The sequence below is a fragment of the Mesoplodon bidens genome (assembly GCF_964165515.1).
Source record: "Mesoplodon bidens genome assembly, chromosome: 5".
NCBI classification, from domain to species: Eukaryota; Metazoa; Chordata; class Mammalia; order Artiodactyla; family Ziphiidae; genus Mesoplodon; species Mesoplodon bidens.
Genome location: NC_138161.1, coordinates 80,364,350 through 80,436,438, shown reverse-complemented (window position 1 = coordinate 80,436,438; position 72,089 = coordinate 80,364,350).

The following is a 72,089-nucleotide window of genomic DNA, read 5'->3' as shown; positions in this document are numbered from 1 at the left end:
CCCCTGCTCTCTTTTGTGAATTTGTATGTGTATTCTTCTGTGTAAGATTCTCTCTGTATAGCTTTGCTTCCACCATATGTCCCAGGGTACTATTTGTCCGTTTTTTTTTTTTCAATAATTACTTTTTAATTTTAATAACACTACTATATTTCATACTTTATTCTATTTTACTTTACCTGCTCTTTCTTTTTTTCCTACCTTCCCTTCCTCCCTCCCTCCCTCCGCCCCTCCTTTCCTTCTTTCTCTCTTTCTTTCCTTCCTCCCTCCCTCCCTCTTTTCTTTCCGTCCTTCCTCCCTCCCTCCCTCCCTCCTTTCTTTCTTTCTTTCTTTCTTTCTTTCTTTCTTCCTTCCTTCCTTCCTTCCTTCCTTTCTTTCCTTCTTCCTTTCTTTCTCTCTCTCTTTCTTTCTTCTACTAATTCTTTCTTTCTACTTTTTCTCCCTTTTATTCTGAGCTGGGTAGGTGAAAGGCTCTTGGTGCTGCAGCCAGGAGTCAGGGCTGTGCCTCTGAAGTGGGAGAGCCAACTTCAGGACAGGGGTCCACAAGAGACCTCCCAGCTCCACATAATATCAAGCGGCGAAAATCTCCCAGAGATCTCTATCTCAACACCAGCACCCAGCTTCAGTCAACGACCAGAAAGCTACAGTGCTGGTCACCCTATGCCAAGCAACTAGCAAGGCAGGAACACAACACTACCCATTAGCAGAGAGGCGGCCTAAAAACATAATAAGGCCACAGGCACCCCAAAACACACCACCAGACATGGACCTGTCCACCAGAAAGACAAGATCGAGCCTCAACCACAGGAACACAGGCACTAGTCCCCCCCACCAGGAAGCCTACACAACCTACTGAAACAACCTTAGCAACTGGGGACAGACACCAAAAACAACGGGAACTACGAATCTGCAGCCTGCAAAAAGGAAACCCCAAACACAGTAACATAAGCAAAATGAGAAGACAGAAAAACACACAGCAGGTGAAGGAGCAAGATAAAAATCTACCAGAACTAACAAAGGAAGAGGTAATAGGCAGACTACCTGGAAAAGAATTCAGAATAATGATAGTAAAGATGATCCAAGATTCTATTTCCAAGATCCATAAACACAATAAATGAAATGAAAAATACTCTACATGGGATCAATAGCAGAATAACTGAGGCAGAAGAACAGGTAAGTGAGGTGGAAGATAAAATAGTGGAAATAACTGATGCAGAGCAAAATAAAGAAAAAAGAATGAAAAGAACAGAGGACAGTCTCAGAGACCTCTGGGACAACATTAAACGCACCAACATTCGAATTATAGGGGTTCCAGAAGAAGAAGAGAAAAAGAAAGGGACTGAGAAAATATTTGAAGAGATTATAGTTGAAAACTTCCCTAATATGGGAAAGGAAATAGTTAATCAAGTCCAGGAGGCACAGAGAGTCCCATACAGAATAAATCCAAGGAGAAATATGCCAAGACACATATTAATCAAACTGTCAAGAATTAAACACAAAGAAATCATATTAAAAGCAGCAAGGGAAAAACAACAAATGACACACAAGGAAATCCCCATCAGGTTAACAGCTGATCTCTCAGCAGAAACTCTACAAGCCAGAAGGGAGTGGCAGGACATAATTAAAGTGATGAAGGACAGGAACCTGCAACCAAGATTACTCTACCCAGCAAGGATCTCATTCAGATTTGATGGAGAAATTAAAATATTTACAGACAAGCAAAAGCTGAGAGAGTTCAGCACCACCAAACCAGCTTTACAACAAATGCTAAAGGAACTTCTCTAGGCAAGAAACACAACAGAAGGAAAAGACCTACAATAACGACCCCAAAGCAATTAAGGAAATGGGGATAGGAACATACATATCAATAATTACCTTAAATGTAAATGGATTAAATGTTCCCACTAAAAGACACAGAGTGGCTGAATGGATACAAAAACAAAACCCATATATATGCTGTCTACAAGAGACCCACTTCAGACCTAGAGACACATACAGATTGAAAGTAAGGGGAAGGAAAAAGATATTCCATGCAAATGGAAATCAAAAGAAAGCTGGAGTAGCAATACTTATATCAAACAAAATAGACTTCAAAATAAAGACTACTATAAGAGACAAAGAAGGACACTACATAATGATAAAGGGATCGATCCAATAAGAAGATATAACAATTGTAAATATTGATGCACCCAACATAGGAGCACCTCAATACATAAGGCAAATACTAACAGCCATAAAAGGGGAAATCAACAGTAACACACTCATAGTAGGGGACTTTAACACCCCACCTTCACCAATGGACAGATCATCCAAAATGAAAATAAATAAGGAAACACAAGCTTTAAATGATACATTAAACATGATGGACTTAATTGATATTTATAGGACATTCCATCCAAAAACAACAGAATACACATTTTTCTCAAGTGCTCATGGAACATTGTCCAGGATAGATCATATCTTGGGTCACAAATCAAGCATTGGTAAATTTAAGAAAATTGAAATTGTATCAAGTATCTTTTCCAACCACAATGCTATGAGACTAGACATCAATTACAGGAAAAGATCTATAAAAAATACAAACACATGGAGGCTAAACAATACACTACTCAATAACGAAGAGATCACTGGAGAAATCAAAGAGGAAATCAAAAAACACCTAGAAACAAATGACAATGGAGACACGACGACCAAAAACCTATGGGATGCAGCAAAAGCAGTTCTAAGGAGGAAGTTTATAGCAATACAATCCCACCTTAAGAAACAGGAAACATCTTGAGTAAACAACCTGACCCTGCACCTAAGCAATTAGAGAAAGAAGAACAAAAAATCCCCAAAGTTAGCAGAAGGAAAGAAATCATAAAGATCAGATCAGAAATAAATGAAAAAGAAATGAAGGAAATGATAGCAAAGATCAATCAAACTAACAGCTGGTTCTTTGAGAAGATAAACAAAATTGAGAAACCATTAGCCAGACTCATCAAGAAAAGAAGGGAGAAGACTCAAATCAATAGAATTAGAAATGAAAAAGGAGAAGTAAAAAGTGACACTGCAGAAATACAAAAGATCATGAGAGATTACTACAAGAAACCCTATGCCAATAAAATGGACAACCTGGAAGAAATGGACAAATTCTTAGAAATGCACAACCTGCCAAGATTGAATCAGGAAGAAATAGAAAATATGAATAGACCAATCACAAGCACTGAAATTGAACCTGTGATTAAAAATCTTCCAACAAACAAAAGCCCAGGACCAGATGGCTTCACAGGCGAATTCTATCAAACATTTAGAGAAGAGATAACACCCATCCTTCTCAAAATCTTCCAAATAATTTCAGAGGAAGGAACACTCCCAAACTCATTCTACAAGGCCACCATCACCTTGATACCAAAAGCAGGCAAGGATGTCACAAAGAAAGAAAACTACAGGCCAATATCACTGATGAACATAGATGCAAAAATCCTCAACAAAATACTAGCAAACAGTATCCAACAGCAAATTAAAAGGATCATACACCATGATCAAGTGGGGTTTATTCCAGGAATGCAAGGATTCTTCAATATACGCAAATCAATCAATGTGATACACCATATTAACAAATTGAAGGAGAAAAACCATATGATCATCTCAACAGATGCAGAGAAAGCTTTCGACAAAATTCAACACCCATTTATGATAAAAAACCCTGCAGAAAGTAGGCATAGAGGGATCTTTCCTCAACATAATAAAGGTCATATATGACAAACCCACAGCCAACATTGTCCTCAATGGTGAAAAACTGAAACCATTTCCACTAAGATCAGGAACAAGACAAGGCTGCCCACTCTCACCACTCTTATTCAACTTAGTTTTGGAAGTTTTAGCCACAGCAATCAGAGAAGAAAAGGAAATAAAAGGAATCCAAATTGGAAAAGAAGAAGTAAAGCTGTCACTGTTTGCAGATGACATGATACTATACATAGAGAATCCTAAAGATGCTACCAGAAAACTACTAAGGCTAATCAATGAATTTGGTAAAGTAGCAGGATACAAAATTAATGCACAGAAATCTCTGGCATTCCTGTACACTAATGATGAAAAATCTGAAAATGAAATCAAGAAAACACTCCCATTTACCATTGCAACAAAAAGAATAAAATATCTAGGAATAAACCTACCTAAGGAGACAAAAGACCTGTATGCAGAAAATTATAAGACACTGATGAAAGAAATTAAAGATGATACAAATAGATGGAGAGATATACCATGCTCCTGGATTGGAAGAATCAATATTGTGAAAATGACTCTACTACCCAAAGCAATCTACAGATTCAATGCAATCCCTATCAAACTACCACTGGCATTTTTCACAGAACTAGAACAAAACATTTCAAAATTTGTTGGGAGAAACAAAAGACCCCGAATAGCCAAAGCAATCTTGAGAACGAAAAAAGGAGCTGTAAGAATCAGGCTCCCTGACTTCAGACTATACTACAAAGCTACAGTAATCAAGACAGTGTGGTACTGGCACAAAAACAGAAAGATAGATCAATGGAACAGGATAGAAAGCCCAGAGATAAACCCACGCACATATGGCCAACTTATCTTTGATAAAGGAGGCAGGAATGTACAGTGGAGAAAGGACAGCCTCTTCAATAAGCGGTGCTGGGAAAACTGGACAGGGACATGTAAAAGTATGAGATTAGATCATTCCCTAACACCATACACAAAAATAAGCTCAAAATGGATTAAAGACCTAAATGTAAGGCCAGAGACTATCAAAGTTTTTGACGAAAACATAGGCAGAACACTCTATGACATAAATCACAGCAAGATCCTTTTGGACCCACCTCCTAGAGAAATGGAAATAAAAACAAAGATAAACAAATGGGACCTAATGAAACTTCAAAGCTTTTGCACAGCAAAGGAAACCATAAACAAGACCAAAAGACAACCCTCAGAATGGGAGAATATATTTGCAAATGAAGCAACGGACAAAGGATTAATCTCCAAAATTTATAAACAGCTCATGCAGCTCAATAGCAAAAAAACAAGCCAGTCCAAATGTGGGCAGAAGACTTAAATAGGCATTTCTCCAAAGAAGATATACAGACTGCCAACAAACACATGAAAGAATGCTCAACATCATTAATCATTAGAGAAATGCACATCAAAACTACAAAGAGATATCATCTCACACCAGTCAGAATGGCCATCATCAAGAAATCTAGAAACAATAAATGCTGGAGAGGGTGTGGAGAAAAGAGAACACTCTTGCACTGCTGGTGGGAATGTGAATTGGTACAGCCACTATGGAGAACAGTATGGAGGTTCCTTAAAAAACTACAAATAGAACTACCATATAACCCAGCAATCCCACTACTAGGCATATACCCTGAGAAAACCATAATTCCAAAAGAGACATGTACCAAAATGTTCATTGCAGCTCTATTCACAATAGCCCGGAGCTGGAAACAACTTAAGTGTCCATCATCAGATGAATGGATAAAGTAGTTGTGGCACATATATACAATGGAATATTACTCAGCCATAAAAAGAAACGAAACTGAGCTATTTATAATGAGATGGATAGACCTAGAGTCTGTCATACAGAGTGAAGTAAGTCAGAAAGCGAAAGACAAATACCATATGCTAACACATATATATGGAATTTAAAAAAAAATGTCATGAAGAACCTAGGGGTAAAACGGGAATAAAGACACAGACCTACTTGAGAATGGACTTGAGGATATAGGGATGGGGAAGGGTAAGCTGTGACAAAGCGAAAGAGAGGCATGGACATATATACACTACCAAACGTAAGGTAGATAGATAGTGGGAAGCAGCCGCAGAGCACAGGGTGATCAGCTCGGTGCTTTTTGACCGCCTGGAGGGGTGGGATGGGGAGGGTGGGAGGGAGGGAGATGCATGAGGGAAGGGATGTGGGAACAGATGTATATGTATGACTGATTCACTTTGTTATAAAGCAGAAACTAATAAAAAAAAATGAAGCTGCAAAAAATAAATAAATAAAAATAAAAAAATAAAAACTAGGATTAATTATAATAATTATTTTTTCCCAAAAATTTTGCATTTAAAGAAATTTTTATGACTAATGTAAGAATTTGGATTTTAGATTGGTATTTTAAAATGCTGATTTAACAAACAGAGGGAGAGATATATCATGTTCTTGGATTGGAAGAATCAGCACTGTGAAAATGACTATATTACCCAAAGCAATCTACAGATTCAATGCAATCCCTATCACACTACCAATGGCATTTTTCATAGAACTAGAACATAAGTTTCACAATTTTTATGGAAACAGAAAGACCCAAAAGAGCCTAAGCGATCTGGAGAAACAGAAACAGAGCTGAAGGAATCAGGCTCCCTGGCTTCAGGCTATACTACAAAGCTACAGTAATCAAGACAGTATGGTACTGTCACAAAAACAGAAATATAAATCAATGGAAGAGGATAGAAAGCCCAGTGATAAACCCATGCACATATGATCATCTTATTATTGATAAAGGAGGCAAGAATATACAGTGGAGAAAAGACAGCCTCTTCAATAAGTGGTGCTGGGAAAACGGGCCAGCTACATGTACAAGGATGAAATTAGAACACTCCCTAACACCATACACAAAAATAAATTCAAAATGGACTAAAGAATTAAATGTAATTCCAGACACTCTCAAACTCTTAGAGGAAAACATAGGCAGAACACTCTATGACATAAATCACAGCAAGATCCTTTTTGACCCACCTCCTAGAAAAATGGAAATAAAAACAAAAATAAACAAATGGGACCTAATGAAACTTCAAAGCTTTTGCACAGCAAAGGAAACCATAAACAAGATGAAAAGATAACCCTCAGAATGGGAGAAAATATTTGCAAATGAGGCAATTGACAAAGGATTAATCTCCAAAATATACAAGCAGCTCATGCAGCTCAATATCAAAAACACAAACAACCAAATCCAAAAATGGGTAGAAGACCTAAATAGACATTTCTCCAAAGAAGATATGCAGATTGCCAACAAACACATGAAAGAATGCTCAACATCATTAATCATTAGAGAAATGCAACTCAAAATTACAATGAGGTATCACCTCACACCAGTCAGAATGGCCAACATCAAAAATTCTACAAACAATAAATGCTGGAGAGGGTGTGGAGAAAAGGGAACCTTCTTGCACTGTTGGTGGGAATGCAAATTGATACAGCCACTATGGAGAAGAGTATGGAGGTTCTTTAAAAGACTAACAATACAACTACCATACAACTCAGAAATCCCACTACTGGGCATATACCCTGAGAAAACCATAATTCAAAAATAATCACGCACCACAATGTTCATTGCAGCTATATTTACAATAGGTAGGACATGGAAGCAACCTAAGTGTCCATTGAAAAATGAATGGATAAAGATGTGACACATATATACAATGGAATATTACTCAGCCATAAAAAGAAACGAAATTGTGTTATTTTTAGTGAGGTGGATGGACCTAGAGTCTGTCTTACAGAGTGAAGTAAGTCAGAAAGAGAAAAACAAATACCGTATGCTAACACATATATATGGAATCTGAAAAACAATAGAAAAGGTTCTGAAGAACCTAGGGGCAGGACAGGAATAAAGATGCAGATGTAGAGTATGGACCTGAGGACACTGGGAGGGAGAAGTGTAAGCTGGGACGAAGTGAGAGAGTGGCATGGACTTATATATACTACCAAATGTAAAATAGATAGCTAGTGGGAAGCAGCCGCATAGCACAGGGAGATCAGCTCAGTGTTTTGTGTCCACCTACACGGGTGGGATAGGGAGGCTGGGAGGGAGATGCAAGAGAGAGGAGATATGGGAATATATGTATATGTACAGCTGATTCACTTTGTTATAAAGCAGAAACTACCATACAATTGTAAAGCAATTATACTCCAATAAAGATTTTAAAAAAATTAAAAAATAATTTTAATGAATGGCTTAGAACATTTTACTTCTAAATCTTATTTATGGAATTCTACAACCACATGGTATTCACTGAGAAAAACGTTAGCTTAAGATATACAGTATTCATTAATGATTTAAGAAATTCTAAGTCTCATAGATCTCATATATGTATCTCTATTTAAAGGGACTTATTATGGGTTGGTAGGAAGCAATAAATTAGAAGATGAGGATGAATTTTATATTATTAAAATTATTGTAACATGTTTTGGCTAATAGAATGTAGTGTAAGTAACAGTGAGCCAGTTATATGACTAGCCTTCAAGAACTTTGGGGTATCCACGAACTTTCTTGGATATTTGCCACTACCATGTAAATAAATACCAGCTAGCCTGCTGGATAATGACAGATCCATGATCCTGAACTTTGATGGCTCCAAATAGTTGCCAATTTACTGCAGATACATGAGCAAGCCCAACTAAAATCGATTGAGCCTGGCCCAGAGCTAAAAAACTGCCCAGTCATGAACCAAATGAATGGTTACTATTTCAAGTCACTTTTTTGAGATGGTATGTTATATGACAGTAACACCTTAAAATCACTTAGCACACTCCAAGCACATGGTAGGAGCACAAAATGGCACCCTTTATTAATAATTAAATGTTACATAAATGTCCTCTACATGCTAACATTACACCACTCTGTGTTTGGATACTTCCCTGTCTCACCTCTACTTCCATTGCTTTAAATAATACATTTAACTAATTATTTTGTACTGTTAAAAATTATTGATCTAAAAGTACTATGTGTTGATTTTTGCTAATAAGAAAATAAGAAACAAATTTTGAGATTAGCATACCTAGAACTAGTGACAATGTATCTTCTGTTATCTATTCTCATTTGACTACAAGTATACTAAAGTTTGGATCAAAGGGAATATAATTCTTTCCCCTAAAGGATGATTGGGAAAGAATGCCTTTAATCTCAGAAGAGAGAGATAAAGTGACCTCTATTTCCAGTATTTATGGTTATTAGTCATAACAACTCAGAATAAAGTTCAATTGAGTAACAATGCCTTGTTTATGTACTGTTTTCCTAGTGTGATATAGAACATAGAACTCAGAGTGAGGAAAATCTAGGGTTGGAAGGAAGGGATATAATAAAGTCTTTGTCTAAAAGGACTGATGATTTAGTTTAAGTGACAAAATGATATTTGTGGAAATATTAAGGAAAAACATAGGCACCTTTTGAGACAACGGAAGATGAAAAAATTAGGAAGAAAAAGGGGACTAAGCATATTGAATATATATCAACTATAGTATGTGGATGCTGAAAAGTTAATCTACTAAATCAATCAATTGCCCCATCCATAAACCCCACAAAATGAGACAAATCAACCAGAAAAACCTAGGCAACAGTAATAAGATTATCTATATTTATATTACAATATATTATATGTACATTATATATAAACTGGGGTGGCCTCCATTTTGTGGGTTCCAATATACAAATTAACTTTAATAATATAATAGAAACAAGGGTTCTGTTCCCAATTCCAATGTGCATAGGGGGGGTGGGGGAGGTAAGCAATTCTCTGTGACACCAGATGAGTGTCCTACAATTTAACTCAACTCTGAAACCATCTACCTGGAGATAGTGTCAGATCCCACAGGTTAAGCGTTCAGTCTCGTAAGACTTCTCCCCACCCCACTTCAGATGCCAACTGCAAGTCCAGATTGTCACGTATGCTTCTGTGCTTCTATAAATCACAGGTTCCCATGACTCTCTCCTCAGGTTGGATCAATTTGCTATAGCAGCTCAGAGAACTCAGAGGAACTGTTACTTACGTTTACCAGTTTGTTAAAGGACACAGATGAACAGCCAAATGAAAAGCTGCAGAGGGTAAGGTCTGGGAGGGTCCCCAGTTCAGGGGCTTCTTTCCCCTTGGAGTTGTTATGCACCACCCTCCTGACACGCATACGTTTTCATCAACCTGGAAGCTCTCTGAACCCATTCGTCACTGCGTTTTATGGAGGTTTCATTACATAGGCATGACTGGTTAAAGCATTGGCCATTGGTGATTGCTTCAGCCTCTGGCCCCTCTCCCTTCCCTGGAAATAAGGAGGTGGGCCTGAAAGTGACAACCTTCTATTCATAGTTGTTTTCCCTCACAATCAGTCCCCATCCCTGGGTCCTTTCCAAAAGTCACTTCATTAACATGAACCCAGCTGTGGTGGAATGGGCTTGTTATGAAAAACAAGACACACATTTCACCTTTATGGTTCTGAAGTGATCTTAGAAACTCAGGACAAGAGACCAAATATTATGACAAAAAAATGGTCCCATTGCTCTTATTGCTCAGGAAATTCCAAAGGTTTGGGGACCTGTGATACAGGAACCATGGAAGAAGACCAAATCATAGGCATGTTTATTATAAATCACAATACCACATATATATATATATATATATATAGTGATATATTTATATTAAATATAATATATAAATAAAGTAGCAGGGATGCTAGCTCCCAAAAATACCCTATGTTGATAAAGTGGCATCTGCTAGATGGTAGCAAACAGAATGGTGAGAAAAATAAAAATCCTTTCATATTAGAATTGATTGCTTGAGGGAACCTGAATCAGGTGAATGCATTCAAAGTAATGAGACAGCTGTCTTTAGAGAAATTAGACTTGTTCTGTTTGGTCACAGGATTGAAATTAGGACCAAGGATGAAAACTACAGTGAGATGGGATTAAATTTTATGTCAACAAAGAAGAACTTTCTACTATTCAGACACCACAAATATAGTCTGTCTGCTTTAGAGATAATAAATTCACAGTTTCTACAGTTGTTCAAGGCAAAATTAAATAGTCACTTGGTGGCATCACTGTAGATGTTATCCAAGTGTAAGATGTGACATTATAGTTAATGTACTTAAAGTACCATAGTAGACTGCAAAGTGTATGAAACTAATGTAGAGGGAATCAATTTATCATGGACTTTTAATAGCTCCTCTTTTTCCCCTTTTATGGATGGCTGCCCCTCCTGCTTTAAGGAATAAGGTGGGTAAATTACAGGTATAAGTTGTTATAATCATTGCAACCACATTTTAACTCATAAGCACTGCTAAGGAAGTAAACCTTGTTTGCAGTAACTCAAATCAGTAGAGAAGGCAAAGCAATATGAATGTGCTGCCACTGATTTATTTATACTGAGGGATTTCTGGGCCTGTGGAAAGTCCTTCAGCACCCATGAAGATTAATATATACATGCTCGGAGTTTTAATTTATTAAATAACAATATCAGCAAAACAACAGCAAAGTCTTCATTTTATGTTTCCTCTTTCAACACCCAAATTTCCACACATTACTTCCTTTAGAACAATTTTTCTGGCCCTGGATATAGCACTATGCCAACCCTTTCAACATCAAAGCTTTATATTGTAATACGGGGATTACATGATGCTTTAGTCTACCTGAACTAGCCCTGGCCAGGCCTGCTTTGGAGGAAACCCTAATGTTACTTGATTGTCTTCCATGGAAGTATTATGCTTTTCAAGGTCAGAATCTTGAAAGAGTCAGTCCCCTGATTTGCTTTCTCCCATCATTGCCAATTACTATTAATATGATACATCTCCCTTTATATATTGTTGGTTCTATTTTTTATCGGAAAACCCTGCTTTCCTCAGATAGTTATTAACTTATTTCAAAAATATTATCTGAACTCAAATATACAAAATATATTGGAAACTTCACTTTTCAAAATTACATTCCCAGAAGAAGCACTTAGCGTAAATATTAGGAGTCTCCTCAAAAAAGGTATTCACACACAGAACTGTATTATCTGAATAGTGAATCTTCCTTCCCAGAAAGACTTGAAGATTTGATAAAGAAGTCATTGTTAGGTATCAGAGATTGTAACTCATTTTGTGATTCTGAAATTTATATAAAAGATTTCCACTTGCATATATATCTTACTTTAACTAATAATAGGACCTTGGATTATCAGTACATTTTTTCCTGAGAATAGCACTTTTCTGAAAAGAGAACATTTCTGTGTCTAAAGCTAAAGTCATAAAAAAAACTTAAATCCCCTGTAATCAAATTATTTCAGTTTCTATTAACTGTTCATCGAGCATATTTTTAATGCTTACTAAAATAAGAAGTCATTTTATACATTCAAGCTTCCTTGTTTCTATTCTAGATTAAAAGAAAAATATGTTAAGAAAAAATACATACATGTATATTTATATATGTATATATTATATATATGTGTGTATATATATATATATACATATTATATATATATATATATTGATCTTCCTATATCACTGTCTTGAACCAGAACTGCAAGTTGTGGCATCTTAATAAAAATTAAGAGTAAAGGAACTACAATAAGATGAAGCTAATGTTCTGATTGAATGCCAAGGAGGACCTGAGGAAAAGTCTAGCTTTTAAGCATTAGGATTGCATTTTCAGGAATAGCTTAGAATACTTTGAATGAAAGGATTGGAACTCTGCTTTAACTGGCAAAACCGTTACATTCCTATTTTCCTGCCCTCAACACTCATCTCCTCCCAGGGACACACTGCATCTATGGCTATATATGAAACAATTTCCTCTGGAAAAAATCCCAGAACTGGTGGAGGGATGCTTTCACATCAGACAAATGATAAGGAAACCACAATGAAGTGTGTAAAAAAGACTGAGACACAATCTCACCATAAACTCCAACTCTAGTGCTATGACCCACAATTGTGAGGGAACACGAAAACAGGGGCTTCTATCCGAGAAACAAAAAGGGGTGGTACCCCACACCCGACACCCCAACTTTTAAGGTCAGTAGCCGAGAGATGAGTCCCCAAAGCATCTGGCTTTGAAGACCAACATAGCTCACATCCAGGAGACCTACAGAGCTGTGGCAAATTGAGGAACATCTTTTAAAGGGCTCATGCACAGACTGACCCAGTTCAGGGCCCAGCACAGAAGCAGTCTTTTAAAAAGAGCCCAGAATTCATGTGAAAGAGAATCATTTCCTAATTTTAAAGGTTAGGTTTATGGGGCAGAGACTTGCTGCAATAATCTGAGGATGGAGGCTGGTAGGCACCATCTTCCTGCTCTCCTTCTGCCTTGCTAAAGCTGGCAGGTGCCATCTGTTTTGTGTTTGCTTGTTTGTTTCACTTTCTTTCAGGTACCATCTTTATCTAACTGGCAGGTACCATCTTCTGTGCTCCCTATGCCTTGCTAAAGTCTGTGGACACCATCCATTTTTTATTTTTTCTTCCCCTTCTGTCTTTTACTCTCTTCTTTTTTTTTTTTTTCTTTTTCTTTTTCTTTTTCTTTTTTTTTTTTTTTTTTTGCGGCATGCAGGCCTCTCACAGCTGTGGCCTCTCCCACTGTGGAGCACAGGCTCCGGACGCGCAGGCTCAGCGGCCATGGCTCACGGGCCCAGCCGCTCCACAGCATGCGAGATCCTCTCGGACCAGGGCACGAACCCATGTCCCCTGCATCGGCAGGTGGACTCTCAACCACTGCACCACCAGGGAAGCCCTCTTCCTTTTTTTAATTGGCCGCATCGCACATTGCAGGATCTCAGTTCCCCGACCAGAGATTGAACCCATGCCCCCTACAGTGGAAACGCTGAGTCCTAACCACTGAACCATCAGGGAATTCCCTTTCCTTCCTTTTTTTCCCCCTTCTGGTGAGTGCCATCTTTGCATTCCCCCTCTTCCATGCTCCAGAGCATCAGTATCTCCCAGAGGTGAGCATCTGCACACACGTGGTGCCCTGGTTTTTACATCTGGTGACAGTTTTTGAGGCTGTCAGCCAGGAGACATCCCTTGGTCGCCTGACTCTGGAGGCCGGGGAGAGCTTGTGTTCCTGAGTCCCATGGTACTGTAACAACTGGATACACAGTTCATGGCAGACTACCATTCTCAGGGCACTGCACAGATAGCAGACTGAAACATACACCAGTCTTTCTGAGAAAGGGGCCTTTTTGCTGGTACAGAAAGGAGCTTTGGACTGAGGGAGGTGCTCTTAGGAATTAAGCCTGGTGCAATTGAGACATTCTCCTGTTGTCTTGCTCTAGCTTGCTGATATCTCACATAAAGGACCTTATATGTTTTTTTGGTGTCCCGATCTTTGCAGCTGCTGTCAGGAGACAGTTCTACATCACCTGGCTCTGGTCACAAGTGGGGCCTTAAGCACAAGTGTCCCACAGGACCATAACCAATGGAGAAAGTGTTCTCAAATAGCTACCACCCCCCAGGGTACAGCAAGATGTCACAGACACAGGAGCTCAATCTTTCTGGAAGGAGACCTATTACCTTATCACCACAGCTGCAGCCTGAGGGCAGGCTTCTAATTAAACACACATTTAAGGGATGTAAATAAACCATTCCTGAGACTTGGAGGATGGGCACCATATTTGCATTCTCCCTCTGCCATGCTCCAGAGATACAGTGTCTCTTGGAAGGGAGCACTTATATGTGTTTGGTGCCCCAGTTTTTACATCTGGTGCCCTGGTTTTGGTGGCTGCCTCCCAGGGGATACCCCTTGATCACCTGCCTCTGATAGTCAGGAGAACTTACCTTCCTGGGTCCCATGGGACAGCAACAAGTGGAGGAACAGTTCTTGACAGGGTACCACACCCAGGGTACTGCACAGACAGCATAGTGAAACATACCTCCAGCCTTTCTGTGAAAGAGGCCTATGTGTTTGTCCTGGAGCTTTGGCTTTAGGGGCAGGCTTCAGGTTTTGTACACATCGAGAGGATGTGGAAATGCTTTCAGGGAATGTAGGGACCTGGGGAAATGCTATCTTTGAGCTCTCCCTCTGCCTCACCACAGCTCACCAGTATATCCTATAAAGGACCCTATGCAGTCATCTGAAGCCCTCAATTATGTAGAGACTGAACAACATGCTACTGAACAACAAATGGGTCAATGAAAAAATCAAAAGAGGAAAAAAAAATACCTTGAGACAAAGAAAAATAGAAATGCAATGTATCAAAACTTATGGGGTGCAGCAAAAGCAGTTCTAAGAGGATAGTTCATAGTGAAAAGTGCTTACCTTGAGAAACAAGAAAAATACCAAGTAAACAATCTAATTTTACACTTCAAGGAACCAGAAAAAACAACAACAAATGAATCCCAAAGTTAGTAGAAGAAAGAAAATAACAAAAAGCAGAGCAGTAATAAATGTTGTAGAGACTAAAAAGACTTAGAAAAGATCAATGAAACAAACAGCTGTTTTTTGGAAAAGATAAATAAAACTGAAAAATATTTAGCTAGACTCACCAAGAAAAAAAGCTGCAATGAGATGTCACCTCACACTTATTAGAATGGCTATTCTCAAAAAGACAAAAAATAACAATTGTTGGCAATGTGGAGAAAAAGGAAACTTTTGCACTATTGGTGGGAATGGAAATGGGTGCAGCCGCTATGGAAAACAGTATAAAAGTTCCTCAAAAGGTTAAAAATTGAACTACCATATAATCCAACAATTCCACTTCTGGGTATTTATCTGAAGAAAACAAAAACACTAAATTGAAAAGATAGATACATCCACATGTTTATTACAGAATTGTTTACAATAGCCAAGATATGCAAACAACCTAAATGCCCATCAATGGATGAATGAAGAAATGTAGTATATGTAAACAATGGAATATTACTCAGCCATTGAAAATTAATTCTTGCCACTTGTAACAACATGGATGGACCTTGAAGGCATTATGCTAGTGAAATAAATCAGATAGAGAGAAACAAGCACTGTATGATGTCTCTTATTTGTGGAACCTAAAAAAATAATAATTTTTAAAAGCTGGTATATACATAGAACAGATTGGTGTTTGTCAAGGATGGGGGTGGGCAAAATGGGTGAAGGGAGTCAAAAGGTACAAACTTCCAGTTATAAAATAAATATATTATGGGGGTGGAATGTACAGCATGGTGACTATAGTTAATATTGTATCGCATATTTGACAGTTGCTAGGAGAGTGAATCTTAATACTCATCACAAGAGAAAAATTCCGTATGGTGATGGATGATAACTAGACTTATTGTGGTAATCAAGTTGCAACATATACAAGTATCCATCATTATGTTGAACACCTGAAACTATAATATAATGTTGTATGTCAATTATACCTCAAATTTAAAAAATTTTAAAAAAAGATTCCAAGACATAAAATAAGAGATCAAAGATAAAAACCAGACAATTATTTCATATAAATAAACATGTATTTTTCTTTACTCTTTCTCATTGTACCTGTTGTTGTTGCTCTTAATAGTCACTTTAGTCAGTTATTTTATGGGATAATATGGGAATAATACTCTTCCCTTATTCCAGCAAGGCAACAGAGCAATGTAGGTTAACTGCTGTCAAGATTAATATATTGCTTAATTTAATGCAGAACTTTAAGATAATTTATTAAATTGTATATGTAATATGTTTAAAATATATGGAATTAAATATATAACATAAATATATATTAAAATATATAAAAATTACTATTAAATAAACAAACCACTCCACTTATAATTAATTACTTGCTCAGACGCTGCTGCAAGGCAAGTTTGCTACAACATGGTTCAGTGAAGTATAATTGAATTTCAATTCATTTTATCTGGGCCATTCTATCTAGTTACTATTTGCATAGCAAAAGGACTTCATGAAAACAGAGCTTCAACTTGTAATGGGTCTCACAGTATGTTTCCCCAGCTTCAGATTTGTTAAGGGGAGCCTATCAGCTTGGAGAATTATGAGCTTGGTCTCCCCAGTTAGTGAGCCCTATGGCTTCAGGCTATGATTCCCTCCAAAGCAACCTGACAGCACTTATTACTAGGCTTGTTCAACAGACTGCACAACAAAGCAGTTAAATCATGGAAACACTGCATCAGCCTATGCCTAGTTCCTATTGATCCTTACACAATCCTGGTCAGAGATCATATGCCTTCCTGATAACCCCCTTGTTGGGGGACAGGGTGAGGGTGCGAACTGTCAAAGGCAGGGGTACATCCAAGGATGCCCTTAATCAAGCTGCTATAATGCTTAAGATGGTCGAACCCATTCCCCAATGATACTTATCAGAAGACAAACTAGGGTGAGTATTAGTCATGATATCCTAAATCCCAAATGAAAAGTTATTGCAAAATAAATATTTTCTATTTTTTTAATATAAACTACCACCTCAATAAAGTGAAATACTGTCTATTTGACTATAACTGTCTAGAAACCCACACATCCCAGAATCACACTGACTCCTTTGTTGTGTTTCACACTGAGATTTTTGTTTTCTTTGCAAAGGGTGAGGAAGTGTCTCCATGTGAAGTGGAAGCAGGCTTAGTGGCTGGGAAGTAGAAGGCCATATGTGTCTGATTTTTGCCTGTGAGACACACCTACTAGTGATGACACAAGGGCAGGAGAGTGTGAGAGTGAGGTGCACCAGCTTTAGCACCAACCAGACCATTCTTATACCTTCTTACTTTTATGATAAGAAAAGTCACTTGTTCTTTCAGAGCTTTGATTTCTATGTCTGTAACACTGTCAGTTTTCTCTCTCCTTTGCCTCTCTCTCTCTCCCTCCCTCCCCCTCTCCCTCTCTCTCTCTCTCTCTCTCACACACACACACACACACACACACACACACACACACTCTACTCATGCCTCACTCTATACTCTCATTTGGAAATGGCTCTTCTACAATGTAAGACAGATCATTGTAAGTTATTATTCTCCCAGTGTCTGCCTAGGTAAGCTTCAAGAACCCAATTTTTCCTTCTTGGTAATGTTCACATTTTATGGGAGAAAGCATAAGGCTTCAGCTTCAGGTCCACACCAAGTCCTTAAATACAGCTTTACAAGCAATGAAGTGCTCAGAGTATTTTAATTCCCACTTATCTCCTTAGTGTATTGCACAATTGTTTGGTCTCTGGAGTAGAGAGGGTGAATGGAAGGGTTTCTCCACAACTCCTATCACTCATGTGAGCAAGTTAGTTTTATATAAGTATGCCAATTATTTCGATTGGAAAAAATATACATTTTGTATATTCAGAATGTTGAAATGTCACTTTACTTAATGAGCTAATGTAGTTTGCTAAGGTCCACAATTTTTAATTTACTGAGGTATTAGGAAATTATAAAACGTATGGCAGAGGACAACATGCAGTCAGGATGTGATCATTTTTTTCAAATTAACTTGAGTAAAGGAATTGTTTAGAATCAGAGTCTGAGAGAGTTTCACTATTAACCAAAAGGCCGCAATTGACTGTAGAACATCAGTATTGGATTAGAACATAGACGACTTCTAATCTGACTCCTTCCTCATCCAGATGAAGTAAATGAGCTCCAGGGAGGTTAATGAACTTGCCTAAAGTCACTTAACTATTGAGGTGACAGTGAGAAAAGTAGAGCCACACTGATCCAGTCGAGCAAACTGAAGCTTGGGCCACACAGTTCTGGAAGCATGTGAGTAGGGATAAAATAAGAAGTATAATTATTTAATTAAATCAGGACCATTCTGATTAACTATCATTAGAATAGCATTTTCAGTATACATGTTCTAGTAACAAAGTTTTAAAACATAGCAAATATATTTCAGGCATCAGAGCCTGAAAGCACATTTCAAAGGGTTTCCTTAACTTGGAAATCTAGCTATGTTTATTCATGGGTTTTAGAGACGTCCGAATCTGACATAAATAGCAATTATGTTACAGAAGTATTGGGATTTTTAAAATCCATATGCTGTATTTTAAAATAACCTGAAAGTGTGTATTTTATTTCTATGCCCCACTGACGTATAAGATACTTGGGACAGCTTTGAAACCAGTGTTCAGGCACTTTAAGATTAATCAAAGCAAAACTCTGAAAGAGAATGAATGAAAGTGGTTCTTGTTTCTGGAGAAGACTGAGCACACAGATTTTACTATACAGAGTCTGTAATGGAAGGTGACTTAACAAAAATCAATTTAGCCATGACTATTTCCTATTTCCTCTTTGGCTGAAAATGTTAATCACACATACTGAAGACACAGATGGTAATGATGGAGACATTGAGAATTTAAATATTAACAGAGAAATATACATATATTGACATTATTTAATTCAAAACTTTAATCTATAGGTTAGGTTATATTACAGAATCCCTCAAACCTACTACCTTAGCAATTTAGATAGAGGTAGAGGTCATTAGAAAGGTGGTATGTTATTCCAACTAGCACCTTAGATTAATTTAACAGGGCAATGATGGTTATTTAAACAGTTTAACAGCTGTGTTGACCTTAAAAATGTCTTAGAAATTAATTTTTGACAGAAGGCCACAATGTTTGTGTGGTATTTCAACAGCAACATTTGAATATTTTCTAAATGCACAAGATTTACTAGTAAGCCATTTACCATTGGCAATGATAAGAATGAGTATGCTGGTAGAATAAAAAGAAAAGAGCATAGAGGAAGTGGGATAAGGAAAAGAACAACAGCCTCCCAAAAGCTCTCCACTGCAATCAGATGTTCTACCTTGGAAAAGCTTTCTCCATTAAAAATCACATATTAGTTGTGGATTCAACCAATGATACAATTTTCTTTTTAGTCTTAAGTCTGTTGTGGATATAATAGTGATCAGACAATCACCAGCACCCAGGAAGCCTGGGTTGACCATACAAGGGCTCTACAAAGAGGCTTAAAAACAGCATATATGACTCAGGCCCTGGTGCTGTCACCTGAAAGGCAATAGATCCATGAGACTTTGCAACATTAGCAAGCATTGTCTGGTTCACATTCCCTTACCCAACTCCATAGTTAAGAGAAAAAATAATCTCTCCTTATGGTCTCAGACAACTTGCTATATTTTTTTCTTATATATTAAAATTACAATTTATCTCTATATATTTTCAGAGTCCCTCTACCCCCATAGGAATATAAAATTCGATGAGGAGGGACCATTTGTTTCCGCTTTATTACTGTATCCCTAGTGCTTAGTTTGTACAATGTCTGGCACAATAAATACATGTAGATATTTTTAAAAAAATAAATGAATGAATATTACACATCCTTATCCTTGTGTTTCTAGGATATCTATGAGTTTTCAACTCTCCGTATTTCTGGAATTCCGATGGATACTCTGAATTTTTACCTTGGCCCAATTCCATCTCTCTGGAGACTCTACCTGGTTTTCACTCCCTTTTGGTTCATACCAAATTGGTTTCCTCAGTAAGCAACATTATCTGCATTGATAAAGAGCCTTGTTATTTTCCAGAAATCATAAGGTCACAGTCTTGACTAACTCCTTAATTAGATACTTCTTATATATAGATGCATGCTTAAAGTTGAACTGGAGCTCTGCAACACCCCCTTGGAACTTGGTTGTTGTAGATATGGGTACCACAGGAGAGGAGGGAGGGTACATTCAGAGAGGAAGTAGTGTTGCTTCTATTCTCCAGTACTTTCCCTCTTAAAACTTACTTTTTTTCCTCAATTCTTATTTCTCTATATTTCCATCTTATCTAAAAAAGTATATAATCACATTGCAATTTATCTTTATACTCACAAGTTTACAGATAATTCCAAATATGCTGCTGTTTTTTGGACTAGGAATCATGAAAACTAGACCAATCATTCTATAGAGTCTTCAGACATTTAATAATCTCAGCTCTATCTTTCATAGCATCAATTATTCATCATTGTATTAAACTGATGTTAGATTTTACACATACTTAGATATTTTAACAATGTTAACACTCGGCCCATTATTTTTATCATATCTTAGTGTATATATAATTCTCGTGGTGAAGGGGTTTTTAATTGTCTTTTGAAAATATCCATATTTTTAGGTCAGAAATTATTTTTCAAAGGCACAATAAAGTTCTTTGGAAAACGCCATCTCTGCATCTCTGCTTTCCAGATAACCAACTACCAAAAACTGATGTGAAATAATAACTCAGTGGCTTCTAAGAATTTGAAACAGAGATAAAAAAATAAAAGCAATCTTAAGAGTGGTACGTGGAGCATGAAGCAGAATCCTGGAATAGAATCTGAGTAAAGTCAGACTTGGATAGAACATAAAGGGAAACTTTTCAAGAAAGACTGCATTGTCATAGATTCATTAGGAGTTACAGTGAAAGAGGTGAAAACTAAAGTCTACAATATGCTGTATGTCCCAAGATGTGCTTTATTTCTTTGCTTACTTTCTATCAAGGCCTTTGAGAGAAAAAGTTGAAAAAGTTAATAACATTGCAAGCAAATTCAGACCATGAGAAGCATACAGTTTTCCAACCTGCTTCACAGCAAGGAATGCATTTAGACATATCTGAGAACCAATCAGCATTTCAATCCCAGGCAGAGTTTCTGCACAGCAAGCAGAGAAGAGAGCTGGAAGTACAGCAGGGGTAGCTATTTTTTCCACTAGTTCGGACATGACAATGTTTATTTTTAAACACCAACAGACACTACATGACAGTAGTTCTGGCACCTTAGGCAGGTGCATATTTCACAGTCCCAGATAACAGCCACGAAGTCTAGGTCTCTCCAAAGGACAAAGAACTTCTTGAAGAAGGTCAAAGATTATTTTTAAAAAGCTAATTCTACTTCAAAAATAAAAAGAGAGAAAGAAAGAAAGAAAATAAAGAAGGGGAAGACAACGATTTATGTGACTACGTTATAGTCATTGTAAACTTCCAATTTCAACTTAATTTTACACAGCCTTGCACACAATGTGTTCAATGTACATCAAAAATTTTATAACTAATCAATGCTGGACAATATTTTAATGATATGTAGAATATTTTAAAGTCAAAGAGCAATTACATCAACGACTACAATATTCATTGATTCTAAGGCTTTTAAAACTCTTAAAACAGGGTAGAAGTAAAGATCATATCCCCATTTACTAAGCGTGAAAGTTGGAGAATGTAAATATTTAAAGTAACTCACAGTATTTGACCTCAGTCCACAGACAGAGAATGTGGTAGTTAAAAGTGTAAAGTAAATGAAATTTGTCTTTGTAATACTGCTTTTTCAGAACAATTTTCTACACAAATACCTGTCCTGGGCACCACTGAACTTAAGTCCTGCTTTCTGTTTTTTTTAACTTCATTTTAATGGATTTTAAATCTCTGTACTTCACTTTTCTCACATCTTTAATATTCATCCTTTATCTAATCTATTCTATGGCTCCAAAGATGTCATGTGTTAAACTACTCCCTCACTCACTACAGAGAGGGCAGCTCCTAGATACAATAGGTATATTTTACCTGATCTTTGATAAATCTTTCATTTTTAACACAGGCATAAGCAAAAATTCACTGAATTATTTATTCTAAATTTTCACTTAAGGGTTGGCATAAATGCCTAGAAAGAATAGTTTAGGTGAAACAAGGAAGGACAGCAGTGGGGAATCCAAAAGGCTTTTTTTTAGAGTAATTGTGAAGGGGCATTTCTTGGCCAGTTTATGTTGTCTGACTCTGTTACTTACCAAGGATATGCTAGAAAAATCCTAGGCTATCAAGTCTCAGGCTGCTGCTGAGTACCTGAGGGGCTAGAACAAGACATGAAGTTTCAATCCAAAAGGTAAGCATAATCAAAGATACAAAATCATCTGTGAGTAATTGTTGTGGGTTTAACATGACCACACACTCTCTGACACTCCTTGCATTGAGAGGTCATGGCTGTCCTCTCCCCTTGAGTCTAGGCTGGCTGGAATCACTTTGAATAGTAGAGAATGACCCAAATAACACTAACAAATCTCTTGGTCCAGGCTTAAGAGGACTGACAGCTTCTCTTTTGTTCTTTTGGAGCTTTAATCTACCATGTAAAATGTCTGTCCATCCTGATGGAGAGGTCCTGATACTACATGAAGAGGGAGAAGGGCTCAACTGAACCCAGTCTTTCTTCTACCCCCACCAAGATGCCAGACATTTGAGTGAAACTGACAGAAACCTTCCAGAACAGCCCAGCTGTCAGCTGGATAGCACCCAGTTTACTCTGTCTGCCATGTGGAGCAGAAGTGTCACCCAGTCAAGCCCTTCCCAAATGACTGACCCACAAAAAATATGAGTTAAAATAACAGGTTATTATTTTAAACCATTAATTGGAGGGGGGAGTACTTTTTATACAGCAACTAATAACCAAAACAATGACAGAACATAATGTGTCATTTTCAGCAGCCTGGATAACCCGTTCCCTGTACCTACCTGGGAGAATGCTAAACTGCTTTTTCAAAGCAATTCACACAAATCTCTGCAAAGCTGGAGACCTGTTCTGACATCAGACTCTGAATACCTCTCTAAATGACAAAATTCTAGTCATACCCTTTGAACAAACCATTGTCATACTACATGGCTATCATATGTTTAGTCCTCTAATTACCTAATGAACAGAGAGAGTGGTTGTGGGAAATGAAGTTAAATAATGTACATAAGCTTCCTTTGTGAAGCAGAAAATATATGACAAAAATAAGATACCACTACTGTCAAGGTTTTATGGACACTTTTCTTTCTGAAACATTTTGGACTGGAAAACATTTAGTCTGGAGCCAGGAGAGCTAAAGTATAATGGTGTTGTTTTAAGAAAAGCACTGTTACAACAAACAACTGAAAAACAGGGAAACATTCAAAATAAATCTGAAGGAAAAGATGTCTTTAAAAAAATGTTTAAGATACAATTCAACCACCATAAAATCCACCCGTTTAAGGTGTACAACTCAGTGGGTTTTAGGATTTATACAAAATTGTGAAGCCATCACCACTAATTCCAGAACATTTTCATCACCCAGAAAGAAACTTTGTACCAAGAAGGTATCTTTTAGGAATAAAAAAAGTTGATGGTTGCAATTAGAATAATAATAATCTAGGACAAACACATAGATTCAAACATAACAGGAAACAAATCAAGGGAGTAGCAAGCAGGGAAAGGGACACAATGTGTATACAGAAAATAGTTAATACCACAGGCCTGGGACTGTTATCATCAAAAAGGCCTGCTTCAAGGGTTGGCCCTTGGTTTGTGTCTGGGAACTTGACTGTCATTCACTCTGAATTGAAACTTTCTTTAAATGATGTGTCTCACTGTGTGTAAACTATACAAGTAATGTGATTCATACTGGAACTTAATTTTCTTCTGGGAGTATGGAATTTTGGTAGGTGATAAGCCAAAAGTGCCTACTTTACCCAATAAAACTTTCAGAACTTAGTCTCTAATGAGCTTCTCTAGTAGAAAACACTTCACATGTGCTGTCACAACCTGTTACTGGAGGAATTAAGCACCTTCTGTGTGACTCCACCAGGGGAGGACTCTTGAAAGCTTGTTCCTGGTTTCCTAAGGACTTTGCCCTGTGTACCTTTTTCCTTTGCTGATTTTGCTTTGTATCCTTTCACTGTAATAAGTTTTAGCCATGAGTATGACTACACGCTGTGTCCTGTGAGGCCTCCTAATGAATCATGAAACCTGGAAGTGGTCTTGGGGACCATCCAAAAAAACACGTTAAAGGTGATCAGTCCTTAATCACCCTCTAAAGCATTTTACAATTCTTCCCTAAGATCTTTTTATTATCAACTTAATAATCACATTAACATTTAATAACTTAATAGCTAAAACTGTGCCCCAAAAAAATGTGTCTGCTCTGCTATGACTTTGTTGTTAGTGAGACTGAAAGTAAAGTGTATGGCAGAATTGGAGCAGAGATTTTGTCAAGTAGCCTTGGAAAAGTAAATAAACTTAATTCTTATCTGCTAGAGAGAAACAAATAATTTAGACATATATATTTTTTCACATACACACACACACATATATATATATATATATACATATATATACATATATAGTTGATGAAAATAGATTAAAGAGTTTCTTCTAGATTTGTCTAATCAGGGACATAAAATTAACATGGGAAGAACAAATGTTATAACTACATATTGAGCAAGAAGTTGTTTTAAAAAATCCTGGAATCACAAAGAGTTTTTCTTCAGACCCACACCAAGGTGAGTGAGTTTATAGATTTTATGATAATATTTTCTTAAATATCCCATCATGGGCATTAAAAATAAGTAGATTGAACATCACCAGGCTTCTTCATTAAAGGATGCCAGCACATTACTTATTTGTAAAGAGCAAAGAATCATTAAGAGAGAGCTCAATGAAAAGATATAATAGAAATTGCCTATGCTTAAACTTGTATAGATAACTGTTTTCTTGTTGAAGGTTGAAGGCCATAGAATTGAAGAAGAATCCTGATTAAGAGTTGTTTCTCCTTTTCCCCTTTGGTGAAAGGAAACAGAAACACAACAAAAGACAAGAAAATTCCTTAAAGCAAGCTATAAATTTAAGGAATTAAAGCAAGAGATCAAGCTTTTACAGGTGATAGCTACTGCAAATATTATAAATAGTGAAATGGGCATCTATAATTTAGCAACAATTTAGGCTATTCTAAAATGGTAAACATAATACTTAACAGCTTGAAGAAGAAGCTATTGTGACCTTAGAATAGCTAAGTCCTCATGTCTGAAGACAAAATAACATAAAGTCCATTAGCAATTTCAAACTGTGATTTTGAGTTTAATAAATACCAATTGTGTCTAAAAAGTCTATTTCTCTAAGTCTTCCTCATAAGTGAATCTTTTTTGTCTATCAGTATTCTTTAGTGATTTGTTATCTCATTTTCACTGCTTCTATAATAAAGTTCATTTTATCTTGGAAAACAATGTGGTAAATTAAGCTCAAGCTCTTAATGCCACAATTTGGAAGTGACACATATCATTTATATTCATCTTTTACTGTCAAAACAAGTCTCATGCTCTTATGAATATTCTCAGGGGCAGGAAAGTGAAATTCTACTACTATGCATCTAGAAGAAGGAGGACGAGAATGTTTTTGAAAAGCCCTAAAGATTATTACAACACATTTAAGAGTCATATAAAGATGTTTTCACTTCAACCTACTTAAGAGGCTATGTAGGCGGTATTCTGCTATACAAAGAATACAGAGACACAAGCCACTACGGTTGACTCTGAGTATGCCCATGATCTTATTGGTGATAAAAATAAATCATTCATTTAGTAAATGTTTACTAAAACCCTACTAATCTATGGTCTAGGTATTATGCTAAGTGATGAGAATTTAATGGCAAACAAGGTATAATAGCTTGCTCTTAAGTTTTTTACATAAGCCTAATTTTTCATATAAACTTTGAATTTTTCATACAAACTTTGAATACGTATTTATCTTCTAAAATATACATATACTACCTTTATAAAAATGTTTTCAAAATATGTGTTATTAGCTAGTGGCAGATAAGGACACACAGGTAAGGAGCATGAGAGTGTTATAAATGTTACTATAAGATATATATCAGGTTGTCAAGGAATGAAATGGTCACAGAATGTACTTAACCCTAAGATATGCCTCATTAGTGATGGTCAGTGAATTCTGTATGTTCCTCTTATGAATAGAAATGATTAGAAAGCTTAGATTCAATTATGATCCAAGCAATATTTATGAAATATCAACCACTGATGTCTTGGAATATCCTGAGTCTGGGACATGTGTCTAAGTGGCTTGTGTAGAGTAAAGATGGGCTGATAAGATTATACCTAGTAACTGTGTATAAGAAGGGCATTTTTAGACTCTCTTGCCCACTCCTCTAAAAAAAATTCCAAAGATGAAATCCAAAGACTTTACCCCTTGGATAATCTGAGACTGCCTATAATCTCCAGTTCAAATATTAGCACTGAAACAATATAGAGCCTTAGTCGTGTTGAATTGATGGGTGCTTTCTATTCATCTCAGAGAGTCACCCAGACTCTGCTCTTTAGGATATTACTAAATGAAGTTTTATGGTCACTCTATAACATGTAGGCATTTAGGATGTGTTCATGAAAAGTTTCTTCCACTATTTCTGCATTATAGGACACCATGTCTAATAAGATACATTCATGAGAAGCCTCTTACACTATTACAAATAAGGGAGAATGATATGATGGTTTATATTGGGTTGGCCAAAATGTTCTTTCGGTTTTGTCCATAAGATGGCTCTAGTAGCGCTTAGTTGTCTTTAACTTCATTCAAAACAATTTTGTTAGACTGTACTGTGACAGCTGTCATATCAGTATATTAAAAAAAAAACTTGTCAAAATTGGTAAATTTTTATATAGTCATTTTAATGTTGAAGATGGAAGAAAAAAGCAACATTTTCAGAATATTATGCTTTATTATTTCAAGAAAGGTAAAAATGCAACTGAAATGCAAAAAAAAATAGATTTGTGCAGTGTATGGAGAAGGTGCTGTGACTGATCAAACGTGTCAAAAGTGGTTTGCGAAGTTTCATGTTGGAGATTTGTCTTTGGACAATGCTCCACAGTCGGGTAGACCAGTTGAAGTTTATAGCGATCAAGACAGTAACTGAGAACAATCAACGTTATACCACACAGGAGATAGCTGACATACTCAAAATATCTAAATCATGTGTTGAAACATCATTTGCACCAGCTTGATTATGTTAATCACTTTGATGTTTGGGTTCCACATAAATTAAGCAAAAAAAAACCTTCTTGAACATATCTCTGCATGTGATTCTCTACTGAAATATAATGAAAACGTTTCATTTTTAAAACAAGTTGTGACAGGCGATGAAAAGTGGATACTGTACAATAATGTAGAATGGAAGAGATCGTGGGGCAAGTGAATGAGCCACCACCAACCATACCAAAGGCCGGTCTTCATCCAAAGAAGGTGATGTTGTGTATATGGTGGGATTGGAAGGGAGTCCTCTATTATGAGCTCTTTTCGAAAAACCAAACGATTAATTCTAACAAGTACTGCTCCCAGTTAGACCAACTGAAAGCAGCACTCGACAAAAAGCATCCAGAATTAGTCAACAGAAAATGCATAGTTTATCATCAGGATAACGCAAGACCACATGTTTCTTTGATGACCAGTCAAAAACTGTTACAGCTTGTCTGGGAAGTTCTGATTCTTCCGCTGTATTCACCAGACATTGCACCTTCGGAATTCCATTTATTTTAGTCTTTACAAAATTCTCTTAGTGGAAAAAATTTCAACTCCCTAGAAGACTGTAAAAGGCACCTGGAACAGTTCTTTGCTCAAAAAGATAAAAAGTTTTGGGAAGATGGAATTATGAAGTTGCCTGAAAAATGGCAGAAGTTAGTGGAACAAAAGGGTGAATACATTGTTCAACAAAGATCTTGGTGAAAATGAAAAAAAAAATGTGTATTTTATTTTTACTTAAAAACTGAAGGAACTTTTTGGCCAACCGAATATTATGTTTTAAACTTCATTTTGGGGTCTTAGTTTTATGCAATGCTTATTTTGGTCAGTAATATAGGTGGGAAGGGGGAAGTGCTAAACATCACAACAAGTATTAAGAACTTTAAGTTTCTCCATCTTCCTTGATGTAATCATTAAAGTGGTGCTCTAGGAGCACAGAGGAGGCCTAATATAATCTAGTGTTTGTGAGAAAGGGAATGATAAGATGTTTATCTCTAAACTGATTTTAAATTCATGGAGATGGTCATTAAAGTAATGCAACAGAAGTAGAAGTAATTCTTACCGCTTCTGATGTTTCTTTTCATCTAGTGGGTATTCAATTATTGTAACCTCCATGGCTTTTCTCTGACCTTTATAAATTCTTCCTTAAAAAACTATGAAAAAAATTAAACTACTTGCTGAGCTGACAGGCAGAGGCTTGAAGCCACTGAAATGTACATTATTTTTATTATATTATTTGTTGCCCCAAGCTAGTGAAAGTTGGAATCCACTAGAGACAGTGAAGCACATACTCATTGTATGAGGAGTCTCACCAGAATCTACAAAATGAGAAGAGGGGACAGGGCAGAACACTGGGTAACTCTGTGGTGTTTTCATCCCATTTGTGTTCTGAACAGTAGCCCTAAATTTTGGGAAGAATTCCTCCAATATTTGTGGTCCTAGTAGGATTGTCAGTCATTGTATTTGTTTCCCCAAGCTATAGGGATGGTCATCTGATACAGACCCAGAAAATTCTAATGCCCCAGATTGTTGGTAATTGTTATTGGTCCACTGGCAAGTAACCCAAATATGTTCAACTACATTGTTCTCTGAGGTTGGTAACGTGCCTTCCAGGAGTAAGACACTCTTTTTCCTCTAGGACAAATTACTTGAGTGATATGAAACTAGAACTGCCAACTGTCACTTTCTGTGCCATGTGGATAGAGGCTATATACAAAATTAACTCAAGTGGAGACAGGAAAGATCTGGGGTAGCACTGAGACCCTTGTTCCAATCCGTAAGACTTTTTTAGTTATTTTGACCTACTCCCACATCCTACTCAGCTTCATGAATCAGAACATTTCTTTTGGACAAATTTGTTGCATTGGGTGTTTGCCAATCATAAAAATTCAGTATTTAAGTAATAAACAGAGTGTCTACAAAAGATATTGCCATATACTCCATAGACTTATATAATTTAATGAAGGCATGATGACTGACCATATTAAAGGAGTAACTCCCAGACTGCTCTTCATACTAGCCATAGAAACCACCACAAGGAGAGTAAAATAATGCAATAGAAAATATATTGACTTCACAACACGGCCCAGGAAAGGAGGGGAAGACAAGAATGAGCATTCCCGTACAGAGGTACAAAGGAAATCATGTAAGAAGTCTGCAAAAATTTAAATTTAGATACAATCAACTAAACTCCATAAGTAGCACTGGAGAGTATTTGAATTATAAATGTGCCATACTTTAGGCTACTGTATTTTGCTCTATATAAGACCTACTATCAAATAATTATTTTCCTAAAATAAAACTTCCTTCTGAAATACCAGAGCCAGCATTTTGGCAAGAAGTTTGATTTTTATTACTTTTTTCTGTGCTAGAGCCAACTGATTTTGCCTCCATGCCAGAAATTTTGCTAGCCTTAGAGATACGTAATGAGAACCTCTCTACCAAAATGAAACTAAGTTTTCACATTTTAAAATGAATATTACTAATACACAGAAGTAAGCTCAGTTAGTGCTGAGATTTCCCAAGAGATTTTAGCAATACAGTAATTTAAATATTAAAATATTATAATTTGAGTATACTAACAATTACAGGGCTGATCTGATGTTCTTTATAAGAATTGAACCTCAAAATTTCTGAGTTCCAATTACTTTCATCTGAAACAACAGAATAATAAAAGCTTTTTCTAACCACCTAGAGTTCATACCTGTCCCCAAACCTTTTGAGCCATCTTGCTATATTGTGTACAGTTCTCATACTGTGTACACACTTTTCTAGAGGAGGGTAAAAAAACCACTACATTTCCCAGATTCCCTTGTGGCTAGGTTATAGTCACGTGATCTAAGTTTTACCAATGCCAGCTGACTTTCTGAAATGTGGATGCAGGAGGGAGCAAGATGAGTTAATAGCTGTGTGGGAGAATCATCTCCTGGCATGCAGCATCCAAAGGTATCTGCTTCTTCGAGAGCAGTTCCGTGTCTCCACAGCCCAGATGTTGACAGCCCTGTGATATGGTGGGCACTGTTGCTGATGACTTTGTCCTGAGTGTAACATCCCAGCTTGGCTTCCCCAGCTATTGCAGGGTCCATGTGTTATCAAACATGACATAAACTACTCTCTGCTTAAATTGCAAGAGTGAATTCAGTTGTTGCAATTAAGGACTAATAACTTAAGATGTGAAGTTAAAAAAAAAAGATACATAGGAAAATGCTCAGTAAACCTTTATGTACTATGTAAACAGAAGATGGTATTATTTTTGTGGGGATTGTTACATGTCCTTCAATAATTTTAATCTGTGACACTACTACACTTCGGTTTTTTGTATTTTTTAAAAACAATAAAACAAAAATATGAATAGGTTTTATAAAAATTCCAATTACTCTAGGAATTTTTAACTTTTATTTTTTTGTTTTTTTTTTTTTGTTACATGGGCCTCTCACTGCTGTGGCCTCTCCCGCTGCGGAGCACAGGCTCCGGACGCGCAGGCTCAGCAGCCATGGCTCACGGGCCCAGCCGCTCCACGGCACGTGGGATCCTCCCGGACCAGGGCACGAACCCGCGTCCCCTGCATCGGCAGGCGGACTCTCAACCACTGCGCCACCAGAGAAGCCTGGAATTTTTAACTTTTTATCCTACTATTTCCTTTTTTAATAGTGGATAATTTATAATGGATACTATTGGACATAAGAACGAGACAAATTTGTCCCAAAGACTTTAAATATCACATCTGAAATCGTTCTGTGAAATGAGGAATGTCATGAGCTAACAATGCTTTCAGCCAACTGTGAAAGTGAGAAGGGCAAGAGTGACTCTGACAGTCTCATGCATCTTAAATTCAGCACCACGCTACACTGCTTCCCAAGGGGATGCCTAAATAGCCCTAGAAAATGAAGATATCTAGTAATAGAGTGCATTGATACAGAAACTTTACAGGCATGTAAATGAGAACAGTCAACTCCCAGAGGAATCAGCTAGGAACCAGAATTGTCACTCCTTGTGAAAAGATGTAGCAACAGCAGTAGTGGTGGCAGTAAGACTACAAATAACTGAGTACCATAATACAAATGTAATAATTGGATTTTTGATTCTCAGTAAAATATCTTAGACTGTTTCAAGAAAATTGAATTGATGAGGGACTATATGAGCTTAAAAAAAATTTCCAGAAGCACCATTTGTTCACCTGTAAAATAATATTAACTTACCTTTCAATTTTCAAACTCATTAAACAAAAGATTATTGCACCAGTTGCCCTGCCCTAAATGAATCCTCTGCAACACACACTCACTTGCATCATATCGCAAGCACCTTCTGTATTGCAAAACTATTCTCTGCTTTTCTTTGCCTGTTTCTAGCTCTGATTTCTGCTTTCAGATGATGAGCTACTGCATGTTTTCCATTTGCAATGAGAAAGCACATTGAGTTTACATTGGATCTCTGAAGTTAAAGTGCCATCTTGTGCCGAAAGAAATCATCTCAATACGGATTATTTTTAATATTAGCAAGATGCATGATTGTTTTCATACAACAGAGATATACCAAATGCATGTAACTCTTAATATTAAATTGCTTAAACATGGAAATTTTAATAAAAATATTTATCTGGCTTTGTCTCATTTTTTTTTAACAACATTATGTTAAGCTTCATTTGGGAAGTGTAAACCACACATTCCACAAACATGCTGCTGTATTTTGCCTCTTGTTATTACAGTACTACCAGCAGAAATGGATACTATAGATGTCATTCTCTCACACAGAAATAAAGATTGTTTAAGACTTAGGTAATAGTTCTTTAGTTCTTTCAGGACCAATGACAAACCCCAGTCTCTCTAATAAACTTGTACTGCCTGTACCAATCATGCTACTTGGACCTGATCCATTCTAGTTCAAGAATTTAAATGGCAGCAATGTTCAAAACATTGTACCCAGGAGGGAAGGCCAATGCCAGCACACACTATGCTGCCAATGCACAGTCAGCGATTGCAAGCGTTCCGTACAGCAAACAAAATGGTTTCCTGCATTTAGCCTGACAGCTTTCAAAAGCTGTCTCATGGGACTGGCAAGACGTTTTATAGTATTTTTCATGCTGACAATGTCTCGATGTTAACAACACATAGGGCTGTCATCCGCTTGGTATTATAATTCCCTAAATTAATAATGTATAGGTGAATTTTTTTAAAAAAATAAAGAATCTAGATGATATTCTTAAAGTGTAGCAAAGAATACAAACATGAAATTATACCACAAGACACAATCCACCATCTGAAATGGGAAAACATCTCTCATATAACCTCAACTATGATGAAAGAAGAACAGATACTAAAATAGATACACTAGTTTATAGGGAATGTGAAATCAAACAGAAGTACAAGAGAGGCTGATTTGGAGGTCAGTGATCTGATAGAGTCTTAGATAATTAAGATCAGACTGGTGTCCAAATATAAGGCTTAAATACACACAAAGGATCAGTTAAATAATTATTTTTCTTCTTGAAAAAGATCACAAAATGGATGAATATGCATGAGAGTCTTTCACTCAAAAATATACTGTCTTATTTTGTTTTTCCTAGCCAAATTTTATAACACTTAAACTCTTTGAAATAGCATTCTTTTTCTTTATAACACAGTCTTTGGAGAGGCCATAAAAGGGAACCACCATATAGGGAAACAAATATATTTTTGAGGTTATTTTGACATTTTTTGTACATCAAGAAATAAATAGTATTTGATGAATTTCTAAATAACCTAATTCTGCTCTGGGTACAGGAAGCTGTAGGAGGTCAGGATAAAGTTCATGTAGATTATTACTAGTATTAATCTCTTCTAAAATATAGTAATGATATGGTTCTAATTTTATCTTTTGCTTAAAGATTTATCAGGTAGTTTTATTTTTCATAATTATTTTTATTGAGAACTTATTATAGGTCTATCATTCAACTGAGTGTTTAAAAGAAAGATCTTATTCAATCCTCACAACAGCTGAGGCTCAGAAAGATAAAGCCTCAGAGCTTACCAAAATTAAATAGCTAATTAGAGTTGGCTGCATCTGTTAACAACCATACTTTCAACCCAACTTTCAAAGACTATGACAAACAAACCAAAAAATTATATGTTCTTTATTCAATAAACAAAAAAAGTTAAAAGCATTGCAGCATTTAAATAAATAGGGTACGCTTATATGACTCGTGTGTAGTTTGCCTTACAGAATATAAATACCCATAGTGGTTTTGTTCAATTTCCTTCTAACAGTTAAATGCAATGCTATATTAGATTCTTCTGCTAAATACCTCCTGCTCTGAATATTTAAATGGCATCAGCCATCCCAGGGCCTCTCAATATTACTTTTTCCCATTATTAAAATGGCTTTCCATTGGGTTTGGCTGTTTTATCTCACAAAGTCCAATGTCTACAGTCGAGACTGTAGATAGAGTGGTGATGTTAACGATATTCAAGACCCGAGGTAGCACGGGTAACATTCTCATCTCATACATCACATGTCCCTTCCCTCTTTCCCCTTTCCCCTCCACATCTGCATAATCTTTCTGTTTCTTTCCCTCCTTTTTGGGGGGTGAGTTTGTGAGAGGAGAGATGAAGAGTATTATCTTACAACTGCAAGATCCATAGCCTACCAGTATTTTAAAAGAAAAAAAAATATGATTTATGTGCTGAGGCACAGGCATTGCTATATGGCCTTCCAATGGACATTCAACACACTACAGACTCCAAATAGTGTAGTGGATCAAGAAAGAGTCTGAGGGGCATATCAACTTCAGGTCTGTATTTGACAAGGGGCCTTAGAAAGCTATAGCAAGTCTGGTGTCAGCTCAATATTTCAATGAACAAAAATCACGTCTCTTTATAACCATCAACAATTCTCCTTTTCCCTTTTCCATGTTCTTTGGGTTCATCAGTTGCACCTAAGGCAGGACACTGTGGAGCACATTCAAGTCTACAGAGCCGCTAAAGGTTTTGATTGCAAAATTATCTTTTTTTGGTAGTCCGGTTTCCCTATTAGAAAAAGTGAGAGAAAGCTCTCTTTCACCTTCCTTTGCTCTCATTCTCTTTCCCTCTCTTCATACACACACACACACACACACACACACACACACACACACTCAAATATAGTCCTGATGCAATTTATACGAGGTCGTGGGAGAAGGGCATGCGATTCTATTTAATTCATTCCTATCCAAAAGGACTGACAATACAATGTATCGAATGTCTGACTATGCCTAGGGTCATGAAGTAAAGAAATAGAATGAAAGCCATTCCTAACATGCCCATGCTTATATGTTGTTACTGATTGGTTTTGAATCCCTCTTCACCCTGACCCCAACCACTACAAGGGAAAAAGTGTCTGCCCTTCTGAAGCTTCTAACACAAAAAGATGAAATCACATAACTATACACCTGAAAGATGAGAGAGAAGATGTGCTTGTCTTACATTGCCTGTCTTGCCTCTGGATACGATTCTATCAAGGCAAGTGGCAACTTCTCCTAACAATGTCACCCACATCTGCTCTCCTCCTATTCCCAATCAAATTGGCAAAATTAAAACCCAAAACTTTAAAGTGAATTTAAAGAAAAACAAAAACAAAAGCCTGGAACGGAAAGTTTATGTATTGTGCAGAAATGTAACGTATGCTTTGAGTTTCCCTCAAGAGTTACAAGCTCCTCTCTGACCAGAAAGGACTGGGATGGCATCTCACCCTGAGAGTGCAGGTTAGGGAAGCATCCTCTATGCGTTCATTCACTCCCTCCTCCTGGGGCCACTATTTGGACATCAGTTGTGTGCCTGGTGCTGAGATAGATGCTCAGGATAGATAGGAAAGTAAGCAAGGTCTCTGTCTTCACAACGCTTACAGTACAGGGCGGGGGACCCCAGGAGCAGAAAAAGATTATGGTGTCTCCAGCCAGAGGAAGGGGAAGGCAATCAAAAAAAGAAGACTCCCCTAAGAGTCATATGAGCTGAGCCATAGGAATAAGCAAGAGTCATCCCATTGGAAAGGCGGGCAATGTCAGGCCAATAAAGGCAGAGAACACTTCATGCGCTAAGGACCAGAGACCAGAAATACTGGGGTATATAGATAACAAGGATTTGGGGGTTGGTACAGACTATCCAACATCAATCTTCTCAAGATCACACACTTTGGTTTAATTTGTTTTTCTTACTATGTTTCCTCACTCACATAATAACAATATATTACTCTTTATATGGTAGGGGCCTCATGATTCTTACTTTACATCAGGAAGTTTAGTACTGTTAGAAGAAAGCACATGATTTCACTGTCTTTATACTCTTTTCTGCAGCCACTAGATCACAAGTTCCCACATCACTACTTGCTCCATGAAGCTATATTATAAAATGTCTGACGAAGAGTACAGGGTACATAGAGGCTCATAAAACTGTCATAACCTAATTTATATCATGTCGAGTACTGAGAATAAATTCCTTCACAACAGTTCCTTCCTTTAAACCACTGGAAATAACTCAGAACTTCTGTCCAATAATTGTAAACATCTGAGTATAGTAGATTTCTAGATAAACATTTAAAATCATTTCTCATGAAGATGATTTGGTGCATTTCTGCAGACTAGAGCAGTTACTTTCAGTTCAAAATTCTACTTCTTAGGTTATAGCAGTTTGAAGAAAAGTTTTAAAGCTAGGTCTATTAACAATTAGAATATGTATTCCTCATCATTTTTCCTCTGGAAATTATAAAAATGAAATTTTATACCTTAAAATGTCTGAATTTTTATTAAGGTGTCAGGATTGATAAAACCAATTGACAGATTCATGTGTTTTCCTTTGACCGTGTATCAAATGGCCTCCCAGTGAAGTTCAACTCTACTGTCTATAATTTTCAGAAAAAAAAGTTTTCCTTTAAAAATTGATTTTATAATTGGAGTTCTATTGTACTAATGTCATTTGAACTGACATATGATCACTAATTTCTCCCTTCTTACTGTACTCTTAGTCTTCCTCCAAAGTCCTGTTTGAAAGTCATGTACAATTCATATTTTGTTTCTTTGACAGCTTCATATCTTTTTCCACCTCTTGTTCTGAAACATATATATGAAGATATATATGGTTTTCATAATTTCTCATTTTGTGAAGTTCACTCTTAATGGTGAACTTTAAAATATGCCTAGGGTCATAAGAATCATAAAAAATTAAATTTGTCAAAAAGGAAATAAGATAAAATTTCCCAGCAAATGAAAAGTGAATACAGCTTTCCCACTACATTTTCAAACATTTTCTTCATCCTTGACATCAAATACTCAGCAGATTTCTTACCCTAGATTAGTTCGCAATCCCAATTTTAATATCACCCCATGACATGCTACCTGTTATGCATTGAGTGAATAACACAATCAAAGGTACTAAAGAAAGTGAAAATAAAAATCGTCTATTTTAGATATTTATACTGTTGAGTAATTAAAATTATTTGAAATAATCAGAGTCTATATGTTATCATTTTATATCAAGTATTAAACATAATTATCCTAACTCTTTTTTTTTTTTTTCTTTTTGCGGTATGCGGGCCTCTCACTCTTGTGGCCTCTCCCGTTGCGGAGCACAGGCTCCGGATGCGCAGGCCCAGCGGCCATGGCTCACGGGCCCAGCCGCTCCGCGGCATATGGGATCCTCCCAGACCGGGGCACGAACCCGTATCCCCTGCATCGGCAGGCGGACTCTCAACCACTGCGCCACCAGGGAGGCCCCTAACTCTTTATTAAGGTAAAGAGGTAACAGTAGTCATCTCGTAAAAAATGCTTCTAAAAAGGATCTCTTAAATAAAAAAAATTAATCATTTGTAATAACAATAATTACTTATGTACTCCACTATTTTATGGTTTTCCAAAATGTTAAGTCAACTTCTTCTTGGTCAAAATGTTAGTGTGAAAGATGATGATTGACTCAAATCTTGGTACCTGTAACACTTTATACCATAAGGTAGAACTCAAATTTTCACAGGCTTATTATTGGTCTTGCTAGACGTGTATTTTTTTTAAGATTTTTTTTAATGTGGACCATTTTTAAAGTCTTTATTAAATTTGTTACAATGTTGCTTCTGTTTTATGTTTTGGTTTTCTGGCCACAAGGCATGTGGGATCTTAGCTCACTGACCAGGGATCAAACCCGCACCCCCTCCATTGGAAGGTGAAGTCTTAACCACTGGACTGCCAGAAAGTCCCTAAGTGTATTTTGCAAGATGTTAATGGAAGTGTACCTCATCACTACCATGGGGTACCTCTAAAGCACCCCATAAAATTCAACTTCAAATAAGTTACGTGGAGAGTTATAAATACATGTGAGAATTTCTACAATGTCAGGGACCACCTGAGGCTGCTCACATCAATACCCAGATGATCCAGATCAGTGGCAGGTACCTGGACTAATGGGTAGAGTCGTCACTTGTGGTTTCAATTTAAGGATATTGTGAGTACCTGCATCACACCAAAATCCCTACACCTCTCCAATCCAGTTGCCATGTATATACCTAAATACAGAGCTGTGAAATATCTAGAAGTACTTTCTAGATAGAAGGTAGGGAAAGAAAAATAATGAAAGATGTCTTTCTAAAAATGAGTGCATGTACATGAAAAGATGCTCATCATCACTAGTTATTAGAGAAGTGCAAATCAAAACCACAATGAGGTACCAGCTCACACTGGTCACAATAGCCATCATCAAAAAGTCTACAAATAGCAAATGCTGGGGAGGGTGTGGAGAAAAGGAACCCTCATACACTGGTGGTAAATTAGTGTAACCATTATGGAAACAGTATGGAGGTTCCTCAAAAAACTAAAAATAGAGTTGCCATATGATCCAGCAATCTCACTCCTGGACATACATGTGGACAAAACTATAACTTGAAAAGATACATGAACCCATGTGTTCATAGCAGTACTGTTTACAATAGCCAAGACATGGAAGCAACCTAAGTGTCCATTGGCAGATGAATAGATAAAGAAGATGTGGTATATTTATACAGTGGAATATTACTCAACCATAAAAAAGAATGAAATAATGCCATTTGCAGCAACATGGATGGACCTAAAGATTATCCTACTAAGTGAAATAAGTCAGAAAGAGAAGGACAAATACTATATGATATTACTTATATGTGGAATCTAAAATATGACATAAATGAACTTATCCACAAAACAGCAACCAGACTGATAGAGAACAGACATGTGGTTGCCAAGGAGAAGAGGGGGTGGAGGAGGGATGGAGTGGGAGTTTGGGTTTAGCAGATGCAAACTATTACATACAGAATGGATAAACAACAAGGTCCTACTGTATAGCACAGGGAACTATATTCAATATCATATAATAAACCATAATGGAAAAATATGAAAAAATAATGTTATATATATGTATAACTGAATCACTTTGCTGTACAGCAGAAACTAACACAACATTGTAAATCAACTATACTTCAATAAAACACATTTTTAAAAAATTTTAAAAATCAAAAAAAAAATCTTGTGTGTAGAAATTTAGGCAAAATGACTATTTTCAGAAAAGCAACTTTAGGAAAACAGTTATAAAAAAAAAAACCAACCAAAACCCGCTATTATTATTAAGGTAGAAAACAAGGAGAAATCAGAAACCAGAAGAAAAAATTAATCAGATGAAATGAAGATATGAGTATAGAATTACATTTCTGAATGAAGTAGCTACCTTCAAAAAGCACATTTGATGTGAAGTTTACATTAAAATAAAAGAAGCATTCTTTAGAATAGTGATTCCTAAATATTAGTATGTATTAGAATTAGCTGGAGTCTTTTTTAAAGACAAATTCGTGTGTCAGTTTTCCCATGATTCGGACTTCTGATTGACTGATTTAGAGCTTTTTGAGGAGTAATTTTGTTTATTTTCCTTCTTCAATTAAAATCATTCCTTGTTGAAGGAATGAGGACAAGTGGGCAACTTTGGATTTCCCCAGAAATAACTGAAGGCATTTCTTTTGACAAGTACAGTTTTAATGAAGGAAATATAACATAAAGTAACATTTGGGAATCTCATACCTTACTTGAATTTAAAAACTATTTATTATCATCATTATAGTTATCATCTTGCAGAAAGTTCCTTAACAGCAACAAAAATCAACACATGAAAAGATATAGACACAAATACATCCACACATACACAGATACACTCATATAGAAAAGCACATCAAACTTCAGAGACATATTCTTGCATAAATTTAGATAAAATTAACAGTCATTTGTGATAAAAAATTTAAAAAGCATAAATATGTAATTTGATGTGATTTAGGCATTATCTTCTGCTGTCGGAAATAATAAGAATTATAAGATGATTTTTGTAGGCTACCTACATATTTAATAGAGGTATTTCAACTACTTTGATGACATATGATATTAATAAACAAATAATCAAACCATAGCCACTAGGAATAGTTCCATGAGAAAGACTCTTAAGGTCATTTCAAAAAAGCCACATTTCACAGTTTGTTTTGGTTTCATTTTCATTAATTTACATTTTTCATTTGTGAAGGTCATGGTTGACCTTTTTATCATCATAAAAAATATGACAAAGAAACTAGAAAATAAAAAATCTTTATCACGGATATAAGGGAAGAAATCCCAGTGACCCACTCCCTGCTCCATGACTCAAAGAGGAGGATCTGCTTTGTCATGTGTGAAAAAATTGATATTTCCTAATCCATTTGTTTTATCTATCTAAAACAGATTCATAAAAAGTAAAACAGACTATACCAACAAAACATAGGAAAACATCAAAGATTAAACGCAGTAGCTTAAAATATGTGTGTGTCGTGGCATTAAAGCTGTCTGATTATAGGATGCTTTGGTTTAAGGAAGGTAGCTGCAAAAAGATGAAGAGACCCTCAACTACATACTTTTAAAAGTAATTTCTTTCTTGTTTATGGATAATATGGTAAAATACCCTATATCAAGATTGATATTACTATTTATTGAATAAATAAGATGAACCAATAAAAAAGTATCAATATTAGGAATCTCTAAAAACACTGTTTTAAAAATCATCACTCAGACATATCTATTACTTAGTAAGCTTTAAATTGTTATGTGAGATTAATTCTCAAAGTTTTCCTGAAGTCAATTACTTTTCTAAAATATTTTAACACTCAAATATTTAATATTCTAGCCCTACAAAAATTTATATGAGAATGTTAGCCTTTAAGTATAAATGGATTGTGTAAAAGGATATATATTCAGTTATTGACCAAACCACCTAAGTTTTAACTTTCTTGACTATTTTTGAGAATCCACCATGATTTCTAACACCAGTGATCAGTATTTATGGCAAAAGCATCCTAATCTTTACTTCCTAAGTAGTTCTTGAAGGTATTTTCAAATAATAATACTTGTATCATTCCTTTTGTGAGAATAATGATCTTAGACATGTCTCTTCCAGTTTTCTTTCTAATTCTGCCAAATGACACGCTACATTATCTCCCTCTGAAGTGGAGTGACAGGTGTTGTCAGCACGAAGTCTGATGAGTGAGAGGCATGTTTGTCTTCTAATAGATTCAATAAGGCATAAAAGAGAGGCAAAGCAGCAGTGCATACAGTCTGGGGAAGCCTTTGGCAAACCCCTTTTGAATGATGTGAAATCTTTGACTACTCTGATTGAAGCACAGATACAGGCTGCACTGTTCTCTTCTTAAAATACTCAGCCAAGATGCCTGATGGCATATTATTTTCTAGAAAACGGTGATGCATATCATAATGAAGCCCACATCCATGAGATTTTTTCGTACTTCCAAAAAAATGCTGTGATCGAGTGTTGTTAGAAAAGTGACACAAAAATCTGTCTTAAGGGTCCGTTATCTCTTATTTCCTCTGCAACTTTGAAACTGTGCTGTGAGCATCTTCTCAGCAGCACACATCTCCAGCCTGCTGTGAGTCGTTACACCCTCAGAAAGACTTCCTCCCCTCTTCCTTCCACCTTCATTTAGTTCCCCTAAGAAAACACCGTGTGCCTTGTATTCATCTTCTGCAACCCTTGGATCCTTAGCATAGCTGAACGTAAACTGACCAATTCTGTAATAAGCAATCTCTTCTATTAGTCATACTGTCACCTGTGATAATACAAATTCTTCTTTATGATTCTAATCATCAGCTGTCATACATATAATGCCAGGTGCTTGGCAAAACACTCTGGAATTTTTCATCCATCTGTCCAGTCTTAGAGATGACCTTCCATCACTTTCCTTTGTACATATGTTATCTTTAAATAGGGCATTTGCATAACAAAAGAATGCCTCTGACTACACTAGGAAGTTGCATAGTGAGAGAAGAAATTGTACTACATTCTTTGTAATCTATATAATGATATTGAAGGCTGTTGCAGTTCAGCCTCAGGCCACCAACACTTCAGTGTATTTATTTAAGGGCAGCAAATGCTAACTGTTAACAAAAATACAGCTCTCTCTTTTATCAACTACAAATTTATTAGCAGCAGAAAGAATCTATTCTACAAATAGACATTTGTATTGCAAATGCCTAAAGGAGTAACTAATGAGGCCATTTATTGTCCAAATTTGGCTAATTATTATGTTGAGAAACTTCCTAGGAGCCAGTATGTGCTTTGAAATTAAGCATTTTCATTAAGTGCATCAAAGGAGTTGGAACTAAAATAACAGCATGAACTTCAGAAATCTGTCTATTCATATGAATCCCAACTTGTATGGTGTTATATAGAAAACTAGATATAGTCACTTTAAAATAAATGATCCACAGGCAAATGTAAAGAAATAATGAACAGCCTCCTAAGGAAAAGTATTCTAACTAGACTGACCATCTAATTAATCCTCCAAACTGAAATACCTTTGAGAATGTAAGAGGCCACTATAAATAATTACATCAGGACCACAAGCATAAAGCTGGATATTCCCAGGCAAACCAAGATGTATGTGCTCTGTGTCTCAACTTCTATTGCTCCACAGGCCTTAAATGAACGTTTAAGTCATTACCTATTGCATAAAGCATACATTTCTTTAAATGCTTCCACGATATTGCCCCATCCCACCATTCTATTCTTTCATTACATCATTCTAACCTGAACCAACTGTTTGAGAATATTGACCTATATGTGTTGGCTGGCCATGCTCTTCTGAAATTCTTTTCCTGGGACTATAGGCTCTGCTTGGGAATGACATCTTGCAACTTAATATATCAAAGGTAAATCATTCTTAAAACACAAGGTTGAGTTAATTTGTGTCTTTTTTTTTTTTTTTTTTTTTTTTTTTTTTTCTTTTTGCGGTATGCGGGCCTCTCACTGTTGTGGCCTCTCCCGTTGCGGAGCACAGGCTCCGGATGCGCAGGCCCAGCAGCCATGGCTCACGGGCCCAGCCGCTCCGCGGCATATGGGATCCTCCCAGACCGGGGCACGAACCCGTATCCCCTGCATCGGCAGGCGGACTCTCAACCACTGCGCCACCAGGGAGGCCCTAATTTGTGTCTTTTGATGGCAAATAGTAGAGAGGCTTTAAGCTCCTTTAAGTTATGGAATAGAATAAACCTTCCATAGGCAAGTCAGCTCTGAGGAATGGTTCCCCTGTCCATTTCTCTTCACATTTTTTTTTTCTAAATAGAATTTTATCTCAAACTCCTTTCTTACTGACAGTTCAACTACCTCAATATTATCTGGCCTAAGTCCTGGATGGAGTACTTTTGATGAACTTAGGTAATAATCATCTTTCCTAGGAGTTTGAGATTTCATACTACACCACAATTGGAAGTGTGGCACTGGACTCTAGAAAACACCAGTGTCCAGTGAAAGGATAAATTTCCATGGCTATCAGTGGGCCCTCTTAACTTGAAAAAGAACATGGCATAGCAAGCAAGGTGAAGAATATGGAGAGCTTCACAATTCCCTCTCTTTGTGGAGCCTTTCTAGAATCTTCCCAGGTAAAATCAAGTTTTCCCTACTGAATACTTTCAGAGAATTTTGTGTTTCTCCTTATCACTGAGATATATCTGTTGAATCAGAACATTTATGTTTCAGTTTCTCTCCCTCACTGGGTCCCAAACTTCCTTTTTTTCCCAGCTTTGTTGAGATATAATGGACATAACACATTGTGTAAGTTTAAGGTATACAATGTGATTTGATATACATATATTGCAAAATGATTACCACCACAGCACCAGCTAATACCATCACATCACACAACTGCCATTTCTTTTTTTGTGGTGAGAACATTTAAGATCTATTCTCTTAGCAACTCCCAAGTATATAATACCATATTATTATCTGTAATCACCATGCTGTACATTAGATCCCCAGAACCTATTCATCTTATAACTGGAAGTTTGTACCCTTTAACCAACATTTGTCCATCTCCCTCACCTCCAGCTGCTGGTAACTACCACTTTATTCTCCTTCTAAGAATTTGGCTTTTTTAGATTCTATATATGAGCAATATCATAGAGTTTTTGTCTTTTTCCATCTGCCATTTCACTTAGCATAATGCCCCCAAGGTCCATCCAGGTTGTCACAAATGGCAGGAATTTTCTTCTTTCTCTTGCTGAATAATATTGTGTGTGTGTGTGTGTGTGTGTGCTATATTTTCTTTATCCATTAATCCATAGATGGACACATAAGTTGTTTCCAATTCTTGGCTATTGTGAATAATGCTGCAGTGAACATGAGAGTGCAACTATCACTTGGAGACTCTGTTTTCATTTCTTTTGGCTGTATACTCAGAAGTAGGGTTGCTGGATGGATCATGAACTTCTGAACGTGCTGTTCCTTATGGCACAAGTAACATGGCATTTAGTGTATATTCAATAAATGTTAATTACATTGAACTGACAAATTAGTAAGCTATACTAGTTCAATATAAGGTTAAAAGTGGCAATATAAACAAGATAAGTCAACAGTCCTTTCATTCTAAGATGCTGAGAAATAAGTCATCATTCATCTCATCTTTCATTCCTTCCTCACCCCTGTCAATGTTATGCTAGACAGAGGAATAGGAAGAATGGATGTGTGTTAAGTAAAACAATTCACAGGATACTAATGAAGGCACCAGAAACAAAAATTATGGTAGCATAAATCATATAGTCTTAAAGAAGTGTGTGTCAAATAAATTTAAAGTTTTATACTAGTTTTGAAGTATATTCACTTTAATTTCACCCAGTCAACATAATAATAGGATTGGCGAACTCCACCATAAAGAGATTAATAAAAGATCAGTAAAATACAAGGTGCATAAGAAGCAGAAACAAACGAACAAAAATCCAATCTCTTATCAACCTTTATAAATAGCATTTTAAATACTAGTTAGTCAGGTTTGGTTTATACAATGTTGTATGTTATGGCAAACACACACAAACATACACACACACACATACATATCTTCTTATATCTTCTTAAGGAAAAAACACTTTTCAAAAGAGGACTATTGCCAACACATAACTAAAAATTCAAGAAATGCCGAGCACTGAAAAGTCATTACACAAATGTACGAGGGAAATAAATTGAGGTCAGAGTTAATCTGACTCAGAGGTATCATAAAGATTAACATAGAATTCAATTGGCAGCATATTACAAGCCAATTTTCTTTAGACTTAAACAATTATTCTTGAATCTTCCTGGCATTGTTAATTTTGTCCTTGCAAACAAAATGGAGCCAAACTTTTCCCACCAAAATTATGACAGGGTCTAAACTCTTTAGCTACTCCCTTCATTAAGATTTGAAGATTTTGGTGCTTCCCTGGTGGCGCAGTGGTTGAGAGTCCACTTGCCGATGCAGGGGACACAGGTTCCTGCCCCGCTCCGGGAAGATCCCACATGCCGCAGAGCTGCTGGACCCGTGAGCCATGGCCGCTGCTGAGCCTGCGCATCCGGAGCCTGTGCTCCGCAACGGGAGAGGCCACAACAGTGAGAGGCCCACGTACAGAAAAAAAAAAAAAAAAAATTGAAGATTTTGGAGACTACTGTGAACACTTTAATGAGATTGGATCCCTTTACCTTTATTCTGCAAGCCCTAAGAAATGCTTTCAAAGGGTGATCAAATTTATATCCTCCCAAGTGAAAATCTTATTGGTTACTTGAAAACAGCATTCGTTTGTACATCTCTCTATTAAGAAACTAAATTTTGGAACCAAAATCGCAGGGGGAAAAAAACTTCATATACAAGTAGTTAAAAAGGGGAGGGGGTAAGGAGAAAAAAACAAAACACTGAACAAAGGAAAACTCCATTGTGTAATGTTTTAGTGCTAATAGAATACAGATGACTCAATATTCAGTATAATTTTTATTTTACTAGAAGCAGTTAAATATAAAATGCATAAATGAGGTGCTAAACATGCTCCGAATCCCTTTTCTCTGAGGTTCAAGAATGAGTTAAGATTTCCAGCTAGGGAAATTGTGCTGTGTTAAATCTCTGACTTATGGTAAGAAACAACGGGACGAATTTTCTCACTGAACTTCTAGTCTAAGCTGAAAAAAGAAATGAACACATCAGTGAGCAGGGGTTGGAAGGAGTGTTAACAGTAGCATGATAAATGCAGAAAAATGCTTTTTCTCTTAATGCATGGCAGATATCATTCAGCAGTTTATCTGTACAAAAATAAAATGTGACCCCCTATAAAACAGCCAAGGTCATGGAAATTAAAGTTCCCTCAGGACTATTCAGTCTTTTACAAGGTGTTTTCCCCTTCTTTCTAAGATGAATAAGACTTTTATAGAGGGTTGTGGGGTCCATTTGAAACTCTCATTCAACTTTCTAGCTTTTGTTACATGCATTCTTTCAAAACTGTCATTAAAGGAAAATTTTTAACATGCTAGATTATTTGGAAAACTAAGGACATCTCATGATTTAAGAAAAAGTCTTGTTTATTACAAATTTTATGTTTCGAGTACTCATGTTGCAACTAAGTAATTTTTTGGTACTAAAAAGTCATTGACTCCATAATGTTTAAATCTCTCCTTGGAGTAAGGAGTGACTCCACAGATAGAAGCTACATGAGGCAGATAGAAGCTACATGAGGCAGATTACATGTTTGAAGATCCCTTCTTGCTTGAAATTTACATTCATCAATAAATAACTTAAAATTTACATTTTGACAATTAGCAGTTGTTAAGCTTGGTGATTTATTATAGCTTGATACATTAATTTATTATTAGGTCATTGTGCTTGACAACATATAACTACTAGTTTAAAAACACAAGCTCTTTAAGAGGGGTCTCTCTCTCTCTCTCTCTCTCTCTCTCTCTCTCTCTCTCTCTCTCTCTCCATTTATTGAGTGCCTACAACAGGCTGGCACATAGAAAGTCTCCAATAAATATGTGTGAATGGATGAAAGAATAAATTAATGAATGAATAATTGACTCAGACATTGAACCTATACTACACATAGATTCAAAACTGACCCTATAATTTATTCAAAAGAGCAAAGTTTTATTTCCAGAGTAAAAAGAAACCTGAACTTCAAATGGGCCTTAAACCTAAGTTTCACATTTGGTTTATAGTATTCCTGAGGCTATAAGCTGATTTATTTATTTTTAAATTTATTGACTGATAAAATATGAAAAGAAGAGAATGAGAGACTCTGAGTACTAAGAAACATTCACTGTGGTTCTTGGATGTCTTTGTCCCCTGCAGCTCTTCCTTCGCTCCCAACAGCACATGACCTTAGCCTCAGACTCTCCCTTTCTCTTGCCCTTGAGAAAATCAAAAAAGCCCAAACAATGACTGTTGATCTGCAAAACTAATTTCTTCCTCTTCTGAGTGCTATCCCTGACCAACTAGTCTCAAAACTAGCCTAATCTTACTTGACTTCCTCCTAGTGAAGCCCTGTAAAACAGTCGGCCATGCTTTCCCAAGTTAGACCCTCAGCTCCTTTGCCAGTCTCAAGCCTGGCATTTTCAAATAAAGATGTGTGTGAATGGTACTGTGTTTGATTTTCTTCCACAAAGAGAATCATTCATTTCAGAGCTAGAGTAAGCCTAAGATATATGTACACTCTATTTATAAGTAAGTATACTGAGATCTTATCCTCTATGAAGAATGTAACGCAAGAAAATATTTTTCTTATTTTTCTCACTCTATGGCCATCAAGCCCTGAATAATTAGTATAAAGTATATGAATAAATTTTAAAATTTGAGAAAAAAACAAAAAATAGACTTTCAGCTTTTTGTTTTTTATTATCCATAAAGAATGTCTTCTTAGCTTATTTATAACTCCTCTCAATTATTTTTCTATAAAATTTCAATTGAGGAGTAGTTCTTTTAGTCCTGGGACAACCATTTGAGTATAAATTACTCTTTAAGGATTCTTGGCTTAGCTTCTCTAAGACCTCCTCATGAAGAAGTTGAGAGCTTCAGGTGCAACATAAGGAGCTTTTGGTGTTTATCTTTCTAGAAGTATCTCCAGCAGCACTTACAGCCAATCTAGAGACCCATGACATTCATTAGCAAACAGATTTCTTTACTGATAAAGAAGCAGCTCTGCGCTCTGAACTCTGCTTTGTCCACCCTCGTGTCTAGAGTAGAAAGATGATTACCAGGCTTTCTGCTAATTCTTCTATGGGTACCAAGGTGACCAGGGTCCCAGAAGGTATCCTCAGATCACAGAGAACAGCCAGCAACTTGAGTGGCCTTACTTACCCTCTTTGCCAAGGGCACCTAGGAATAATGTGCTCTTATCTCTACCCTACCCTACCCTACACCATATCCCCTACACCACATCCTACCCACCAGAGTATTTCTGAGATTACTTTTTATTAGTCATTGGCCCAGTTACTAAATCCATCAGGTCTTAACCATGGTACAAAATATAAAATTCCCTACTCATTTTTCTTCTCCTGAAATTTTATCCTCAAACTAATCTATACTTCCTTCTCCCTAACCTAATTTTATTTCTTCTAAACCTTTTACCATGTTCCCTAAAATGTTTCTCTCCTTGTAAGAAATATGATTTTTTTTTAAATAATTAAAAAATAAAAACCTACCTTGACTGTTTTACTGAGAATCCCCCTCCACCTTCTTGCTGTAACTGGATCCTGGTCCCTTCCTGGGAGCAATGATTTTCCCAGAGCTTCCCAGAGTGGAGGCTTTACACAACACATGACTCAGGTTTCAAAGAGAAGGTCAGCATTCTACTTTTCCCAAGTGCTCCTTCCAGACTCTTCTGCCATGATGCTCATATTAACATCTTCCTCCACTGACACTGAGGCAATCTGAACTCCACTTTGTCACTGTCACTACCGACCTCCTGATCACTCCTTCTCTTTCAGAAAAGAACTTTAGCCCTGGCTCATGACATTCCTCTCTACTATAGTTCTATTACTCATTCAGAGATGACTCAAACAATGGTCTACCCTCTTAGCTTCTTAAATTTCTCAATTTATGTTCCTGTTAATTCCTCTGTTCCCTTTTAGCCACCCAATCTCATGGCCACACCACAGCACTTTTGCTAATTCTAAATTGTTCCATTTCTAAAAAGTTATATTAGAAAATACCACTTTCCAAAAACTGTCTATCTCCATTTGGGTCTCTCTTATAGTCACCCCAAAAGACCTGCTCTTTAACCTCACAGGGATCCAGGTTTTCAGTCCCTACATCCTCTCAGACTCTAAGAACTTCTCTGCCTCCATCTAGCCTAATTAATTTCATGGTATATTATTTCAGTTCAACTATTCCTTTGTATCTCTCTGACACAGCTACCCAGTAAAATCCATTTTTTAATCACTCCATCATTCAGTACCTTTGTACCCATGCTTGGGATGTTCAGCAATTCTTATAAGAAAAAAAATCACGATGCTACCAATCAACATCCTAGAAAGTCATAGACAAGTTTAGCCAAATTCTTTAAACCAAGATTAAGAAATAGAGTGTACAACTGTATTTCTGGGTGTAAGAAACAAGACTTTCCAAGGAATAGTAATGAAAACCTTTTTAAAAAATGTAAACAAAGAACTGGTTTTAAGGTAAATCTTCGACTTTCGTATGGATTCTGTTCTAAATTTGATCTTTTTGAGAAATCTTCTGTTTTCTTAATAGCGTTTCATATCACTTACAAAAGAAACAAGTATCACTCACTGAATCTAGATCATACCATGCTATCATTCCATGAGAATATTTTCCAGGCTCTAAACAAGAGGAACTCTCTTTAGTGACCGACCACAATGCTATAAACATTAAGGCCTTATTTCTTGTCTCGAATAATTTTTGTTATGGTTTCACATAGCAAAAGGAGCATTTTGACCTGCATTGGTATGTTTGGAGTGCATATATATGGTAGTAGGTGGATTAATACAATTTTTACTTAAAAACATTTCCTCTTCCTTCTTCAGACAATTTTCAATAAATACTCTAAGGAAGTATTTATTTGCCTCCCTTTTTCCAGACAATTTTCAATAAGTATTCTTGAGGGAGAATTCCCATGAATATAATGAGAGCATCAATGAGAAACACAGAATGCTAAAAATGTTTCCACCTACTCTCTACATATTTAAATACAATAAATTATTTTCAAATATTCTTAATTATCATTTCTAAAATATGTCAATATCTGGAAGGAAACCACATTTGAATAGCTGAAGTAGGGACTGGTGATGTAGATTCTTTTACATGTAACTGAATTATTTTCCAAAAGTACTAAATTTTTCTAAAAACATTAGAGAAACATAAGGATAAAATTATTTTTTTTTTGCATTTTCAATGTAGTTGAGGTTTGTTATATCAAATCATATCATATGGAATAAATATTCTAATTATAGCCAATCTTCATCTTACTACAACTTGTAAAATGATTTTATTTTTATCTTCAATAAAATAATATATGTATATACTAACTGTTGAACCAGTTTGTGTTTAGAATTATATACACTTCTCCTTTATTAAATATATAAGAAAAGCTTGTAAATGAAGTCCTATGAAATTGAGTTATTTCTGATCTTTATACTTTAGTCTTGGTTAATTATTCTCAATAAATAAAAATCAAATTTTGATAGGTGTGCATGCATACACACACACACAACTTGGCAAAAGGAATTCTATGACCTATTGTCAGTCTTTGATACTGTCTTTGTAAATTTCTAGTTTTCAATACATTTTGTATTATGTTATGTTACATTACATTATATTATTGAAGTAAAAAATGAGAAATAATTGTTTTATTATTGGTACTTAACTTGTTATAAAATATGTAAGTTAAAATAACTCTATTAAATTTTTGTTGTTGTTGTTGTTGTACGCGGGCCTCTCACTGTTATGGCCTCTCCCGTTACGGAGCACGGGCTCCGGACGCACAGGCTCAGTGACCATGGCTCACGGGCCTAGCTGCTCCATGGCATGTGGGATCTTCCCAGACAGGGGCACGAACCCGTGTCCCCTGCATTAGAAGGTGGACTCTCAACCACTGCGCCACCAGGGAAGCCCTATTTAAATATTTGACTTGATTATTTTTAGTTATATATTTTGCAAAAGAGTCTACAATGTATTCGTCACTGTTTTTTTTATACTACTCCTCAAAAAAGATTATTAATATATTTACTTTAATTGAAACATTTAGACTTTTTTCCTGACAGAAAGTTATTCTGATCCAACTAATTGTTTTGGCAAAGAGGACTTGCCTGTTAATTAATTATATGGCAGATATTCCTCATTAAAATGAATTAGTTAAATAGGCAGATAAAAGCAATTTGTGAAAATGTTTAAAGCCTATGGACTATTTACAAAAAAAATACTGTATTCACAGAGGCGGCAATTAAATAAACTTTACTTCCATTTCCCCAAGCTTTCTGGATATATTTTGTTGAATAAAATGTCTCTCAGTGAAAGACTAACATGTATAGTTCTTTTTTTTTTTAACAACTTTATTGGAGTATAATTGCTTTTCAATGCTGTGTTAGTTCTGCTTTATTAAAAAGTGAATCAGCTATACATATACATATATCCCCATATCTCGTCCCTCTTGCATCTCCCTCCCACTCTCCCTATTCCACCCCTCTTGGTCACCAAACATCAAGATGATCTCCCGGTGCTATATGGCTGCTTCCCACTAGGTACCTATTTTACATTTGGTAGTGTATATAAGTCCATGCCACTCTCTCACTTCGTCCCAGTTTGCCCTTCCCCCTCCCTGTGTCCTCAAGTCCATTCTCTGCGTCTGCATCTTTATTCCTCTCCTGCCCCTAGGTTCTTCAGAGCCTTTTTTTTTTTTTAGATTCCATATATATATATATATATATATATATATATATATATATATATATATATGTGTGTGTGTGTGTGTGTGTGTGTGTGTGTGTGTGTGTGTGTGTGTTAGTATACAGCATTTGTTGTTCTCTTTCTGACTTACTTCACTCTGTGTGACAGACTCTAGGTCTATCACCCTCACTACAAATAACTCAGTTTCATTTCTTTTTATGGCTGAGTAATATTCCATTCTATATATGTGCCACATCTTCTTTATCCATTCATCTGTCAATGGACACTTAAGCTGCTTCCATGTACTGGCTATTGTAATTAGAGCTGCAATGAACATTGTGGTACATGACTCTCTCTGAATTATGATCTTCTTAGGATATATGCCCAGTAGTGGGATTGCTGGGTTGTATGGTAGTTCTATTTTTAGTTTTTTAAGGAACCTCCATACTGATCTCCATAGTGGCTGTATCAATTCACATTCCCACCAGCAGTGCAAGAGTGTTCCTTTTTTCTGCACCCTCTCCAGCATTTATTATTTGTAGATTTTTTGATGATGGCCATTCTGACTGGTATGAGGTGATACTTCATTGTAGTTTTGATTTGCACTTCTCTAATGATTAGTGATGTTGAGCATTCTTTCATGTGATGGTTGGCAATCTGTATATCTTCTTTGGAGAAATGTCTATTTAGGTCTTCTGCCCATTTTTGGATTGGGTTTGTTTTTTTGTTATTGAGCTGCATGAGCTGCTTGTATATTTTGGAGAGTAAACCTTTGTCAGTTGCTTCACTTGCAAATATTATCTCGCACTCTGAGAGTTGTCTTTTCATCTTGTTTTTGGTTTCCTTTGCTGTGCAAAATCTTTTTAGTTTCATTAGGTCCCATTTGTTTATTTTTGTTTTTATTTCCATTTCTCCAGGAAGTGGGTCAAAAAGGATCTTGCTGTGATTTATGTCATAGAGTGTTCTCCCTATGTTTTCCTCTAAGAGTTTGATAGTGTCTGGCCTTACATTGAGGTCTTTAATCCATTTTGAGTTTATTTTTGTGTACGGTGTTAGGGAGTGTTCTAATTTCATTCTTGTACATGTAGCTGTCCAGTTTTCCCAGCACCACCTATTGAAGAGGCTGTCTTATCCATTGTACATTCTTACTTCCTTTATAAAAAATAAGGTGACCATATGTGCGTCAGTTTATTTCTGGGCTTTCTATCCTGTCCCATTGATCTATATTTCTGTTTTTGTGCCAGTACCATACTATCTTGATTACTGTAGCTTTGTAGTATAGTCTGAAGTCAGGGAGCCTGATTCCTCCAGCTCCATTTTTCGTTCTCAAGATTGCTTTGGTTATTCTGGGTCTTTTGTGTTTCCATACAAATTGTGAATTTTTTTGTTCTAGTGCTGTGAAAAATGCCATTGGTAGTTTGATAGGTATTGTCTTGAATCTGTAGATTGCTTTGGGTAGTGTAGTCATTTTCACAATGTGGATTCTTCCAATCCAAGAACATGGTATATCTCTCCATCTGTTTGTATCATCTTTAATTTCTTTCATCAGTGTCTTATAGTTTTCTGCATACAGGTCTTTTGTCTCCTTAGGTAGGTTTATTCCTAAGTATTTTAATCTTTTTGTTGCAAAGGTAAATAGGTGTGTTTCCTTAATTTCTCTTTCAGATTTTTCATCATTAGTGTACAGGAATGCAAGAGATTTCTGTGCATTAATTTTGTATCCTGCTACTTTACCAAATTCATTGATTAGCTCTAGTAGTTTTCTGGTAGCATCTTTAGGATTCTCTATGTATAGTATCATGTCATCTGCAAACAGTGACAGCTTTACTTCTTCTTTTCCGAATTAGATTCCTTGTAACATGCATAGTTGATTCTCATTATTTGTGACAGTTATGATCTCTAAAGCCACTCTGAACACTGAATTAGTAATTACTAAACCACTGTTCCTAGAGGATATACAAAGTTAGGTGCCTGTGAGCCTCTGGTCATAGAATTTTCATAAACTGATCAATACATAACACTGAACTCATAACCAATAGCAATGTAACTCATGCCTGGATGAAGTTTGTCTAACACACATTTTTCCCCTGTAAGACACATCACAGCATCTTTGTACTTAGGAAAGCTAGACAGGACTTCAGTACTATGCTTGGGGGGCATTTTAAATAGCAAAATCACAAGAAAAATGAAAACATGTAACACTGTATAGAACCACAACAAGACACTTATTTACAGTACCAGAGCTGGAACAAGAAGGCAAACCATCACCTTGTGTGACCACATCTGGAAACATTCCTGTCAGGTTTCTCAAACATTTTGCCAATCTAGCAAATCTATAAATGTCCATGAAAGTACTATAACTATGGACTTTGGGGTTACAAACAGAATTATCAAGTAGGCAAATTCTCAAACATGGAATACATGAATGAAGATTGAGTACATTTTGGTACAATTGCCAGAAATTGAGAAAGCCTTTTGTAAGTCATAACATAAGCAAATATCTTCAGCTACTACTCCATCATAAGAGACATATAGGAAAAGATTATTTTCTATGAGATTCTTTCTATGCTAAGTATCTAGAGAAGTGTAAATCTATTTTTATTTATCCAGCCAATTTACCTATCTAATCAACTAACTGAACTCAGGCCTTCTACTAGGTACTGAATCCTGTGTTGAGAATTACCTTAACATCATTGCATCTCCAAAACATGTTGGAGAATAAGATTTCTCCAATAAGATTCCTACAGGAGAAGAAAAAACAGAACTGGAAAAAAGAGTTATATTCTGAGGAAGTTAAAATAAATCAGACATGGAATATGTTAATTCAGGAAATAATTGCATGTTTGTGTATGCACACATTGATTTCTATGTTATTTGATTTCCTCTAGTCATTTTTTTGTTACATGTAATTTATAAATTATTTTAGAAAAACTCCCCATTTTGAAATATATTAAGGAAAAACAAGAAAAAGTATTTGGGTATATTTAACAAAAGAGGCATAAGCCTGGCAATGGTGCGAAGTCAAATAGGGTGAAAATCAGGGGATTTCAATTCTCTGGACTGTCATCTCCAGAGATTCTTATTTGGAGATTCTTCTACTGAAACTTTTCCCAGAGAGTATCTGGAATGCATGCTGTGATTTGGCTTGGAAAAATGGAGACATTTCTTTTTGGTTTCCATTTGATAGATGAGAAATTTTAGAGACAAAATGTGTACCCAGTGTCAAATATTTAGTAACTGTACTGAGTTAAATAGTGCCCACTCCAAAACAAAACAAAACAAAAAACTTTACATGTACATGGAATCAGTGAATATGATCTTATTTTTAAAAAGTCTTTGCAGATGTAATCAAGTTAAGATGAGGTTATACTGGATAAGAGCATTGCCTAATACAATAGTTGCTGTCCCTATAAGAAAAGGGAAATTTAGACACAGACACACACAGAGGGAAGATGATATGAAGAAATACAGGGAGACCACGATGTGAAGATGAAGGCAGAAATTGCAGTGATGCATCTACATGCTAAGAAACTCTGAGGGTTTCTGGAAACCACCAAAATCTAGGAAGTATGCTACCCTAGAACCTTCAGAAAAAATGTGGCCCTGCTAACACTTCAATTTCAAATGTACAGTCTCCAGAATTGGGAGACAAGAAATTTCTGTAGTTTTAAGCTACCCAGTGTGTGGTTCTTTGTTATAGCAGCCCTAGGAAACTAATACAAGAGTAGAAACCAAATATAAAGTCATGTCTTTTGTATCTGCAAGGGGATTCGTTCCAGATTCCCCTCACATACCAAAATCAGTGGATGCTCAAGTCCTTTATATAAAATGATGTCTCTAGATTACTTATAATACCTCATACAATGTAGATGCTATGTAAATCATTGCCTGTATGCAGCAAGACACATTCAAGGTTTGCTTTTTAGAGCTGTCTAGTTTTTTTCTGAATATTTTTGATCCAAGGTTGGTTGAATCTATAGATGTGAAAACTGCAGATAAGGAGAGCCAACTTAATACATTTACATTCATGACTTTTCCACTGGAATAGGTGGCCTCCTAATTTTTGGACTTCAGAAAATGTCATCATTTAATATGATGCTCTCCTTATCTTTAATAACTCTATAAAGATAATAGTAGAATGCAGTCAGAAAAGCAAATTTGCAACATATTTCAGGTAATATGGTCTGAAGTGTTAGCCTGCTGAGCAAAGGAGAAGAAAAGAAGAACAGAGATAAGGTATCTGAGGGACAGGGTACAAGGTCAAAGTAGTATAGAATGTATGTTTAATAGTCTCAGTCATATAAGTCGAGTTCAATACAAGTTAGTTACATTTTTCCTTCTATTTTTTTATAAAAGGCAAACCATTTTTATGAACAGATGAAACATTTATAATGGTTTGACAAATTTTAGTTGTATTATCTAGATAAAGTTAAGCTCATAACCTTTTAAAGCTTTGTCATAACATACATTGCATTCACACCATGTAAATTAATATCCATTATTTCTTTATTTGTTCTCTTTCATTTAATTTATGTTAAAAGTCAACTATTGGCTTTTAAAGTCATGCATTTAATACCAGAATTTAAGTATTTCATGGGGTTTACTTGTTTTCAATTTCAAAATATTTTAGCTATCGGGAAAAAAAAAGAAGCATAAAATTATAGATTTCAATGTGTTTTAACCAGAAGCCTCATGAATCAAACATAGTGAAAGATGAGAAGCTCCTTATAGAATTTCTGGATTAGGCAATAAAAACATAAATAGCTATAAGTAGGAAAATAAAATGAATATAGTAAGCACAAGTAAGAAAAATAAAGACAGAGAGATTATTACGAGAGGGGGATACACATCCAGTTGAAAGGGGCCTCACAAGTCATTTCCAGCTGATTGTGGCCCTGTTAGAATGTGGTTCCAGGGATCCATATATTCTAATTGCTTTTATTCAAATAATCACTGGAATTCAAACATTTAGGGAAATATAACTGGCTTTATCAAGTTATAAAATAACAAATGTTTATTATCAAAAATTGCAAAAACATAGCAAATGTGACTTTCTTGTATATGATTTTTAAACGTGGCTTGGGAGAAGACACATATCATATGTATGGTCCTTTGTTATAAAATATGTCTTTTATGTCCTGTGAAGTTACCTTAATGTATTGCAGCAAGTTTGAAACTAAAAATTTCAATTCATTTGGCACCCATATTTTTGATCAACTTCTTTTTGATAAATGACATAATTTTCAAGTTCAAAATTTAAATAATCTTACAGATTATATTTGAAGAGTAAGAAATATAATATTATGAATGGTTTTAAGGAAGACTTCTTTTACTAGTAACTTTTTTCTACCCTATCACTTAGTATCAATCTTACAATGTAGGCTTGTGGACCAAAAGTGTTTAGTACAAGTGTTTAAAATTTTCTCATATGTCTGGCTCATACACACTGAAAGAAACACTCTAAGCCAGAATGTGTTCCTTCACTTGTGCTGGAGCCACATGTAAAGTGAGACGAACTATTGTACAAATTGATATAATTTCATCACTTCTGTCATTGGATTTGTTCTCTGGTTGGAAATAGAACATGAAGCATACTCTCAATGTTATCATCCTTGATGGCCATTGGATTGAATGATCTACCTAGAAAATGTTCACAAGGCTTACCAGTAGTATTATAAAACTCTACAGGTGATCACCCCTCAGCCCACATTTCTGCTCCTTTAGTACTTACTTTTGATGCTTTAGTTGTGACTAACACCTTTTGTCAGTTATTTCTGTATAATAACTTGTTCCTCACTTAGCTCTATTGTATTCAGACAGTTCACATAGCCCAAGGGAGTTTTTTTCTGAATAAAATACTGGGAAAAAAATGATATGACATTTTTGTTGCTTTCATTTGAGAGTTATTTCTCCTCGTCTTGTAATGGAAAGTGTTACTTGAATATTAGCATTATATTCCCCTTTACTCACTTAGAAAATGTTTTTCTCCACTTTATATTGGCTATAAATAATGTGGCCACTAGTTGTGACTGGATGAGGCAAGAATTCCCCAAAAATGCTATTCCACTTGGCTAAAACTCTTTTCAATTAACATATGAATCTTGATAACAGATATGTGAGACTCTACAAGCACGTAACCAACTGAAGGACTATATTATATAGAGAGGCTTTCAAATATTTTATTATAACAACAAAAATTGTAATCTGGTCTCTATTTTTTGGTAGAGATGATACAGAGGGTGAAAACAGTACTGAGCTAAGGACCTGAAGAGGATGATTCAAGTTCGGGGAACATCACTAAATATTGTTCTGACTTTGGGCTTAAATGCTCTGAAACTTCATTGTCCACTTCTCTATGATAGAAGATTAAAACATTTACTGCCCAGATCACAGCCTTGTGGAAAACGTTATGTGTGAGTGAGACAAAATATGCGAAGAAATTTTGCAATAATAAAATGCTATCCATCTCCAAGATATACAAACAGCTCATGCAGCTCAATAACAACAAAAAAAAACCCAATCAAAAAAATAGGCAGAAGAGCTAAATAGACATTTCTCCAAAAAAGATAGTCAGATGGCCAAAAAGTATATGAAAAGGCGCTCAACATCACTAATTATTAGAGAAATGCAAATCAAAACTACAATGAGGCCAGTCAGAATGGCCATCATCAAAAAATCTACAAATAATAAATGCTGGAGAGGGTGTGGAGAAAAGGGAACCCTCTTGCACTGTTGGTGGGAATGTAAATTGATATAGCCACTATGGAGAACAGTATGGAGGCTCCTTACAAAACTAAAAATGGAGCTACAATATGATCCAGCAATCCCACTCTTGGGAATATATCCGGAGAAAACCATAATTCGAAAAGATACATGCACGCCAATGGTCACTGCAGTGTTATTTACAATAGCCAGGATATGGAAGCAACCTAAACGTCCATCAACAGAGGAGTGGATAAAGAAGTTGTGGTACATATACACAATGGAATATTACTCAGTAATAAAAAAGAATGAAATAATGCCATTTGCAGCAACATGAATGGACCTAGAGATTGTCATACTGAGTGAAGTAAGTCAGAGAAAGACAAATATCATATGATAATTGCTTATATGTGAAATCTAAAAAGGAAAAAAACAGTAGAAATGAACATATCTACAAAACAGAAATAGAGTTACAGATGTACAAAACAAACTTATGGTTACCAGGAGGTAACGGGGGGGAGGGATAAAGTGGGAGATTGTGATTGACATCTACACACTATTATATATAAAAAATAGATAACTAATAAGGACCTACTTATAGCACAGGGAATTCTACTCAATACTCTGTAATGGCCTATATGGGAAAAGAATCTAAAAAGGAATGAATACATGTATAACTGATTCACTTTGCTGTACACCTGAAACTAACACAACATTGTAAATCAACTATACTCCAGTAAAACGTTTTTTAAAAATGCTATTCAAACACAGTGAATCACTACTATTGAACACTAATCTTTGCTCTCCTCATCCAAGTTCTTCTATCACACCTCTTCTGGATAAAATTATGTTTCCAAAGGTCCCACTTCACTGGCTGAATTCTCAAGAACTGAGGCTGAACTCAGAAGCCAAAGATGCTGGCACTAAGCTGTAGAGCACGTACTGAAGATATACTGAAGTCTGTATGTTGCACAAAGACAGGCACCGAAAGAATAGCCAGTTCATATGAAACAGAAGAGCTAGAAATCAGAGCTTCTACAAGAAGTACAGAAAGGATGAGTAGAAAGTCTTCAGAAGGCAGAGCCTCAGGATTTTCCAAAACCTATGAGTCTAGCAGGAGGAAATATTTATGGGCCCCTTGCTGTGGGGATATTGAGAAGCTGAGAACAATTTGACACACTCCAATGTAAGATAAGAATGAGATTCTGGACAGAATTTGGCATTCATGTTCCAACTCAGCCTCTCCAACATTCCAACACAGTGAATTCAGGTCTATCACTGATTGGTCCATTTAGAAAGAAGTATAACCTTTGTTAGCTAGTATCGGTTTGCATCTATTAATCTGTCATTTGGATTTATGCTTCTGTCAATTCAAACCAATGATAAATGATAGGAAAGCATCAGAAACAGGGTTAAAGTTTTAAAATCTTGTAATTAATTTTTAATGTATTGGTATTGAAACAAAACATTGTAATCCTTGTATTTGTTTATTATCAATATTTTTCAATTCCACCTCCCCCTTAACTGCACCCCAAAGTGGGCAGTGTGACAGATGGAATATAGAGTCTTAAATATAGTTATATACATATATATATATATATTTGAGAGTTCTTAAGATATTATTCAAGGTTATTTATGTAAATGGATGTTTTGTTAAATGAAACAGAAGGAAAACAATAGAACATTTTGACCTTTCAGGCCATAATGTTGAATTTACTTAAAAATATAGTTTTACAGTTTTAAACAGAATAGTTTATTCTGGAAATAATTGATATAACTTCTAAAAATGATGAAGTATTAAAAATAAAAACAAAGATTTATACCAAAGAAATCTCAAAAAGTTAAAGACCGAAACAGTTTGTTGCAGCCACAGGTTATATTGAGATTACACTCAGTCCAAAATCTTCCAGGCTTTCAAATTCCTTTCCTTGGGATATTACATTCTTAAATTTCCTTTTCCTAAATGTTGATATACCATTGGGAACTCTGATTCTCATAGATAGATATCCAGATTTTTTACACATAGCTATCCATTTTCACCACTTCACTAATTGAGCAATTTATTTTTTTTTCCCCCGGGATAAATTACTTATTTTACTTTCCTTATCATATACATAACCTCCAATTATACTAAGTCTATTTTTACTTCATATATTATACTTATTATTCTTACAATATTACTATAATTTTAAAAATTACCTTAGAGTTCATCTAGCATCTAGACCAGCACTGTCCAATAGAAATATAATCTGACCCACATAAGTACCTTTAAATTTTCTAATACCCTTATTAAAACAGCTAAAAAGAAGCTAGTAACATTAATTTTATTTATATATTTTATTTAACCCAATATGTCCAAAATGTTTTCACATGGGTTACATTTCAAAATGTAATCAAATATAAAAACAGTTAATAATGAGATATTTTACATTATTTTTTCATAATAAATATTTGAGATATAGCATGTATTTCACACTTAAAACAGATATTAATTCAGACTAGCCCCAGTTCAAGTGTTGAAGAACTGTATGTGGCTAGTGGCTATTTTATTGGACAGTGCAGATATGGACAAATAAATGCAAAAGAAAAACCAGTAAAAGTATTGAAATAAGATTATCTTTCTGACAGATATTTTAATGAGTCATGCAACAGTAGCCTTTAGGAGATTTTTCAGTATCAGAGTGGCATCTAAGACATATTTGGGGAAATAACTTTGAATAGAGTAAAATATATAACCCTACTAGATAACAACTCAAGCATCTCCTAATTTAGCTATTCTAATTATTGTTCTTTTAAGTTTAATTCTCCTCAAATCAGATCCAAAAGCATATAACAAAATTCACATTAATCTCATTTAGTAATTATCCAGAAAGTTTTCTAAGTATTGTTTAATAAAAATATAAATTGCAATTCTATATTCACTGGAGTGTCAGCTTTGAAACAATTTTTACTCACTATAGATTTTACTCATCAGCATAGTTATTTCAACAGATTGATTTGATTAATTTTTTCCTAAATGATTTCCTACTTGTCTGCCATGTCATTCCTTCCCACACGCCTCCCACCCTGGAACTCTCCCCCAATCAGTTCAATCTCCACAGGGAGTAATCCTTCTAAAATTTAGTCTGAACAAGTTACTCTTTTGGTTAAAACCCTCCAAAGAAATCTTGCTCATTCATGGTCAAATACAAAATTCTTACAGTGGCCTATATGACCCAACAGAGTTGGCCCCATTCTTTACTCTTATCTTCTACCACTCTCTTGACCTCTTTTCGCTCTATTGGGACACAATGGCATTATCACTGTTTCTCAAACAGAGCACTTAATGCTTCCTCTGGTTAAATGTGTTCCCACAGATATGCACATGGTTCTGTCTCTCAGCTCCTTCAGGTCTTTTCTTTAATGTCTACTTTTCAATGGAGTCTAATCTGATTACTTTATGGAAAATTGCAACGTCATCTCCCATCACCACTCATCCTTGTTCTCTATTTTACTTTTCTTCATACACTTATCACTATCTAGAATAGTCTATTTTTTTATATTATTTACTTTGTTGATGTTCTGTCTTTTCTAGAATGTCAACTCCACAAGGACACAGGTTATATTCTGCTTGATTTTCTACCATATCCCTAGTACCTAGAACAGTTCCTATAACACAGTACATGAACTTAATATTTCTTGAATTGATAAATTTAAATTTTTTACTTACATATAAATGTTCAAAATAATATGATAGGAAATGTGTCACAAACATATTTTTAAAATTATCCCAGTAAAATCTATTTATTTTGATAGTCTAAAAAATAAGAATAAAGTTTATATTTTATTTAGAGTAACAATTCCCAGGAGCAAGCTTAATTAATTAATTAATTAAACATGATTGTGTGTGAGACCTGCAGCTTCTTAATCCTTTTAGCATTTCATTGGTGGGTGACAGTGACAGAATTTGAAAAAATAAAATGAGCATATTGTGCCTGCCCGCAGTTTTAATGGAGAGTTTAAAATAATCAAAAGCATTAAAAATAAATTCAAACTGATTTCAGAGTCTGAATTTTATGTTTTCTTCCACATTGCTATAAAGCAAATGTTAAGTTAAAAAAAAAAAAAACAACTTTATTTTAAACTGCTGGAAATTCTCAAAGGATGTTTCCTTTCTTTTTTAACAAGCAATTGTTTATATTTTTGACAGTTAAACTAAACCATAATTATCACAGTCTTTCAAAGAACCTTTGAAGTTTTAAAGAAATCTGAATTTCTGCTGCCTAAGTGTTAAGACTCATTACTCTGTAGTTGTCTCAATAGATGATATAATAGAGCATACAGTTTTGAGGAGTGAAAAAATAAAAATAAATTTTTTATAAAACAATACTACATAAAAATTAAAACACTATTCACAAAAGGATTGAATAAAATGCATTTTTGACTAATAATCTGAGGAGTTAAATGTATATTAGATGAGGCTTGTAGTAGCTTTTATTCAGAGATGCCCCATGATAGATATAACATCAATTAAAATGAGCTATACGTTTTGCAAATTTACTATATGTTAATCACAATGCTAAGGAGGTATATCCTGAAAATTCTGAGAGCACACTTTCTCCTTCTTTGATAGTCTGCATTTAACTAAATGAGAACCCCACACAGCCAGTTTGGCCCAAACTGAAATGGCCATATCTAATAAGAGGAAAAATGGCCACCAGAAAGATATCCAGTCCCAATTAGTCCTGTTACCTTATAAAGAGACAGAATTTTTGTAGCTGTATTTAAGGATCTTGATGTGTAGAGATTATCCTGGATTATCCAGGTGAGTCCTAAATCCAATCACAAGTGTCTTCCTAAGAGAGAGGCAGAGGGACTTATGCATACATAAAGGAGAAAGCAATAGGAAGATGTAGTCTTGGAGTGATTTGGCCATAAGCAAAGAAAAGTCACCAGAAGCTGGAAGAGGTAAGACATGGAGTCTGCCTGAGAGTCTCTGGAGGAAATGTAGACATGTGGACATCTTGTTTAAGCACAGTGAAACTGATGTTAAACTTCTGGCTTCCAGAACTGTAAAGAAATCAATTTCTATTGTTTTAAGTCAACGAGTTTGTGGCAATTTATAATGGCAGCCAGAGGAAATGAATACAGATTGTGAGAGTGGGAAGTGGGGTGCTGCTGTAACAAATACCTAAAACTGTGGATGCCTTTGTAATTGGACAGTGGGCAGAGATGAAATATCAATACGCATGTTAGAATTGCTAAAATAAAACAAAATGATAACAATTGTGTAGAATGCAGAGAAACTAAAATATTCAAGCACTGATGAGGGTGGGGCATATAAGATGGTCATCTACCTGGGAAACACTTTGGCAGTTTCTTAAAAAGTTAAACATACACTTAGAACACACAACATGCATAAATACCTATACACATACAATCCAGTAATTCCACTTTGAGATATTTACCCAAAAAAGAAATGAAAATACATATCCATGTTGTTATGAGGTAAATGTGTCTCCTTGTTGAAGTCCTAACCCCCAATGTGATGGCATTAGGAGGTGGGGCCTTTAGGAGGTAATTACGTTTTGAACAAGTTTAGATGAGGTGATGAGGGTGGAGCTCTCATGATGGGATGCGTGCCCTTATAAGAAGTGGAAGAGACAGCAGAGCTTCCTCTCTCCCTACACACTTGCACCAAGGAAAGGACATGAGAGTACACAGTGAAAATGTGGCTATCTACAAGCCAGGAAGAGGGAAGAGCCAAGAACCTACTAAATTTGCCAGCACCTTGACCTTGGACTTCCCAGCCTTCAGAACTGTGAGAAACAATGCCTGCTGTTTAAACCCTAACCCTAACCATAACCATAACCCGTGGTGTTTTATTTTAGCAGAGTTGACTAAGATACACACAAATCCTTATATAGTAATGCTCACAGCAGCTTTATTCCTAATAGACCCAAACCGACAACACCCTATGTCCATCATAAAGTGAAAGGGTAAATAAATTGTGATATATCCATTCAATGGAATAGTTAACCACAAAATGAAAGAAAATACAGATATATACAACAACCTGGATAAATTTCAAAATCATTATGCTGAGAGAGAGAGAAGCCAAACACCAAAGAATACTTACTGAATGATACAATTGATATGAAACTCTAGAAAAAACAAATGAATTTTGTAGGGACAGAAAACAGTTCAGTGGTTGCCTGGGGCCTAGGTAGGGGTGGGAGGTGGGAGGGTTTGGACTGACTAGGGCTGACTAGGAATTGGTACAAGATAATTATTTTTGGTTTGAGGGTATCTTGATGGTGAAAATGGTTATATGGGTGTGTATATGTTGGTGTGTACACGTGTACTTATCACAACTCATCAAACTATACACTTGAAATGGATATACTTGTTTTATATAAATTATACCTCAATACTGGTATAAAATGAATGTTAAAATGTTAAAAAACATTAAATGGAAAAATAGAGTGTAAAATTTTAAAAAATAAAAGAAGTATAAAATATAAAAGAATAGGGACAGTTGAATAGATTAATAAATAATACATTGAAATAATAACCAAAGACCAACTCACACACCAGAAAGATACCCAGACCTGGATAGTTTTATAGGTAAGTTTTCTTAAAAGTATAAGGCATATATAATTTCTATCTCATATAAGTTGTTACAGCAAATAGTAAAAGTGTAAAAATTACCCTATTTATTTTATAAAACTATTGTTACCTTAATTATCAAAGTGGATTGGGAAAGTACAAAGAGAGAAAATCACAGGCCAACTTCACTTAAAATCACAGTTAGCTGTGCTCCAACTTCTGCTTGACACACAGATTTTTTTTCCAGCCCAATTTGTTGTCAGTCATCAGTGTTGGGATTGAAATAGGCTATTCTTTGTCTTTCTTGAAGCATGATCAACTCTTACCATTCTATGCTGACAAAAATTAGTGATCTGAGTTACCTCATTTCCTGCTTCACTGCAATGTGCTCATAACTTCTTCACGTGCTCCCAAAGTTCCCTTTCAATTTGATGTAAACCCTTTGAATGTGTGTTGCTGTGAGCACTTGTTATTTGTAATGTATATTGGACCCTTTCTTAGTTACAAAACACATGATGTTATTTCCACTATTTTTGCATCTTTTTATTTCTGTTGTATTGAGGTGGGTAATGGTGTAAATCTCTATTTATGACACTTTTTTTTGCTGTCACTCTTTTGATAGATTTGTTGTTACATACTTGCATTTATAACTTTATATTTGGGCTATGGAGAGTGTTTTTGCTTCTTATTTAAACTAACTGCTGTTTTTCCTATGTAGACATAATATTAATCTACCATCAACAGGTATTTCAATTTAGAGTTTTTCCTAAGTCATAAAGATGAATGGAATTGAATCATTTACATTCTTAATCAAGTGCACGCATTTACTAAACAGCTAAATTGAATTTAGATGTACAGCATATTTCGGTGAAACGAATTGGGGTCATGACCAGTGACTTGGCCCTCATTACCATAGAACTCTTAGAGCAAATCAAATATATACAGGATTTTTTAAAAATACATTTCCTACTACTCTACTAAACATCATATTTATTAAATCAGAATAAGATTTTTCAACTTTAGTATTTCTATGTGTAGTAATGTAAGGTCACAGTTCCCAGAAAAACAACAAAAAAGAAATTAATATTGGGGCTGACAGTATTTGTCTTTTACCAAATAGGCAAAATGAATCGGGGATCAAAGATTTAAAAGCTTGTTTAGAAACAGATCTAATCAAACTCCTTCTTCTCTGGTCAGATGGACCTAGTGTCAAATGTCTCTATGACTTACATTAGGTTAAGTTTCACTTAATGTCTCTGAACTTCAGTTTCTTCATCTGTAAAAATGATAACTTCAAAATCCAACTCCAACTTTTGGGAAGATTAAATGTTGTATAAAGGGATTAGCACAATATGTGGTTTACAGAAAAAGCACTGAAGATATAATAGCTATGATTACCTATATTAAAAAAATATTTATTTCAGTTTGTTATTTAAGAAAAAGCTTAAGCTGAGTTTCAGTTTTCAAAATTGTAAAATAGTAATAATACCTGCCTCATAGATTTCTTGAGAGGATAATAAGAATTTTAAAATGGGAAGAGAAAACCATAATCTTTTAGAAAACTAGCAGCAAATATAAAGAAAGTAAGTCAGAATGCTTTCTCTCTCATTTGTCTTATTAAGCAGCTGTTTCAATTTTTGAGATAAAATCTCTTCTGGGACACTAAATGAACAAATCAAATTTATTTGGAAAAGTCATCCATGTATTGGTCATTATCTTAACCTGGAACTTCTAAATGACCAGTCAGGACTGGCTGATTATTTTTTTTCTTGCGGTACGTGGGCCTCCCACTGTTGTGGCCTCTCCCGTTGCGGAGCACAGGCTCCGGACGCGTAGGCTCAGCAGCAATGGCTCACGGGCCCAGCCGCTCCGCGGCATATGGGATCTTCGCGGACCGGGGCACGAACCCGTGTCCCCTGCGTCGATAGGCAGATTCTTAACCACTGCGCCACCAGGGAAGCCCATGGACTGACTGATTTGTCTTTCAGTTCAAACTGATGCTGAGCCAATGTGACCTGTTGCCTTTGCTTTCTTATCATTCAAGATCCAGTCAGTTAATCGAGGCAGTTAGTATGAGCAACTAGTCACAAAGGTGGAAGAAAAGCGACACCACCCTTGGTAGAACCTGTGACATTATAGAGCAGAGCTGTTTGACAGAAGACGGAACCAAGGAGCAAATGTAGCTATTGTAAGAAATCCTATCCAAGTCAAGAGAGGGAAAAATATCCTGGCTTTTTCCTTCCTCGCACCATCCAATGCTTTGCCATTGACTTCACTGGCACCAGCCAGAAAGCAGTCTGGGAAAGACAGTGTTCATTGCTCAGTATTTTGGGATACAGAGAAGATCGGGGCGGGGGGGGGGGGGGGCGGAGATAGGAATGGATTTGAGAGCAAATAGGCAAAAGATAGCACAGGTTCTAACTATTTATATCTCTAGACTGGCCTTTTCTCGGATGATAATAGGCATTTCCAGAAGGAAAGGGTATAAGTTATCAAAGTAACACTGATAAAATGTCTCCCTTCAATCACAAACTTACCAAGTATCTTATCTATTATCCTGTGAGCACTACTCCTCAACTCCAAATTTTTGCTTGAATGGAATGAATATAACATTTCAGAAATAAGAATAAAATAAGAAGAGATGATTTAAAAAGTAATGATTCCTTCCTTCTGTCTTGATATCCCTCTAGTTTTCTCTTGCAGGAGGAGAGGCTGTGTCTTAGCTTGGCTTCCTTTGTCAGGGAGGAATTAATACCATGATTCTAGGTGTGGGCAATAAACACATCCAGACAAAGGCTATAAATATCTGGCATAACCAACCAGTCAGCCTTGCACCAAGAAAGTTTTCAATCCATCCCCTTATTGTACAAGCACATAAAAGTTTACTTTCAGGTTTGCTCTGTTAGATTGGAAAGTGATGGAAGTATATCAGATTCCTATGGCTGCTGTAATACAATACCACAAACTGGGCAGCTTAAAATGAAAGAAGTGTATTCTCCCACCATTTTATGGAGGCCAAAAGTCTGAAATCAAGAAAATCAAGCAGAACTCTGCTCCTTCAAGAGGCTCTAGGGGAGCATGTTTCCTTCCCTCTTCCAGTTCCTGGTAGCTATCAGCATTCCTTGGGTTCTTTGGCTTGTAACCACATCACTCCAGTTTTTTTCTCTCTCTTCACAGCATCTTTTCCTCTTCTTTCTGTATCTACTCCTCTTCAGTCTCAAACTTCCCTCTACCTTTCTTTAATAAGGATACTTGTCACTGAGTTTAGGGCCCACCCCTATAATCCAGGATTATCTCATCTCAGTATCCCTATCTTAAACACATCAGTAAAGATCCTTTTTCAAGTAAGGTAATATTCATGGGTTCCAAGGAATTAATTTCGATATCTATTGGGTCAAATTATTTTAAATCTACCAGAGCAAGGGAGCAGGCCTGTGCTGGAAGGTATTCACACTGCAGGCACAGCTCCAACATATTTCTCTGTAGGAAAATGGGAGACTCAAAAGGAATCTCACCTTCTCTTTTCTTGTTGACATTTAGCTTATGTGAATTTCCAGGTCCTTTCCACAAGAAAGCTAATTTTAAAAATCAGGACCATGTGCCCTTTGGGAATTAATGGTGGAGACCTAGAAGGGATGCCTAGTGCACCACAACATTGCACTGCAACAAACTGGCTCAGAAGACCTGTCTGAAAATGTAACACACACTTATACTTCTAGAATAACATAATGGTGCAGCCCAAAGACCTAAGAAAATGACAGCATGAAAGGATACACAATGCATTTTTACAAAACCTTAATTCTTCAATGACCTTAAATCCTCCCCTCTCCCCCTGCCCGCTCACAAGGAAATCATTGTTGCAGGTGTGTTGCAACCACCAACCCCAGACTTTTTCTGCTGTGTAAAACCCAGCCAAGAGCTGATTTCACTATTTTACCTTACTTGGAAATAAAGAATCACAATTAAATCACATATTTGATCTAACCTGTGAATAAATACTCGAGGGTCATTTTGAATGATAGTTTTCTAGCTGTACACAAACTATCAACTAGTCCCAGAAAACAGCTGGTAGTCATAGTAAATGGGAATCAGTACCTTGATGCCTCATCTGAGCACCCCCCCTATAATCCATGTCTTGATTGCATTTTTGATGCCAATCTCCACAGGATGAGGCACTGAGAGATTGCTGAGGCCTTTGCAATCTGGGCAACATCTCTGAGATTACACATGTGTCTGTGTGTGTGTATACATGAGCTTATGTATATACACACATGTATATACATACATATACTTCTGTAACAGTTTAGCAGTCACATATATCTCCTTGTTTGAGTGAGAAATATTTCATATAGTTACATTTAAATAAAAATAAACCCATGAGGGGAGAAATAAACTCATATGCTCTGAAAGGAAGGAGTTAGTCCAATGAAGAGGTTGAAAACTAACCTTTACCCACCAAGCAATGAATAGACATGCAACCTTAGCAAATTATCACATTAATTTCTCCCTAATGAGGAAAATGCCCGTGACAGGGAAATTATTATCAACCTTGTCACTTTCAAAGTAAGAAAACTGAAAGAGTAACTATCCCTCAGTAAGTGGCAGAGCCATGACAAGCCCACGGTCTGTACACATGGATCATAAACTCTGTGTCATTGGATTTTTTGACCATATAATTTTCATTTAAATTTTTACATGTTGTAAGAGCATGAGCACAGAATGATTACAACTTTACTGTAACAATAAAAGTAGCATTTCCCCAAAGCATTTGAGCTTCGAAGATTCATTTTCAGATGCAGAACAAAAGCAGTGGCAAGAGTACTTGAAGCGTTTGATTGGAACACATAAGAAAGATCAATATGGACTTATTAGGGAATAATAGAGAAGAGTTATTATATGCTTACCATATGTCAGATACCATGCCTAGCACTTTGCATGCATTATCTTATTTAATTCTTAAAATGACAATGTAGTGGTCACCAATATCCCCATTTTACAAATGAGGACAAGGAAGCTTTATTTTAAGCAATTCATCCGGCTTTCAATAGCTAGTAGATGGAAGGGCCCTGATAGAAGTTGTTCGGTTAAGATACTCTCAGCTACCTGGATTGACATCAGAGAGTCAAAGGAAGTGATTCTGGATAAGAAGAGCTTTCAAGACACTGGCAGCATTATCCCATGAGATTAATACAAGCTGAGCTTTTTGCGTGAGTGGCTGGGTCAGCTGATTCATAGGCCAATTGTTTTTGGTTTTCACTGACTTATTTCATATTTTCTGTATTGAACCATGTGAGGAAATAAAAGTGTCCCTAATTAAAACTACATTGTAAATATTAGTGGTGTGAAGATGAATAGTTTTCTTTACTGTATATTATTTTAGAGCATTATGATCTATTCTATACAAAGCAAACTATGCCCTAGGAAGAAGTTAATTGAGATCATACCTGGCACATTCTATATGATTTTTCCTCAGTGAAATGTATGTCCATTGCAAGTATGTTTACATGCAGGCTTCATGCATAGAAAACATAAATTCAATAAGATAATTTGGTAATTATATCAAGGTTATCCATAAATTACTTAAATGAAATGGAAGACATGAAAGAAATTAATTTTCTCAGAAGTTTGCTTGATGCTTATTATACAACATGTTTTATAATGAATAATGTTTTATTATAAAATAAGAAAGCCTATATTTTCTTAAAAAGTCTAGGCATCATGGGAGATATAATAGAAAGGATGCATTTCATTGTTTAGAACAGGGTCAGCAATCTATGGCCCATTGCATATAAGGAGTGGTTTTGAAATTTTAAAGTGGTTGAAATAATCCACAGAAGAAAATATTTCATGACACATGAACACTTTATGAGACTCAAATTTTAGTGTCCATAAATAAGAGTTTTATTGAATATAGCCACTCATTTTGCATTGCCTATGGCTGCTTTCATGTCACAACGGCAGAGCTGAGTAGTTGTGACAGATGATATGGCCTACAGTGCCTAAAATATTTACTACTTGGCCCTTTACAGAAGATTTTCTCTAAACCCTAATTGAACCAAACAAATAATTTCCCTAAACAAACAAAAAAAATTATAACTGTCTATCATAATTTTTATAGTCACTCTCATTAGAGCCCCATCGCCCACCATCTCTGGTTCTGTCTCTGTCTCTCTCTATTTCAGTTTTTTCCAAAACCTTCTATGAATCACTAATGATTTTAGGGAATAGTTTAAACTCCTAAATCTAACACAAGCCAAACTTTTCAGTTCTAGCTCCTATGTCATCAACTAGCAGCCCCTGACCAGTTGTTCTGCCACTCATCATCCACACAAATCTAGTGGGTTTGCCCTTCTATTCTTGCTCCTGAGAAACCCACCCACTTTCCTTCACCTCTGATTCAAAATCTTTCCTTTCTATTGAATCACTGTATTCCACTTTCAGACAGAGTACATCTCTCTTTTTTTTAGCCCTTTTCATAGACAACATTCTGCCATGTATCATGCTTGTCTCTGCCATGTATCATACTTGTCTCATTTTCTTTTTACATTAAGGACTCTAAATGTTAATTAATATTTCAGAATATTTCACTACTTTTAAAATATATATTCCTAATCTCCATGTTACAGCATCTCTCTTCTATAATTAGGGGTCATTTATTTTATAACTTGGGTTCTTTTACTACTCCTCATGGTGTTTTTCAAGTTGTAAGTGCTTGATTTCTTTTTATTGTATCTAGAATATTTGGAAACAAAAAACAGTGATACAGAAGTCAATGTAAATTTTAAGAAACATTGCTGAATCATATCCATGTCTCAAAGCATGTAAATTCTTTGTTTTAAATTTATGAAAGGTCCATGAGAAACAGCAAGCAAGAATTGGGAAAGGAGGAAGGGAGAGCAAGAGAGAGACAGAATGGCATTTGAAAGAAACACCAGCAAATACCAACAAAGCCCCTGGTCTGACATCTGTTTTCTAGCCCCAGTCTCCAGAGTGGTGCTGAATGAAATGGTAGAATCAGTGCTGTGACCATCTGTACCAATTAACTGAACACTAATGTTCTTGCTGCAGCTGATGGCTGAGACCTCTGCAGGATGATAAAGTGCCTGGGAATTCTATTTGCCATTTTGAGGAAAGGGGTAGGCAATATTGATCAAGGTTATAAGAGCTCCTTCAATTCAAAGCAATAGAGAGACATTAAGAC